Raw genomic sequence first — 66,317 nt, forward strand, 5'->3', positions numbered from 1 at the left:
ATGAGGAGCTGGTGTCTGTGTCAGATTTGTACCTGCGGGTAAGACCTGGCTGGTGTAGTGGCGGGCCGGGGCTTGGGAGCCGACCTAGGGCCTACGTGCAGGGAGCCGGCTCCTCGGGAACCCTGAGAATGGCCGTCCCCCGCAGATCAAGGGACGAGGACGCAGCGACATCCCCACTTATCCCGCTCCACGAATACTCGCTCCGCACCCGCCGGCTACCTGGGGGTAAAACATTTCTTCGTAGCCCCTGAGACTCCCAATCAAGGATGCAAAGTAAAATGCCACCCAGGCCGGGTAAATAATATATGTGAAGCAGCGACGGGATATAATAAGACTGATGAGTAGTGGGATGTGATCCGACTGGGAGAATGCATTTCCACGTCATCCCCCACCACAAAGGTAAGAAAGAACGGTGCTGAAGGCCCTGAGTCTGCAACCCATATCACACTTTCTTTCATCTGCTTTCTGTCCTCCCAGCCAGACCATATTCCCATTCCCGTACAGGCAGCAGTTCCTTGGGATCCGCCTGACTGAAAAGGCAGTACAGTAGTCCCCACCCTGAAACCTAGAATCCAACTGAGTCCTGCCTAACAAACTTCCATCACCTAGAAACAGTCTTCTCCTTCCTCAGCTTCACTGTTGCCCCAGGGATTAGATCATTAGTTGCTAAGTAAATATGAACGTGTCAATCCCTTCCTATTTGGAATCCCCTTCAAAGAAAACACCTGCATGTTGATGGAAAGCAGTTTTTTTGATAGTCTCATAATAAACACAGTTTGTAACTTTGGGTGTATGAATCTGCAGACTGGTGTGCAGGAGAAAATTTTTACTTTTTTCCTAATTTACATTCAATGCAAGTTCCTTTCTCATTCAACTGTTAGGAAATTCAGTCTTCATTATGTTGAGGGCTACCCTTGGAATGGTGTGATTTTACTTTTTCTTTGTTTTTGGTTGTGGTTGTTTTGTTTTTTAAGGGTTTTATTTTTATTTTTTGATAATGCAATAAATACACAAGAGGTGTCATAAAAATCCATAATACTGTAAAATATCTATAATATTATAAAACACCTTCATAATTCTATCTTCCACAGATAACAAATGTTCTTTAAGACTTGTTTTACATGTGCATTGATTTTTTTTTTTTTTTTTTTTGAGACAGAGTCTCACTCTTTCGCCAGGCTGCAGTGCAGTGGCGTAATCTCAGCTCACTGCAATCTCCGCTTCCTGGGTTCAAGCAATTCTTCTGCCTCAGCCTCTTGAGTAGCTGGGATTACAGGCTCATGCCACCACACTCAGTTAATTTTGGTATTTTTAGTAGATCTCCTGACCTCGTGATCCACCTGCCTCGGCCTCCCAAAGTGCTAGGATTACAGGCATGAGCCACTGCGCCTGGCCTGCATCGATTTTATTTTTTTTAAACAAAAAGGAGAATATTCAGAGCATACTATTCTACAATCCAGTTTTTTACTATTTGCAATCTCACCATCTTCCAGTGACCATGCATAAAGGTCACCCTCATTCTCTTAAATAACTGTATACTATTAGCTTATATGATATATTGGTCAAGGTTATTATGGATAACATAACCTCCTTTCGTTAGTTTAGGCAAAAAGGAATTTATTAAGGAGTGTATACATATATATATATATATAGTTCACTTGGAAGAACCTAAGAAATCATTTTAAAAATAAGCTTCCAGGAAAAACTTCCAAAAATTTTACCACAGAACAGGACTGACAAGAGGCCACAGCCTCTGCCATAATCAGAAAATTGCAACAGAGCTGGAGACTCTAGAATCACTCATCTCTTCCATGGTCAAGAAGCTACCAAGTTAGGAAACCAGCTCGTAAATCAAGATGCCACCTAACAACTTCTAACTCCAATTTCTTGTTGCCTCTATTACGTTCATGCAAGCAAAATAAATGTTGTGCCTTGACTCTCCTTATGTAGCTCTGTTCTGAGTCAAAGTATCATGTGAATACATGTAGCAGGTGAAACCTAATTTGTACGTGGAACCTTTCTGCATAGGAAATTTCCTATTAGTTTTTCAGCTTCTATAGTGTAACAAGACACTAAATTGTTATGAGACACTTAATTGCTGTGCTTCCACCATGTAGGGATAGACCATTATTTATAGATTGTTTTTGTAAACACCATTACAGAGGAAACAGTTTTTGGGGTTTTTTTGTTTTTGTTTTTTTTGAGACAGAGTCTTGCTGGGTCGCCCAGGCTGCAGTGCAGTGGCACGATCTTGGCTCACTGCAAGCTCCGCCTCCCAGGTTCACACCATTCCCTTGCCTCAGCCTCCCGAGTAGCTGGGACTAGAGGCACCCGCCACCAAGCCCAGCTAATTTTTTTTTTTGTATTTTTAGTAGAGACGGGCTTTCACCCTGTTAGTCAGAATGATCTCGATCTCGACTTTGTGATCCGCCCACCTCAGCCTCCCAAAGTGCTAGGATTACAGGCATGAGCCACTGCACCCAGCCCAGTTTTTGGTTTTTCAGTAAAGCTCTAGAATTTAGAAACTGTGAGTTTATTGGAGGTCTCTGATTAAAATGCAATTACAACACAAAATGTTTTTTGAGGTTAATCTTTCCATTGATTTTTTGCACAGGCGACATCATTGTCCACATGGAATCACAAGGATTTATGAAAATTCTGGGGTATTGTGCCCCACAACTGAGTATTTGGAAAAATATCCTATGTATGACAATGTTCTTCCAGCTCAGAGTCTTAAACCCAAGCAAGAATTTAAGCATGCCATGGTAAAATGGAAGGAATAACTACAGTTAAGTAAATATTTAGTAACTATTTGCTTTACTTATTTTTCTCCCAACTCTTCTGGTGTCAATAAAGTTTTCTAGCTATTTAAATTACTGTTTAGTTGATGTAAGTTGAACCAATTTAATAGGCAACAGACTAGTTAAGTCACAACTTGAAAAAAAAACAAAAATACGAATTAAGTTAGGTTAACAAAGTGTGAGAAGAAAAAAGGGATATAAAAAGTTCTATTTTTTTTTAACTTCCTAAAATATCTCATATTTATCTACTTTCCACTGTTACCACCATGTAGACCAGGGTGTTTTATCTTTTGGCTTCACTGGGCCACATTGGCAGAAGAATTGTCTTGGGCCACACATAAAATACAATAACACCAACCATAGCTGATGAGCTTAAAAAAAAAAAATAAAAATAAAAAAAAAATCACAAGAAAATCTCATAATGTTTTAAGAAACTTTATGAATTTGTGTTGGACCTCATTCAAAGCCGTCCTGGGCCCATGCAGCCCATAGGCTGCAGGTTGACAAGCTTGACCTAGAGGAATGCAGTCACTTTATAATAATATCTGAATCTACTCTAGTTTTTGCAGTTTGATCTGTTTTCAATACTTCAGCCTGCCCAATGATTTTAAAATGCAGACCAAACCCTATCACTTCTTTGCTTAAAATACTCCTAAACTTTCCCATTGTGTTTAACACAAACCAGACTCCTTATCAAAACCATGTGCGGGCATGGTTTGCTCACTACTTAATGTCTGGACGGAGGAAGAGGGAAACAAAGAACAAAGGTGACTAAGATGCCGTACTTCCGGGTTCTTCATCACCAACTTTCCCGCGCCTGGGGAAGACACAGGTCAACTGTGCAGGCGCAGCATGACCTCCCACAGAGGAAACCAAAGCCTACCTGGCCACGCCCAGGCAGGGCCCTCCACCTGCCCACATCCCGCCTACGGCCCTCCCACTCCCAGGCCCAAGACATAAAAGCCGCTCCCCTTAGGCAGGCAGCGCAAACTTCCTCGGCCCCCTCCTCAGACGCGGACCTGGGAACCTCCCCCGAGAGGGCCAGAGCGACTTCCTCGGGCTCCGCTGCTGGAGACCAGTGAACCTCGCCTCCTCTTTCTATACATTGGCCACCTAATAAAGTTTCCTTTTTTATCCTGCCTACTTGCCTTTTCCTCTGGCACCGGCTCTGGTAGTCACATAAAACAAATCACTTAATTCTCTAATTCATTTTAACTATAGTGCCCTTTTCACTTTTATGCTCCATCCCATGGGCCATTTTTCATTTCCTTGAAAGTGCCAGGTTTCCCTTATCTCAGAGTCTTCCAAGATACTATTTTCCCTACCTGCAATTTTCCTTCCCTCTCTTAGCTCATTCAATCTGTAGATCTCAACTAAATTATCACTTGAATAAGCTTCTCTGACACTTCATCCAGTTTTCAGATTAGGTAAAATTCTTCTATGTAAGCTCCCAAAGTACTGTCCTGTTATTTATCATTAGATTGGTTTCAGTGTTTCATGAAAGCAGGAACTAAGTCTTTTGTTATCTCAGCATTCTATTTTTAGAAAACTAATATCAATGCCTACTAGCACGTAGTAGGTTCCCAGTATTTGTTCAGTGAGTGATGAATACAAATCTTCTTAAGCCTATACTTTTCATTTGGACTGACCTTTTTTGATCTGTATTTTTGTCAGTTAGGTGGATTACGTATTATATTTACTCGTTATTTTATTTAAACTGTTAATGTATATACTATATTCAAGGTACAATCTTGGTGTTAAGTATAAAAATGTCAGTAAGTTTATGAACCCCAAATATCTGAGATAGGTCTCAGTTAATTTAGAAAGTTCATTTAGCCAAGGTTGAGGGTGCGTGCTGGTGACACAGCCTCAGGAGGTCCCAATAATATGTGCCCAAGGTGGTCAGAGCACAGTTTGGTTTTATACGTTTTAGGGAGACACACATCAATCAACATATATGTAAGATGAATATTGGTTCCTTCCGGAAAGGCGGGACAACTCAAAGCTGGGAGTGAGCTTGCAGGTCATAGGTAGATAAGAGACAAATGGTTGCATTCTTTTGAGTTTCTGATGAGCTTCTCCAAAGGAAGCAATCAGATATGCATTTATCTCAGTGAGCAGAGGGATTTGAAGAGAATGGGAGACAGGTTTGCCCTAAGCAGTTCCCAGCTTCACTTTTCCTCTTAGCTTAGTGATTTTGGGGCCCCAAGATTTATTTTCCTTTCACAAGTTGAAGTTCCTGCTTCCTAGTGACTTGTACATCATATTTGTATAATTTAGAGTTTTAAAAATGCTCTGTAACAGCTTTAGATTTTGGTGTTAGCCATTTTCAGGTCATTTCAGATGCAGCTCATTCTTATATAGCAAAGATACAAACTTTCTTTTCTTTATTATTTATTTATTTTTTTATTATTGTACTTTAAACTTTCAAACTTTTAGTCTAATATTTCTATTTTTAACATTTCAGGCATTCCTTGCAGTAATAATACTTTGGTGACTCTAGTTACTTGTGTAGGTGTATGGCTCTTCCACAGATGGAAGATTTTACTTAGTCCTCAGATTTTGGTATGCAGTAGTGTCATCTAGAAGTGTTACAATTGCAGATTCCAGATCTCCCTCTAAAAGAGCCAGTAGATAATAGAGTGGGTCTCAGGAAACTGCGTTTTTAACCAGCATTGCTAGTGATTCTGTTGCCACTGATTCAGTGCAGTAGGTCAGGAACTGGACTGCTCACTGAGGATGACATGGAACATAAAACAGAGACGGTCTTTGCTTTACTGTTATTTATAGTGTTGTGGGAAAGTCCAGATATGAAACTAAGATAATTATGGATTATAATAAGTGAGATGAGGAAATTCAATAACTGGTTGAGACTGATTAAATGGGAATGGTTGCTCTTTTTTCTTCACTTTATTAATATTTCTTTCTTGATGCCTTAATGGTTCATATTAGAGATTTGAAATAAATGTTACAATATTTGTGTTTATTGAACAAAGATTTTGCTTTTAACCAGTTCTAAATGTAGAAATTGAGAAAATTAACCTGCCATATCTTTCTTTTAAAAGGCAATTGCTTTTCAATTCTGAATTTCCCCAGTTGACTTATTCAAATAAGCCTTAATAATTGAAAAAAAAAAGCACGAAATGTCCCAAAGGTCCAAATATACCAATAAAACTAAAATATTCATTTTTTAAATTGTCATCTCTTCACTTAGTATGACATTGAATCTTTTCTTTGTATTTTCACTGGGAAACTAGCAGTATTTCTAAGAGTCATATCTAGGAGCTTGAAACTCTTGCTTGACTCCCTCATGTTGACTGTGTTGACTATGCAGTAGAAAGTGGATTTATCTGTACAAAAAAAGAAGCATTCTGTACCTTTGTATAGTACAGGAAGTGACTGTGTAAAGAGGTGTCTGAACTTTTACAAGATTTTGGATCCTTTATAGCAGTACTGTTATAGCTCACTTAGATGACTGCCAGAGTTGGCAGGAAGCCTGCCCTGAAGGAGTAGGATTCTAGACACATCAAATGTTTCAGGATATATCAGATGAATAAGACTGCATTCACCCTCTACTACTACATAGAAAGCGGCTTTGGGTTTGGAGGTATACTTTCTAACACTTAACTAGTCTAAGCAGAGAAACTGAGAGTTCTAAACTTTTGCTTTGCTTTTCCCTTCCTGATTCTCTCACTTCCTGACTGCATTTTAGCCTATTCCCCTCTAGTTAGTATTTGGGAAGAGCAAAGAACAACTGACATGTCTTGGGAGGCAGAGGTATGTGATTTCTACTACTCTTCATTCATTAAATAAAAAATTATTAAGCATTTATTAAGCATCAAGCACTATACTAGACACCTGGGATATAGTGGTGACCAAAAGCAGTCATGATCTCTGTGCTGACAGATGTTGCAACCTATTAGAGATGGCAATCAAAAACATTACTCAAAATAAGTCTAAAGTTGCAACAGTGATAAGATCTATGAAGGATAGGCACAGGTACCTTGACATCCAGAGCAAGAGTTTGACTTTATCAGGGGAATAAGAAAAATAAGTCAAAACCTGAAGGATGTTAAATTAGCTGGATTAAGAGGGGGAAGGAAATGCATTCCAAGCAGAGAGAGAGAGAGAGTAGCATGTAGCAGGAAGGAGCGTGAAAAGGAGAAAAGTATCAAAGAGGGCCAGCTGGAGCAGAGAAAGCAAGAGGAAGCATGGTGAGAGCTGAGGCTAGTGAAGACCAGGCAGAGCCTTTAAGCCATGTTCAGTGTTGTCTATGTCCTTACGGTAATAATAAGCCACGAAGGTTTTTCTGCTTTGTTTTTTGGTAGAAGGTGAAGTTGGGGAGGAAGGAAGTTAAGGAAGAGGCTAGGGAGATAAGGGCAAGAATGACCTGATCAGATTTACATGGGAAAGAATTACTCAGGTGCCATGTGGAGCAAAGATTGGAGGGAGAACTAGAGTGGATGTGGGTAAATGAGTTTTGAAAGTTATTGAAGTGATTCAAATGAGCTGTTGCAAAAACTTTGCATATTATGGTAGTGGCAGATGTGGAGAAAAGTGGTTAGATTTGAGAGAGATTTATGAGGCAAAATTGACAGTAGTTGATGATGGACTAGATAGGGGAGAGAATTGAGGTATGAAGGGTGAGTCCTAGATTTCTGACTATGCGTCTGAAGCGATGGTGATAGCGTTCACTTAAATAGAGAACAAGCAAAAAGGACCACATTTATTAAGGGGAAATAACGAGTTGATTTGGGACATATTAAGTTTTGAGTTGCCATTGAATATCCAAGAGACCATCATAGATGCTGGTATGGAGCTCAGAGAAGAGGTCTAAGCTGAGATGTAAATTTGAGGGTTATTTCAATCTAGGTAGTAATCGAAGCTGTGGGAGTAGAAGAGTTATCCTCAGGAGTGAACAGTGGATGAAAAGAAGAATGTGTAGGTAGGTCCAAGTCTTGAGGAATGCTAACATGTATTTAATGACTGAGTAAAGGTAGATGAAGTTGCATAGGAGACTGGCAAGAAATAATAAGTCAGGAAGAGAAAGTTTCCTAGAAACAGACAGTGTGGACAATAATGTCAGTTACTGCTGGAGAGGTCAAGTAAGATGAGGATTGAAAATGTTCCATGAATTTAATCACATGGAAGACATGGTGAACCTTAGAGCTGTATTAGGGAAGTGACAGTCCTGGAAACCAGATTGAAATGGATTGGAAGTGGTGAGAAAACAGTTAATTAGTCTAAGAAGTTATGTTGTGAATAGAAGAATTCAGTGAGGGGTTTGGGTTCTTTGGAGAACTTACAGACATACGCAACAAATATTGATTAATACAAGATAGTTTAGTCACAAAATGAGTGATGTGCCAATAGAGTCCAGAAGAAAAAAGCAATCCATGAAGTCTTGGGGTAGTAACAGTAGTGGCTACCATATTGATCTTACTATGTTCCAAGCAGTCTTAAAAGCATGTGTGTATATCCTTAAAAACAACTCTGTGAAATAGAAGATATTATTGTCCCATATAATATATAAACTGGGGCATAAACAGGTTAATGAAGTTATCCAAGGTCTTGCAACTAGTAAATGACAGAGCCAGGATTTGGACGTAGGCGGTCTGATCAGTCTAAGTTTGTGTTCTTCTCCATTCCTCAGTTTTTACCTCAGTGTCTGCAGTACTACCTCTGTCACATAATGTTATATAGCGCCCAGGTTGGCTGCATTACCAGCTGGCATCCATCCATGACAAGGAATTCTGGGGGATCCAAAGATGTGGAACATTCACATCTATAATCTGAATGTGATTTATGTCGAAAGACCAGAGTTACTAATCATTTAACAATAAACGAGAAAACAGCATGAATTCAAAAAGAAGAAAGTGTGCCAAAATAGTTTGCTGGAGACTTTAAGTAGGATGAATAAGGACTTTGACAAAGTGGACTCAGGGGGAATATATTTTTTAAACTTTTCAGGTTTAGTAAATTTTACCTGAAATTTTCTTCCAGGTTAGAAAAAAATCAATTACTTGAGGATATTGTTTACTGAAGATCCAATTAACCGGGATCTATTGTAATGATGTTTTCAAAACTAGGATTTTTGATATATTTACTTTTCTCAAGATGTTTAGTCACTGGATAGGACCTTATGAAAATTCATTTACTTCTTTCAAGTAGTTTATCAACTATTACCATTTTAATATCTTCTCAGACTTTCCAAGTAAAAAAAAAGCCTTGACATTTTCCATACTTCATTGAAATAATTAGAAATAAAAGAAATGAAAGAACTTGTGAGGCTATGTTTCAAATTTATATATTTCAGGTTGGATTATCATCCTTATGAAATAAACAGCCTCACCATGTGCCAGAAGAATATAAACCAAAACAAGGGAAGATTGATCTTGGTACTACCTACAAACGGGATTTTAATTCATACAAAGTGCGGCCTGTGGCAATAGTCTGGCCTTTGGAGAGACAACAAGTTAAAAAAGGGAAGTTGGACACTGTCCCAACTTATAAAGGTAACTTGCCATTCCATAAATGAAGGAGCCAAAAAACTAAAATTCACTTCCAGCTTTAACATCTAAAATCAAATTATAACTTTGGTGCGCTGCCAAACTTAGACTCCATGGCTTAGGAAAGAACATTTCTCTCTTTGGCAGAATAGTATTGTATAGTAACAAAAGAGAATAGACCATTTGTCTGATTGAGAGGTAAAAGACCCACATTCCCATCCAAATTCATCTACTTTATTAGTTTTCGCTGTCTCAAAATGTGAAAAACAAAGGATGCCATTAAACAGGCATTATGTCACATTTGTCACTTCGTGTCACATTTAGTTGGCATTGTTCTTTTCTTCCCATCCTAGAAAAAGTTGAAATGCTTCCGATAATATTGGGATCTTTGAGGTCAAATAAATAGCAATGCTCTTCTCCTTTCAAGTCCTGAACCAACCTATAAAGCAAAAGAGTTATCAGATGGAGAAGCAAAATGTTACTTTTACACTGATAAAGGACAAAATAGAGAATGAAGGTTTCATCTGTAAGCAGGCAATTCCTGATACTGAACCTCAGAATTAGATAGGCTTATCTACCCCGTGATAGACAGTGCCAAATGGGGTCCTGCTCCTCTAAGAATTCTGGCATGGTGGAAGGGTGTGAATACTTTCTCTTTACAGGCAACTGATTTAGAGGAGTACGAGTTGAGCCATGTGTGTTTTTCTTTCCAGAAACCTGTTTTTTTGTTGTGGTGGTTTTTGGGTTTTTTCGAGACAGAGTCTTGTTCTGTCACCCAGGCTAGCGTGCAATGGCACGATCTTGGCCCCCTGCAACCTCCACCTCCTGGGTTAAAGCAATTATCCCACCTTAGCCTACCAAGTCGCTGGGATTACAGGTGCACACCACCACACCCAGCTAATTTTTTGTATTTTTAGTAGAGATGGTGTTTCACCATGTTGGCCAGGCTAGTCACAAACTCCTGACCTCAAGTGATCCACCCACCTCGACCTCCCAAAGCGCTGGGATCAAAGGCGTGAGCCACTGCACCTGGTGCAAAAACCTGATTTTAAAATACTCGAGTACTTTTGAGGAGTGGGGTCTTTGTTTTTTTAAAATAGGCTTTTTTTCCCCCCCAAAATGGAGGCTTACTCTGTTGCCCAGGCTGGAGTACAGTGGTGCAATCTTGGCTCACTGCAACCTCTTTCTGCTGGTTTCAAGCAATTCTCCTGCCTCAGCCTCCTGAGTAGCTGGGATTACAGGCATCTTCCACCACACCTGGCTAATTTTTGTACTTTTAGTAGAGATAGGGTTTCACCATGTTGGCCAGGCTGGTCTCGAACTCCTGACCTGAAGTGATCCACCCACCTCAGCCTCCCAAAGTGCTGGGATTACAGGTGTGACCACTGCACCTGGCCTAAAAATAGGCTATTTTAGGCTTATTTTGATTTTGATTTATGATAGTAGGTATTATTTTTATATCTTTTTATTAATAATGTAATTACATATATAGGATTACATTTTTCCATTGGTTATGTAAAATAGCTGAATGGATATGTCCTAATATAAAACACTTTTGTAAGAGTGATACCATCAATAATCAAAGTAACGATTCATACTTCATTTAGGTAATAGTTAAATGCATACTTTTTCTTTAAATTTCATGCCTACCTGTTCAATGAGTAACTAAAGTGCAGGATATCAATATACTTTCATCTATAAACCTACCCATTAGGGAGGTCAAGAAAATGTTTTTTCTGTTTTCTTAAATCTTTGAGCACATAACATACTACACAAAGAACAAATTGTGAAGACTATATGAATGTTGAAGAAGTATAATTAAATGTAGCATAGAGCAATTGCTGATATAGATTGATATGCACAGGAGAAAATGTACTTGTAAAATTTGACATAAAGAATAATTGCTGAAGATGAATTTGGTCTTTTTGCATTTGTTTGTTTTTTGAGTTGGAGTCTTGCTCTGTCACCCAGGCTAGAGTGTAGTAGCACGGTCTCGGCTCACTACAACGTCTGCCTCCTGGGTTCAAGCAATTCTCCTGAATCAGCCTCCTGAGTAGCTAGGATTACAGGCACGAGCCACCACGCCCGGCTAATTTTTATGTTTTTAGTAGAGACAGAGTTTCACCATGTTGGTCATGCTGGTCTTGAACTCCTTACCTTGCGATTCGCCTGCCTCGGTCTCCCAAAGTGCTGGGATTACAGGCATGAGCCATGATATTTGGTCTCTTATACAATCATATTAAAATTTTCTTTTTTTTCTACAAGATCCATAAGAAATATACCAGTAATACTGTTGTCCCCTGATGCTGGGAACAGGTACACACAACACATGCACACACTTATACCAACACTACTAGCTTTCCATGACCTGAATTTCCTGAAGATTCCGATACTTCCACTCCTATGGTTGTAGTTCAAGGATAAGGAATTTTGAGTTCCTCTGGCATTCTCACTACTGAACTTTCTTAGTCAGCAAAGGTGATGTTTTGTATTTCAGGTTTTCAGGCATGAGACAACAAAAACACTAAGAGCCAAGGTTCTACTTCTATACTCTGTATGATTGCACTGCAGGTTTTGTAGATAACCTGTTTAAGAACAATTATGCAGCTGAAGAGAAGTCACAGTGGGAAGATACTCTCACTGTCTTCCTTTGGGAGACCAAGGTGGGTGAATCACAGGGTCAGCAGTTCGAGACCCGCCTGGCCAACATGGTGAAACCCTATCTCTACTAAAAATACAAAAAATTAGCTAGGCGTGATGGTAGGCGCCTGTAATCCCAGCTACTCAGGAGTCTGAAGCAGGAGAATCTCTTGAACCTGGGAGGTGGAATTGCAGTGCGCCAAGAATGCACCACTGCACTCCAGCCTGGGCAACAGTGCATTACTCTGTCTCAAAAAAAAAAAAAAGTATTTGAAATAAATGAAAATAGAGTCACAACATACCAAAACTTCTGGAATGTGGTAAAAGCAGGGTTAAGAGGAAAGTTTATAGTGCTAACTGCCTATATCAAAAAGATAGAAATAGCTCAAATTAACAACCTAACCTTGCAACTAAAAGTACTAGCAGCATAATAACAAACTAAACCCAAAGCTAACAGAAGAAATAATTACAATCAGAGTAGAACTGAATGAAATGGAGACCCTCAAAACCATTCAAAGGATCTGTGAAGCAAAAAGTTCATTTTTGAAAAGATAACAAGATGGATAAACCACTAGCTAGATTAACAAAAAAAGACATCCAAATAAACACAATCAAAAATTACAAAAGTAACATCACAATTGATCCCACAGAAATACAAAAGATGCTCAGAGAATATTACGAACATCTCTATGTACACAATTTAGAAAGTCTAGAGGAAATGGATAAATTCCTGGAAACAAATTCCCAAGATTGAACCAGGAAGAAACAAATCCTGAGCAGATCAATAATGAGTAAGGAAATTGAATCAGTGAAAAAAAAAAAAAAAAAAAAAGAGCCCTGGACCAAATGCGTTCACAGCTGAATTCTACCAGACATAGAAAGAACAGCTGGTACCAGCCCTACTGAAAGTACTCCAAAAAATTGAGGATGAGGGACTACTTCCTGGCTCAGTCTATGAAACTAGTATGATACTGATACCAAAATTTGACAAAAACACAAAAAAGAAAACTACAGACCATTGTACCTGAACACAGATGCAAAAATCCTCAGAAAATACTAGCACACCAAATCCAGCAGCACATCAAAAAGTTAATTCACCACAGTCAAGTGGGTTTTATTCCTGGGAGGCAAGGATTGTCCCACATATGCAAATCAATAAATGTGATTCACCACATAAACAGAATTAAAAACAAAAATCATATGATCATCTCAGTAGATGCAGAAAAAGCATTTGATAAAATCCAACATCCCTTCATGATAAAAACTCTCAAAAAAACTAGGCATTAAAGGAACATACCTCAAAATAATAAGAGCCATCTATGACAAACCCACAGCCAACATCATACTGAATGGACAAAAAACTGGAAGCATTCCCTTTGAGAACTGGAACAAGAAAAGGATGTCCACTCTTATCACTCATATTTAACGTAGTGTTGGAAATGCTACTGTTGGAAATTATGTCTCTTCACTGACAATGTAATTTATACCTGGGAAACCCTAAAGATTCTACCAAAAGACTCTTAGACCTAATAAATGAATTCAGCAAAGTCTCAGGATAAAAAAATCAATGCACAAAAATCAGTAGCATTTCTATACACCAGTAATCTTCAAGCTGGGAATCAAATCAAGAGCATAATCCCGTTTACAATAGCCACACACACTCACAGTACCTGGGCATACATCTAACGAAGGAGGTGAGTGATCTCTGTAAGGAGAAGGAAATCATAAACTATACAAATGGAAAAACATTCTATGATCATGTATAGGAAGATTCAATATCTTTAAGATGTCATACTACACAAAACAATCTACAAATTACCAATATAATTTTTTTTTTTTTTTTTTTTTTGCAGAATTAGAGAAAGACTATTCTAAAATTTGTATGGAACCCAAAAAGAGCCTGAATAGCCAAGACAATCCTAAACAAAAATAATAAAGCCAGAGGCATTACATCTCCCAACTTCAAACTGTACTATAAAGCTACACTAACCAAAACAGCATGGTACTGGTACAAAAATAGACACATAGCCCAATGAAACAGAATGGAGACCCCTGAAATTAAGCCAGACACCTACAACCACCTGATCATCAACAAAATTGGCAAAAATAAACAGTGGCGAAAGGACTCCCTATTCCATAAATGATGCTGGAAAAACTGGCTAACCATATACAGAAGGATGAAACTGGACTCCTACCTCTCACTGTATACCGAAATTAACTCAAGATGGAGTAAAGGCTTAAATGTAAGACCCCAAACTATAAAAATCCTAAAAGAAAACCCAGGAAATACTCTTCTAGACATTGCCTTAGGCAAAGAATTTATATTTTAAGTGCTCAAAAGCAAATGCAATAAAAATTGACACATGGGTCTTAAACTAGAGAATTTCTGCACAGGAAGAAAAACTATCAACAAAGTTACAAACAAGTTACATAATAGAAAATATTCACAAACTATGCATCCAACAAAGGACTAATATCCAGAATCTATAACTAAGTTAAATAAATCAACAAGAAAAGATAACATTAAAAGATGGGCAAAGGACATGAGAAGAAAGTTCTTGAAAGAAAACATACAAGTAACCAACAAACACATGAAAATATTTTCAACATCACTTATCATCAGAGAGATGTAAATGAAAACCACAATGAGATATCATCTCATACCAGTCAGAATGGCAATTATTTAAAAAGTAAAAAAAAAAAAAAAAAAAATGATGCTGGTGAGGGTCCAAAGAAAACGGAACACTTATGTACTGTTGGTGGGAATACAAATTAGTCCAGCCCCTTTGGAAAGCAGTTTGGAGATTACTCAAAGAACTAAAAGTAGAATTACCATTCAATCAAGCAATCTCATTACTGGGTATATAACCAACGAAAAATAAATCATTCTGTCTACACTTGTATGTTCATTGTAGCACTTTTCACAATAGAAAAGAAATGGAATCAACACAGGTGCCCATCAATGGTGAATCATACAAAGAAAATGCAGTATATATACACAATGGAATACTGTGCAGCCGCAGTAAATAAAACCATGTTATTTCAAGAATAAGGATACAACTGGAGGTCATTATTCTAAGCAATTTAACACAGAAACAGAAAACCAAATACTGAATGTTCACACTTATAAGTGGGAGCTAAACATGAGGTATACATGGATACAAAAATGGAGACAATAAACACTGGAGATTCCAAAAGGAGAGAGGGAGGGGAGCATGCAAAGGTTGAACAACTACCTGTTGGGTACTCTGTTCACTAATCGGATGATGGAATCATTAGAAGCCTAAACCTCAGCATCACATAATATACCCAAGTGGTAAACCTTCACATATAATCCCTGAATCTGAAATTCAAATAAATGAAATAAATGGTATGGGGAAAATTGAGTATCCACATGTGAAGGAATGAAATTGGAGCCTTATTCCATAAACAAAAATCAATTCAAAGTGAAGTCTTAAACACAAGACCTGAAACCATAAAATTCCTAGAAGAAACCATGGGAAATGTCCTTGACTTTGACCTTGCCAGTGGTTTTTTTGGATATGACTCCCAAAACACAGGTAACAAAAGTAAAAATAGACAAATGGGTTCATCCAAACTAAAGAGTGTCTGTACGGCAAGGAAACAATCAACAAAAGAAAATTGGAACCTATGAATTGGCAGAAAATATAAGCAAACCATGTATCATATAAGGGGTTCATATTTTAAAAAATAAGGAACATAGACAATAGCAAAAACAAAAAGGGGGGGATTAAAAATTGACCAAAGTACCTGAATAAACATTTTTCCAAAGAAGACATACAAATGGCCAATAGATATATGAAAAGATACTCAACCAATCACCAGATAAATGCAAATCAAAACCACAATGAGATATCATCTCATACCTGTTAGGATGTCTGTTATAGAGAAGATAAAAGATAGCAAGTGTTGGTGAGGATGTGGAGAAAAAGCAATCCTTGTACTCTGTTGGTTTGAATGCAAATTGGTATAGCTATATGGAAAACAATATGAAGTTTTCTCAAAAAATTAAACATGGAATTTTCATGTGATCCAGCAACTTCTCTGGTGTATACCCAAAGGAAATGAAATCAGTATCTTAAAGAAATATCTTCACTTTTATTTACTGCAGCATTATTCACAATAATCTGGATAAGAAACAACCTAAATGTGCATCAATCAATGAATGAATAAATGTGATGTATAAATATTTGTATGAACATATAGATAGTACACATATATTCTATTATATATTATGTAATAATATGCATAATAATGTATAAATCTAAGAGTTGAATACATAGAAGCAGAAGATAGAATGATGGTTACCAGGGACAGGGAAGTGGGGGAAATGGGGATATATTGGGCAAGAGGTATAAAGTTGAAGTTGTATAGGATGAGTAAATCTAGAGATCTAATGTACAGCATCATGACTATAATTAATAATACTGTACTGTATACTGGAAATTTGCTGAGAATAGATTTCAGGTGCTCACACCACACACACACACACACGCACAGACGCACACATATGCACACACACACAGGTTACTGTGAGGAGATGAATGTGTTTCTCACTTTAGTAATCATTTCACTGTGTGTGTATACACATTAAAAACCAAGTACATTTTAAATATATACAGTGTTTATTTAAAAATAAAATTGACTATATAAAAAGAAACTTTATAACTGAGAATTTAAAAAGCAATAGCATGAAAAGTAAAATTGCCATACTAGACACCAAAATGAGATATCCTCAGGGGAAGACATTATTTACTACAAAAATAGTGGAGCAAACAGTGCTTCAAGAGTTTATACTTGGTAAGTTATCACTTCAGGCCAGCCTGGGAATGCATCAGACACTAGTCGGTATTGATATGTAGAAAGAGGAGGGATATTCTGAAAACTGGTATGAAATGAGTAAAAAGGTGTAGAATCAGAAAAATAAAACAATTATTCAGTAGACATAGTGAGGACCAGAAATTTTCAGGGATGAGAGATTGGGGTGTAATTCTATGAAGGTAGATTGAGATCAGTTTGGGAAGAACCTTGAGTGCCAGGCTGAGGGGATTTGACATAAGTATAGATTTTTAAAAATCTTCTTGGAAGGACATCAGACAGCTGTAGAAGCAAAATACAAAAATTTCAGAGAGCTAGGAACCCTTCCTCAGTGAGTTGATATGGCCAGCCATTTACTTCTCTGGGAACACTTGTCAAGTCCTAGGCCTGTGCTGAAGATTGAGCTTGGCATAAGCCGATAAACTCTAGTAGAGGAAAAGGAAAGCAGTGGAACACTCGAATTTGGGCTGATAGGACTAATTGAAATCTAGAAGAGCCTCAGATACATGGCTGGTTTTCAATGTGAGACATTCACTGAGTGTTTGTAGGGGAGGGGGCATGGTGTGCTGGGAGACTGGGCCAGAAAAATTCCAGAGGAATATCCCACAGTCTTATTTGGGAGTAAATGCTTAGGAGACAAAGCTCCACTAGAATGAGGGCCTTACTACAAACACACCTTGAGTCTTGTTCTTGAGACATTTGAAACTAGAGTAAGACTATGTCTAACTAAAGGTGCCATTGAGCACTGATCTAGCTCTGATTCTGGTAAGAATGAGGTGATCTCCCCCATATTTTAACATAGGAAAGAGTAAACTGTCTCCTGTTGAAAATAACATTGATTTTAGTTTTTATGATTCTCTTATACACAACATCCAGCACATAGTAAAATATTATGAGGCCTATGAAGAATCAGGAGATATTTGAAGAGATAATGGTCAAGACTTTTCCAAAATTGAAAGAATCAGCCCACAGATTCAAGAAGCTCAGCAAACTCCAAAATAAACACATAGGAAACCATCCTAGACAACTATTGTCAAACTTCTGAAAACCAAGTAAAGATAAATTCTTAAAAGTAGCAAGTGAAAAACTATTCATTATCTACAAAAAGAAAAAGTTATATCTGACTTTTAAACAGAATGATACGTGACTTTTCAACACAAACTATGGAAGTTAAATGGCAATGATATGACACTTTAAAAGTGCTAAAGGTGTGAGAAGGATCTAGAATTTTAAAGCCAGCAAACCTGAGAATTGTATATCTAGTAAAAATAGCCTTGAAAAGTTAAAGCCAAGTAAAAATATTTTCAGACAAAAAAAGAAAAAGCTGCGATACCTACTACAGAAAGTATTAAAGGACATTTTTCAGTTAAAAGGAAACTTATTCCAGATAGAAGCATGAAATGCAGGAAGGGATGAAGCACACAGAAAGAGTAAATATGTGGGTAAATATAAAATAATGTTGACAACTTAAAATTACTATATTATATTTTTACACAAATATAAAAGTAAAGTATGTTAGAACAGTAGTACAAAAGAGAGAGGATTTAGAGAGAATTAAATTGCTTATGGGTTCTTCCATGCTAGAAGTGGCAAAAATATCCATTTACGTTTGAGCCAGAAAAATCTCATAATAAGTCATTCATTTTTTATTTTTAAAATATAGAAAAAATTCTAATAGTAAAGTAGAATAATATAAATGCCATTTATTAATACAAAAGAAGGCAGGAAATAAGGGTTATGGAAACAAAGGAGGGAAAAATCAAAAGCAAATAGCAATACAGTCAACTTAAGCCAAGCTAGATCATTACATTAAGTGTAAATGAACAAAATATTGTGATTAAAACTCAAAGATTGATTTTTCACACATTAAAAGATATTATTTTTAAAAAATGCCAATAATTTACAACTTACATAAAATGGATAAATTTTTTCAAAAATACAATTTACCAAAAGTAACTCAAGAAGAAATAAAAAGTCAAAATAGCCCTATATCTGTAAAGGAAATTGAATTTGTAGAATTCAAGGTGTAATTTTAAACCTCGCCTTAAAGAAATCCAGAATTTTCAGATTCTGTGTAGGATGCAGAAGGCCAGAAAGATTATATTCCCAACATATGAATAAGAAAAAGCCAGCTAATCTACAAAATCATAACTGTGTATGAAAATCCTTTAGAAAGCTGAGATCACAGGTTAACCAATTAGCCTGACATTTAACGAAAAACAACTTCCACCCAGTTGAGACAGGAGGCAAGCACTGTTTCACCCAAAGCTGGGCGTGGGATGAAGACTAGCTGTTACACAAGTGTATAAAATAATTAATTTACATATTTAATTACTAAAGACTTGAGTGTGAGCTACTGTGAGAGCATAGAAGCTCTGAGAACTTCAGACACTAAAGGGGCAGTTCAAAACGACTCATAGACTGTTCCCTATGGATGTTCACTGTGTGATCATCAGAAAGATTGGGAGAAAGGCTGGAGACCACAGAAAGTTTCCTTCATAGTGCAGGCATGGAGAGAAGAATGGTTGTTGTTGCAAAGAAGGAAAAAAAAAAAAAAGCAGACAGCTCCATTTGGATGCCTCTAACCTACAGAACAAAAATGGATTAATATCCACTGCAGGAGAGGCATCACTGTGACAGCCCCAATGAATAGGTGAAGATGTATTGCCACTTGATGAAAGATAAAGAAAAACAACAACAAGGAGCAAAACAAAACTGAACCTTGAAAATGAAGAAAGAACAGGAAACTGTCTTGGGACCAACAATTAGAGACCTACTACATCAAGTGAAGGGGCAGGTGCACTGAGAGAGCCCTGCTTTTGAGACCCAGGGGCACAGGGCCTGCCTAAGACTGAAGCTGGACTGGGACAACAGAGAAACCACCACACACCCACCTTCCACTTCCCAAACACAAGATTCTAAGCTTCAAATATACAACGCAGCAAAAAATTAAAATACTAACAGAAGAAATGTAAAAATATGCATTTGTAGTTGGAGACTTCAACACTCTCTTTAAGTAATCTGTAGAACATAAACAGGTAATAAGTAAGAATATAAAGACCTGAACAACACTATCAACAATTTGTCCAAATTGACATTTGTAAAGCACTTCTGCCAACAATAACAGAATACACATTCTTTTCAAGTGCACATGAAAGCTTCATCCAGATAAACTATATTTGGAGTCATAAAACAAACTTAACAAATATAAAAGAATTGAAATCATGCAATGTGTGTTTTTGATCATAACAGAATTAAATTAGACATCAATAATAGAAAAAAATATAGAAAAATCCCCAAATATTTGGAAATTAAACAGCAAATTACTAAATGTTTGTTTTTTCCTTAAGTATCATGAAACACTAAAAACACATGATAAAGATTATGGTGTTTTAAAGGTATTGCTAGAATGTTATCAATAAATATTCCAGAACAGATAATAAGTATTCCAGGTATATGAACTTAGGCATATTTATAGGGAGAAAATCAATTTTCTGCAATTAGCTAGAACTGACATTCATACTATTGTACACTATTACATCCATCTCTCAGTGCCCAAATTCTTGCTTCCATTTTGAAAACCAAAGCTGGTTTGGTGAGGGAAAATATTGTCTTCTGTTTACTCTCTTATAATGAAAATCTTTTTTCTCTTGTGTGGTAGCAAGAATTCTCCCTATATGATTGTGTGGAACTGTAGATCTTTAATAACATCTGTGATTTCTTTTAGCTAGTGAAACATGGTGTTATACTTTTATACTTTAGTTTGCAAAAAAGAGAGATTCCCTCATGGTACCTCAAGAAAAAAAAGACTCTGGTAAAGCTTCAGGTGAACTGAAAATGGAAAACTATCAGGTGCCAGGGAGCTTCAAGGAAGAGCTTTTCCCTTCATCTCCGCAATGAGCTACATGATTTCCCTCACAGCACCTTCACTTCCCTTCACTTATCTGCTCTGATTGCCACTTTACTAACTGGCCACCTCTGCCTAGTTATCATTTCTGTTTCTTTACAGGTCTGTTTTGAATATAACTTCAGCTTTCCATGGCTCTTTCAGCACTACCTCCTGGTGTCCTTTTCAATTCTTCCATTTCTATCTTACTCATTATTTTCAATTTTAGGTTTACAAGAATAAGAATGATTGATCTAGCTCATCTTTTCTGTCAGTTTGTCTTCAAGGTCTCTGCTGGCCTAAAGGTCGCCTATTCTTGAGTCAGGTGCCCTCTCTCATCCAAACATCAGTAACTGGATCATTTAGTCCAAAAGTTGGCCATTTTGGCAGAAATGGATAAACATTTTATCTCTTTGAAGAAGATATCCACATAATAAGTTTTCAAGGTTTGATCTTTCCTGTAAATACTGCATAGACTTTAGTTCTTGCAGGGGCCATTGAAAATAATATGCTAAGAATAGATAAGGCTCAAGGACAGTATCTCTAGCTAGTTGCACTTTCAATGAACTCCAGTAGTCAAGGACAGTATCTCTACTTGAACTTTTAATGAACTCTAGTAGGCGCCAAGAAGGCAGACAAAATAAGAAAGAACTTAGAAACAAGGAAATAAGCAGAAGGTTATATCTGGGTGCAGAAAGTTTGTTTTGCATTGTGTTATTTTTGCTGATGTGGGATTTATGGAGTATAAATAAAGTGAGGTGGAGGCTCTAGGCATGGCCGCCATGTTCTCTGTTTGTCTTTGTCTCTTGTGTCTGTTCATTCTCCACCACCCCCGGCACAGTCCCCAATAAGTGGCGCAGCGAGCAGGGTGCACAGGGTGAGTAGTGGGGAACAAGAAGGGGAACCCCCAGGAGCAGGTAAAACCCGGGAATTGTTAAGGGGAACCTTCTTAAGCTTTCATTATGGGGAATTCCAGTTCCTTGGCCTCAGAATGTTTAAGATTATTACAAGGGCTTTTACTTTCGATTGGGGTTGATACAAAAGAGAGAACTTTGCGGAAATTGTTTGCTCATGTGGAACAACATTGCTCTTGGTTTCAATATCAAACTGAAGTACAATTAAATAAGCGAGAGTGGCAACAGGTTGTTAAGACCCTTCGTCAAGCTCATCAGCGCGGCGATGTAATGTCAGCACCTTTGTGGGCCCTTTGTGCCTCTATTACTCAGGCTTTGGAGCTCTTAGAGACAGACTCTGAAAAGGGGGAAGGCGGGGATGAGGAGTCTTTGAAGTCTCTGATAGCCATTTCCCCTCCTTTAGATAATTCTGTAACTGAAGGAGAAGGTCCTTTGTGTGATAATGTGTCTCATGAAAAGGAATCAGAAATTCAAAAGGAGCTTCAGCCGATTGTTCAATTGTTACAACAAATTTTACAATTGCAGTTATCTCCCCCTCAACCTTCTCCTCCACCCACTCCTGTTTTTACTTTTCCCGTGGTTCATCCACCCCCATCAGTACCTAAGGCGGAGGAGGTGGATAGTTTTCCACCACCACCGCCGCCGGTGGAAGTGCTGCCTCATTCAGGCACGGTTTTTGCTGTTCCCACTTCTACTGCTAAAGCTGTAATTAAGGTATTGGATTCTCAAGAGGATGAGGATCCTCTACAATTGTTCCCCATTATTAGGCAACCTTTTGGTCCTAATGACCAATTTCCTCAAGGGGGTATAAATGTGTAGTATAATGTTCTTCCATTTAAATTTCTTAAAGAAATGAAGGCAGCTGTTGCTAATTATGGCCCTCAATCTCCTTTTGTCATGGGGCTTCTAGATTCTTTCTCCTCTGAGAATTTGTTTTTGCCTCTTGATTGGGAGACTTTGGGGAAGGCTGTTTTGGACCGCTCTCAATGGCTTCAGCTACGCAGTTGGTGGCTGGAAGATGCCAAAGAGCAGGCCCGCCACAATGCCGCTAGAAATCCTCCAGGACCTACAGAGGAGCAATTAACAGGCACTGGTCAGTTTGCTACCATAGCGGCTCAATCTGGACTTGAGGACGTGGCATTATCACAAGTTAAAGCACTTTTTTTTAAAGGCTTGGTGTAAAGTAGAACCATCAGGAAAAACTGCCGTGTCTTTTGTTAAGATTTTGCAGGGTGCAAATGAACCTTATCCTGACTTTGTGGCTCGGCTCCAAGATGCTGTAATAAAGACTGTGGGTAGTGGGGCTGCAAGCCAAATACTGGTAACCACACTAGCTTTTGAGAATGCTAATCAGGAATGTCAGAGGTTGTTGCATCCTCTAAAGGCTGCTGGAAACTTACAAATAGAAGATTTTATTAGAGCCTGTGCAGGAGTGGGAGGGGCTGCCTACAACACTCAGTTGTTTGCTGGAGCTTTATCTAAGGCATTCATGGGAAAAAAGGGAGTTTGCTTCCAATGTGGAAAGACCAGTCATTTTAAAAAGGAGTGCCATAAGTTATCTAATAGGAGTGACTCCTCCAAAGTAGAATTTAAAAAGCTTCCTACTGAGCCCTGTTGTCGTTGCGGCAAAGGGCGACACCGGACTAATGAATGTCACTCTAAAGTGGACAAAAACGGTAGTTCTCTCACCTCCAGATTGGGAAACTTGTAGAGGGACCATTCAGCTTGGGGCCCCAACAACAATACAAGCCCTCTTCATTTGCAATTTCCAGTCAGCTCAGGGGTCCAGCATCAGCAGGCCAGTCAGCCAATGTTAACCCCCAATTTTCATTAGCTCAACTTTTCTCTGCTACTTCCTGTAGCGCCACTGCTGATGTGGCGATTTTACCGGCTGTTGAACTCACCCCAGAAATGGGAGTTGTTAAATTGGCTACAGGTGTTTTTGGGCCATTACCTCCACATACTGTTGGATTGCTTATAGGACGCAGTAGTAGCATTTTACAGGGTTTACAAGTTCATTTGGGTGTTATAGATTCTGATTATAAAGGGGAAATTCAAATTATGGCTCAGGCTCATAAACCTATATCCCTGAAAGAGGGGCACCGAATTGCACAACTCCTTGTACTACCCTATTTTCAGTTTCCTTCACGGAGTCAAGAAAGAACCGGAGGTTTTGGAAGCACGGGTAAACATATTTTTTGGGAAACTTTAGTAACTCAACAAAAACCCTTGTTTCCCCTCAAAGTAGAGGGACAAATTTTTCAGGGCTTGGTCGACACTGGAGCTGACGTTTCCATTATTGCCTCTGATCAATGACCTTTGCAGTGGCCTAAACAGCCTGTTGCTGTTTCTCTTACAGGATTAGGTTCCGCCTCTGAGGTGTATCAAAGTTCTCAATCCTTAAATTGCCGAGGGCTGGATGGCCAAGTGGTCCAAGTTCAGTTTTATATTGTTCCTATTGCCCTAAATTTATGGGGGCGAGATTTATTGCAACAATTTGGAGCTTTTGTTTCTAATCCTCATGTCTCTAATTCTGCCAAGAATATGATGTTCCGCATGGGCTACAATCCCCTTGAAAAATCTTTAAACATGTAGCCACTGTTCAGCAGCCTCAAGCCCTTCCCTTGACATGGAAAACTAATATTCCTGTATGGGTTGAACAGTGTGGCCTTTAACACGTGAGAAGCTTGAGGCTTTGGAAAACTTAGTTCAGGAACAATTATCCCTAGGTCATATAGAACCTAGTACTTCTCCATGGAATTCCCCTGTCTTTGTGATTAAGAAAAAAAATGGTAAATGGAGACTATTGACAGATCTTCGTGCCATTAATGCATGTATTCAACCCATGGGATCCTTACAACCTGGCCTTTCTAACCCTTCTATGATTCCTCAAGATTGGTTACTTATGGTTATTGATTTAAAAGATTGTTTTTTTTCTATTCCTTTGCATCAAAAGGATTGTGAGCGTTTTGCCTTCTCTGTCCCTATTTTTAAAATTCTCAGCCACTTTCTCGATATCAGTGGAAGGTTTTACCTCAAGGTATGTTAAACAGCCCTACCTTGTGTCAAGAATTTGTCCATCGGGCTCTGAATCCTGTTCGAAAATGTCATCCTTCTGTTCTTTTATATCATTATATGGATGACATTCTTCTTGCTGCACCCACCAAAAAAGAGCAGCAAGATGCTTTTACATCCTTACGAACGCAGCTCTCTTTATACTCACTTAATATTGCCCCAGAAAAAATTCAAATAGATTTTCCTATTCAATATTTAGGTTATACCTTGGGAGTGCGAAATATTCGACCCCAAAAGATTCAAATTCGACGCAATCATTTAAAAACATTAAATGACTTTCAAAAGCTTTTAGGAGATATTAATTGGATGCGTCCTGTTTTAGGAATACCAACGTATCAGTTACAACATCTTTTTTCTATTCTAGAAGGAGACAGTCACTTGGACAGCTCACGTCATTTAACTCCTTTGGCTTTACAGGAACTCCAGCTTGTAGAAGAACAACTTCAAAAGGCCCATCTACATTATATTCTTCCTGACGTTCCCCTTTCCTTTTGTTTATTTCATACTTTACATTCTCCTACAGGTATGATTCATCAAACAAATCGGCCGTTAGAATGGATTTTTTTATCCAACAAAACATCTAAACGCTTGACTACTTATATCGATCGTTTGGCTGAATTGATCATCAAAGGACGGCATCGCTGTCGACAACTCTGGGGAGGAGATCCTTCCTTCATTATCTCTCAATTCACTCATAGTCAGATTACTTATCTTCTTGCCACTTCTGATTCTTGGCAAGTTGCTTGTGCCTCATTTGTCGGACAATTTTCTACCCAATATCCTAAGTCTCCGATCTTTTCATTTTTTAGACAGCATTCTGTGTTGCCTTTCTCACCAATATCTTTATTTCCTGTTCAAGGCCCTACCTTTTTTACTGATGCTAGTAGCAATGGTAAAGCTGGATATTGGAGTGTTCATCAATCTCGAGTTACAGTTTATCCTTATCCCTCGGTGCAACAGGGAGAACTGTTTGCTATTCTCATGGTCTTACTTGATTTCCCTTCCACCAGTTGTACCATTGTTAGTGATTCTCAATACACCGTGTATGTTACTGCTTATATTTCTCAAGCCACTCTACCTCTTTGTGCTACTTATTCTCTTCAAAAACTCTTTTCTTTGTTGTCTTCTACTTTGAGCCAACGTCAAGCTCCTTTATTCATCACTCATCTTCGTTCTCATTCTCAACTTCCTGGACCGTTAGTTCATGGTAATGCTCAGATTGATTCGCTTTTAATCGGCCACCTACAGGCTGCAGAACAAGAACATGCTCTACATCACACTAATAGTTCTGGCCTTCAACGACGATTTCATTTAACTCGTAAACAAGCTCGTTCTCTTATTCGAGCTTGTCCTTCTTGTGCTCCTTTGAGCATTCCATCTTTCCATCCTGGGGTTAATCCGCGAGGTACTCAAGTTAATCAGATTTGGCAAATGGATGTCACACACATCCCTTCTTTTGGACGATTAAAGTATGTTCATCATACCATTGATACTTTCTCTCATTTTCAATCAGCCTTTGCCATCTGAAAAAGCTGATTCTGTTATTACTCATCTCTTAGCTTGTTTCACCATCATGGGCATTCCTCTAATACTTAAAACTGATAATGCCCCTGCCTATGTTTCTTGTAAGTTACAAGTTTTCTTACAGCAATACAATATTCAACATCTCACCAGTATCCCGGGCAACAGTCAAGGTCAAGCCATCATTGAGCACGCAAATTTAACCTTAAAAACTCAACTGCTAAAATAAAAAGGGGGAAATGAGTCCCCCAGAAATCAGATTTTAAAGGTTTTGTTTACCTTAAATTTTTTGAATCAATGGAGACAATTGCAGGACTCCGCTGCCGTAACTCATCTTTCCTCACCTCCCTCGGCGATAGTCCCCGCCGACAATTTAAAGGTTTAGTATCCTAATGAAGAAGGTAAGTATGCTCAGGGGCAAGTTCTAAAACAGGGACGGGGCTATGCTCTTGTCCTTACAGGGAGCAGACCTGAGTGGTTTCCTACAAGGCGATTGAAACCCTGTTGAAAAGAAAACTGGACTCAGCATGCATGTCTTCCTTTGTTGGATGTGCCTCAGCGGGGGACTTATTTCCCTTAGTGAGGCTTTGTATGAATATTGGACTTATATTCCCTTTCCACCCTTGTATCAGGGAGTCGCCTGGGGGGAGGCAGAAGTTAAGGTTTTCACCAATGACACTACTTGGATGCCGTCCCCCTATATGGACAAGGACAACATAGAATAGGAAACGGGAATAATAAACAGCACATACCAATTTGGAGTGGAAGGACTTCTGATTTGCATGGGAAATAGTCCTCATTGTCTCCAGAAATCGCATGAAGCTTGGGCTGTTCGCTATAATCAGCCATGTGGCTGCCAATACTGTTATTATTATAACTAAAAGTTTTCATTATAATCATACTGTATATATTAATGAGACTATTCCTAGTTCCTTACCTTTTTGTCCTATTCCAGAGGTTTCCCCTAATATTGAGGTATTGGAGTGGCAACATTGTCGGGGAACTAAGCCCCGGATTTTATTAGAATATAATGGGCTGCAAGTAATTGATTGGAATGTGCACGGTGATTTTCAAACAAAATTTAGTCACATACCTTTGAAATGGCACCGGGTAAATAAAAGTATTGCTGCTGACGGTAATGAAACTTTGGTATGGCGTGAAGGAGGCTTGTCACCACCTATGCCTCATCTTAGATACTCTTTACAGGTACAAAGTCATCTTTGGAAGTTATTAGCTGCAGGTGATGCCATTAGTACTTTTGTGGGGAATATGTCCCTTAATCTTTCTAACCCGAATAACCCCTTTCATATTCAATTACATCGGAATATCTCCCGATATATTATTGGTTGTGTCCGAAAGCCTTACCTATTGTTAGTGGGGAATTTAACATGGGATAATGATATGGGAATTGTTAATTGTACAGATACGTGTACATTTCTGTCTTGCCTCAATCATTCCTGGTGGCACAACTTTACTGGGGATATTTATATCCTCAGGGCTCGTAAGGAAATTTGGCTACCTGTCAACCTTACGCGACCGTGGGGGGCATCACCTCTTGAAACTTATATTTGGACTTCCCTCCAGCGGACCCGTCGTGCCCTTGGACTTATAGTCGCCTCAGTAATGGGCCTTGTCACCATCGCCTCCACTGCAGCCGTGGCAGGACTCGCTCTACATCAAAGCATACAAAATGCTGAATTTGTGCAGCAATGGCATGAGCAATCTCATCGGTTGTGGCTTCAATAACGGAACATTGACTCTCAACTCGCTGAAAGATTGGACAACGTGGAGCAAGCCTTAACGTGGCTTGGAGGTCAGCTCACTGTCCTCAGTACTCGAATAACATTGCAATGTGATTGGAACTCCACTCAATTTTGCATAACACCTGTGCCTTTTAATGTTTCTCAGAATTGGACCAAAATCCGAAGATTATTAATAGGCCATAAAAATATTAGTTTGGACATCCAAGAACTCACTCAAAACATTTCTGAAGCATTTCGACAACAATTCCATGTATTGTCCGGGGCCTCTACCTTGCAGGAGCTGGGTCAAAGTTTTGCTGCCCTTAACCCATGGACCCAGACGAAAACATGGATTTCTACCATCTCTGGAAGTATCTTGCTTTGGGCGCTCAGATTGGGTTTACTTTTCATGGTGATCCGATGCTCTGTCTGTCGCATCCAAAAACAAAGGAAAACAGGAACAAGTATGGGCTACCTTTCTAGGATTGAGGCAAAACAAAAAGGGGGAAATGCAGGGGCCATTGAAAATAATATGCTAAGAATAGATAAGGCTCAAGGGCAGTATCTCTAGCTAGTTGCACTTTCAATGAACTCTAGTAGTCAAGGACAGTCTCTAGTTGAACTTTTAATGAACTCTAGTAGGCGCCAAGAAGGCAGACAAAATAAGAAAGAACTTAGAAACAAGGAACTAAGCAGAAGGTTATATCTGGGTGCAGAAAGTTTGTTTTGCATTGTGTTATTTTTGCTGACGTGGGATTTATGGAGTATAAATAAAGTGAGGCGGAGGCTCTAGGCATGGCCGCCATGTTCTCTGTTTGTCTTTGTCTCTTGTGTCTGTTCATTCTCCACCACCCCCGGCATGGTCCCCAATAGTTCTGATTTTAGTATGTTATCTTATAAATAAATTTCTGTCTTTTATAAATTAATTTTTGGTATTTAGAAATACATATTTTGAACTGAAGTCAATTTTATGGTATTTCCTAGCTTATTATCTTCCTCATCTAGAAATAGAAAACACAAATAATCTTTAGTTGAAATATAAACATTTCAGTTTTAGTGAAGTGTACCATTACCAACTTGTAATGGTATTACAAGTCATCACTCTGTAGACACGAGAGTGAACTAAAATGCTCCACAGTCTAGGTAAACTGCAGGAAGTAGGCTTAAGGTTATTTAACTTCCAAATCCCAGATCTTTGCTCTGATGGTCACTTCAAATTCTACAATTTCAAACACCTTTGAAGGCATTCAGTTAAGGCCTCTGGCCTCTTGATGGCCCTCTATCTTTTGGGAATGCTTTAAAGTCCATTTCATGAGGGAAAGTTGAAGCCAGAGAGCTTTCTGGGATAGCGCAGGTTACCCTGTATCTTTGCTCAAGGAGTTCTTTCTGTAGCTTCCTAGAGTATACCAGAATTAAAACTTTCTCTCCTTTGATGAATCTCCCCAAAGCAAGGAGTAATATCTGTATTACTTTTGTCCACACGTGAGGGCACTTGATTTTATTTCAAGCCCTGGATTTTAGACATACCTTAGCATTCTGTGAGTTGTACTTAAAATCCCAAACACTTCCTAGGAATACAACCATTATCTCCTAAATTCTGTCCTCACCTACAACACAGTCCTTTTGACTTTCAAGAACTATCCACAATCAGGCTCAGATATGCTTTTCCTTTGTTATGTAATCAGATGAATCTGAAAGTGGAAAGTTATATCTATTAAAGTGAGGAGATGGGTAGAGGAAGGTGGAAATGAAGAAAAAGAACAAATCTGAAAGGAATCAGAGAAACTATTCTGATACTATTGTTTAGATTTCTAAAGGAAATGGAAAGATGTTTGGCAATGAGAGAAATCAGTTATGATTTTTAGAAGATGGTTGTTTTCTTCAGCATTTAAAAATGTTTTTACTTTGTTTTAATTTTCAAGATGATTATAGAGCTTATGACCTTCATAAAAGTGAACTTTATAAGCCAGAACAAACTTTCCACCCCCCTACTGTGAAATTTGGAAATTCAACTACATTTCAGGATGACTTTGTTCCTCAGGAGACAAAACCTAGGCAAATCTTTAAACCCTCCTCTGTGGTCAAACGTTCTACAGCCCCTTTTAATGGCATTACAAGTCATCGCCTTGATTATATACCTTATCAGCTTGAACTCAAGTTTGAAAGGCCAAAAGAAGTTTGCAAACCAACTGACCAACGCTTTAAGGATCTCACAACTCACCGGTATGACTTTCAGGGTCTTATTGGTGAAACTGCAAAAATCTGCAGACCTGTACACACCAGAGTGACCCAGAGTGCTCGGTTTGAAGGAAGTACTGAATTCTGTGAATGTTTTCAACCATGGGAAATCCCACCACCTGAGATCAAGAAAGTACCAGAGTATGTGCCTCCTACAGGTAGCATGCTATTAAACAGAACAAGCCATCTTGACTACGTTCCATATCAGGCCAACCGTGTAGTTTCCATCAGGCCAGATTCTCATAGAAGAAGTAACAATTTTCCTTTCCAAGGAAAAAGCACTATGAAGGAAGATTTTCCAGCATGGGAAAATTGTCGTCAAGGACTTATTAAGAAGCAGGAGCAGATTCCCAACCCATATGGAAAATTTGATGGTTTGAGCACTTTCAGCTCTCACTTTCAGCCCACACAAATTGATTCCAACAGAGAGTTGCAAACCTTTAAATATTGCTTTTAAGAGTTCTGTTCCATTTGATGATGTGACCATGTACTCTGTAGAGTACACACCAAAAAAACAGGAAATTTGCCCAGCAAGTTACTCATCTCCTCCAGGTTATATTTTTGGAAATGCCAATACCCAAGGTCATAAATTCTTTCACAAGATTTCTCCCACAGTGAAGGCCTTCTAATAACCAAAATATGCTTAAAAGGAAGCTACTAGCAAGTAATTGTTTTTCCAAGAGAAAACTCCGTTTTTGGAGTGAAAAAAAAATTATGATATAATAAATCATTTTTTATATTTTTAAACAAGAAAATTGGAAAATGTATTATAAAAACTCAGAATCTTGAAACCATTTTGTATTGATATTTTAATCAAGATCGTTCTTTAATATGCATTTCAGAAGGTTCAATAATATACATTCCCATGTGAACTCTTTTAATATTCAACATATTGCTTAGTAACTTGTCCCCAGTCTATTATCATTTGTAATTCTGTTTATAATTATGGCAATTTTATGGTTATTCACATACCAGTTGTCATTTATCAAGCACATCAGGATTATCTAGAACATTGAAAATGATACATGGATTCCTTTTCCAAGATAATAGGATTCATTTTACTCAGACTTCCGTGCATCTACATAGCATCTATTGAGTCAAGTTTTGGTTGGTGGTATACAGACTGCTGCACTGCTCCTCACCATGTTCAGGTTAGCAAGAGGCACTGTGGTGTGGCAAGGAAAGGCTCTGTGTGCTGGGAATCAAAGGACTTGAGTTCAAGTTCTAACTAATTATCATTATTTATAGAGACAGGGTCTCACTGTCACCCATGCTGGAGTCCAGTGACGTGATGCTTACTGCAGCCTCAGCCTCCTGAGCTCAAGTGATCCTCCTACCTCAGCCTCCCAAGTAGCTGGGACTACAAGGGTGTGTCACCACATCTGGCTATTTTTTTAAAAATATACTTTGTAGAGACAGGTTCTTGCTATATTGGCCAGGCTGTTCAATATATTGGCCAGGCTGCTCTTGAGTCCCGCCTTGGCTTCCCAAAGCACTGGGATTACAGGCATGAGCTGCTATACCCAGCCTGAGTTCAAGTTCTAATAATATAGATTTCTATTTGTATTACCTTAGACAGTGACTCATATCTCTGAGCCTCAGTGTCTTTATTTGTAAAATGATGTCTGTTCTCAAAAAGAGTTTGTTTTGAGCATCAGACTATATGGTACATTTTAGTCCTTAAAGTACAAGTATAAATGTAGAGGATTGTTAAAAAAAATCACTCAATCTCTTTTTGTACTTTTTTTCTCCTTTTCAAATGAGGAAAATTACTTACTCAATCCTCATTTTCTGGCATGTAGCAAGGATTGTAAAATAACCTAATTTGCTTTGAGCTTCTGAGTAGTATGTGCTTCTGAGAGGAGTCTTGTCCTTTAAAACTTCATGAGCACCTGAGAAATTGTTAACAGAGAATGGAAAGCTCAGAATGGGTTAAATACAGTGGTTTGAGTAACAGTATTGCAGAAAGGAAAAAGTATTTGCTAGGGTAGTTTTAGGAAGTTTTAGGAAGACTGACAGCTCTGAAGAAATCTTTAGGGTAAACATAGGTAATTTTGAACCTAATTGCCATGCCAAGTCACTGTTGAGAGGCAGAACCAGCCCCCGCAGGGGGCATAATCACCTGGTTCACCTCTTCCAGTGTGAAGATAAGTGCTAAGGAAAGGAATGATGCCAGGAAATATAGTAGAAACACTCTATTGCATTTAGAAATGCTGAAAATTTCCTAATGAATTAAACTCTTATTGGGTGGTTTCTTTTTTAAGAAAAATAAATGATTACATTATGAGAGAATATGATTTATTTTATCATAAAGTGAATTTTAGTCTTTCATGGCTTCAAAATTATTTCAAAATATACTTTATTGAAAATTATCAATATTTGGTTATTTTAATTGTTCAAAAGTAATTTGTTCTCATTTACATTTGTTAGTAAAAGTATGGTGTGTGAAACTTTATATTTCTATACAACATTAATAAAATCAATAAAAGGAATGGATTTTCAAGAAATCATTTCTGTTCCTAATTTTTTTTAAAGAGAGCATTTTAATAAAGTCCTGTCTAGGTTAACATAAGTAGATGTTCTCACTTTTTACATATGAAACAATAATGTATAATCAGAATTAAAAATAAGGGAGCACTACAGCACTCTGTCATCCCGTCCCATATTCCAATGCTGGATATTCAAATCCCTCTGTAATTAATGGGGGTGGTCTTCTCCCAGGACAAAGGTCACCCTTAATAAGACATCTACTAGAGTTTCCAGACGCAATTTGCCATGGGATAAGGATTGAAGATGAATAATGGTGTTTCCCCATAATCTAGGACTCAGTAAACAGGTGTGAAAATAGAGATTGAAACAGAACAATGTAAGACATTCAGCCTAGGAGTTCAGGAAAGTCTTCGTATGGAGAGGATAGACAGGTGAGCTGAGTCTTGGAAGATAAGCAGGAAATTGCCAAGAAAAACGAGAAGGTGGGAACAGCATAAAAATAGGTACAGAGGGACTCTCTATCTCTGTGAAAGAGTTAAAGGAACTTCCAAGCTTTGTTGGTGGACAGCTAGCAATCCCTGATTCATTCTCCTCTTAGGCCTTCTTGAAATGCTATGCGAGAACTCACACAAAAAAACATTTTAGCAGGGCTGGAAACTACTAATATTACTTAGCAAACGGCCAGATTCTAGAAGGAATTTCCACTATGCCAAACTTGGATAAATCTAATGAAGGAAGGAGGAAAATACAGAGAGAAAAGTTGGTAGATTTCTACCCCAGTCCCATCCCATTTCCACCCTATCTCTCTGGAAAAACTTGTTGTGTAAAATAGGACCAGAGACGTATTAGAAATAAAGGCTGTACAGAAATAAAAACTGTACAGACAATAGAAGGAGTGAACCCTAATGTAAACTATGGACTTTGAGTGATAATGTGTCCATGTAAGTTCCTCAACTATAACAAACATACCACTCTAGCTGGGGGTGTTGATAGTGGGGGAGGCTGTGCATATGTGGGGGGAGGGGCATACGGGAACTCTGTATTTTCCACTGTGTTTTGCTGTGAATCTAAAACTGCTCTAAAAATATAAAGTCTAGGCCAGGCGCAGTGGTTCACGCCTGTAATACCAGCACTTTGGGAGGCTGAGGCGGGTGGATCACAAGGTCAGCAGATCGAGACCATCCTGGCCAACATAGTGAAATCCCGTGTCTACTAAAAACACAAAAACATTAGCCAGGCGTGGTGGCAGGTGCCTGTAGTCCCAGCTACTCAGGAGGCTGAGGAAGAATGGTGTGATCCCGGGAGGCTGAGCTTGCAGTGAGCCAAGATCGCGCCACTGCACTCCAGCCTGGGCAACACAGCGAGACTCCGTCTCAAAATAAATAAATAAATAAAATAAAATAAAGTCTATTTTGAAAGTTTTCTTAAAAGCCCTTCAAGACAGGAGGGAGGTGTTCACTCAGAGGCTGGGAAACCCACATCCCAGCTTCTGAATATCTCACATTTGCAGGCTTGATTTTATACAAAACTATAAGGCCTTTTCTGAGAATCGCTGTGTGAGAGGATCCTCATGATACTCAGGAAGCGGAGGGGAGACCTCTGGAAGCTCAGGAGTCGAGGAAAGTGAACCTTGTAATCATGAGTTAGTAACTTCAAAAAGGCTGTTTAAAAACATGCTCATAACATGCTTTTGAAAGGGTTGCGGTGTGCAGTAAAACATCAGGACTCCTTCATTTTGTTAAGGCTTTTGCTTTCTTTCCTTTGTTATTCAATGCTCTTTTGCATGCAACTGCAGATTTTCATCCTGTATCACAGACACAGGGCTTTTATCCATACTATCCCTCCCCAGCCTTCTCATAAACACAGCACACAGCTTGATAGATGCTCTCTAGGGTGACCAAGGGTACTTTCCCATCCCATCAATATCTGTGTTAAGACTTCTTTTTCTTTTCTTTCTTTCTTTTTTTTTTTTTGGTTTGTTTGTGATGGAGTCTTGCTGTGTCGCCCAGGCTGGAGTGCAGTGCTGTGATCTCAGTTCACTGCAACCTCTGCCTCTTGGGTTCAAGCGATTCTTCTGCCTCAGCCCCCCAAGTAGCTGGGACTACAGGTGCATGCCACCACGGTCCGCTAATTTTTGTACTGTTAGTAGAGATGGAGTTCTGCCATGTTGGCCAGGCTGGTCTAGAGCCCCTGGCCTCAAGCAATCCACCTGCCTCGGCCTCCAAACATGCTGGGATTACAGGCATGAGCTACCACACCTGGCCAAGACTTCTTTTATTGTAGTCATCATGGAACTGTAATGACTAAGAAGGAAATGTGGCTGGGAGTTGCTTACAGAGAGTAAGCAAGCAATAGGAAAACCAAACCAAACCACAAAAACATAGGTAAAAGTTCTAAACAGATACTTCACCAAAAAAGATATATAGATAATGTATTAATTTGCTAAGACTACTATGAAAAGTACACAAACAGAATGGCTTAAACAATAGAAATGTATTATCTCTCAGTTCCAGAGGCCACAGGTCCCAAGATCAAGGTGGTGGCAGGGGTGGTTGTGGGGCTCTGCCTTTATCTTCACACAGCATCCTCCCTGTGTGCATGCATCTGTTTTCAAATTTCCCCTTTTTATAACAACATCAGTCACATTGTATTAAGGACCATCCAGATGACCTCAACTTAACTTGATCTTTTGCAACGACTCCATTTTCCAATAAGATTCTATTCATAGACACAATTCAACCCAGAAAAGACGGCAAAGAAGCACATGAAAAGATGCTTAACGTCAATAGTTATTATGGAAGTTCAAATTAAAAGCTGAACTAAGATACCACTTCATACCTACTAAAAAGGCTTTAAAAAAATCACCACCACACACACAAACCTGATAATACCACCTACTAGCAAGGGTCTGGGACAACTGGACCACTCACACATTGTTCATTAGAATGCAAAATGGTACGGCTACTTTGGAAATCAGTTTGAAAGTTTCTTATAAACACGTATGTATCATACGACCCAGCAAACTCACCTCTAGGTGTTCATCAAAGAGAAGCGAAAATGTAGGTTTATGCAAAAATGTGTATATGAAAGTTTATAGAACTTTATCTATAATCACCCCAAACTGGAAACAACCCAGATGTCTTTCAACTGGTAAATGAGTGACCATCTACCCATATATAAAGCCAGTTCAAGGAACAAACATTTTGTTGTTTCAACATTTGTTGATTCACCCAACAACATGCATAAAACTTAAATGTATTTTGGTAAGTGAAAAAAGCCAGACCAAAAGATTACATGTTATATGATTCCATTTATATAAATTTCTGGAAAAGGCACAACTATAAGGACAGAAAATAGTAAATGACTGCTGGGGGTGGGGGTGGGAGCAACTGACTACAAAGAAGCAGGACAAAAGAATTCGGGGTGGAGAGGAACTAAGAAATTGGTGGTTGATACACAACTCTGCATTTGTCAAAACCATTAGAATCCACCGAGTTAATTTCACAGTATGTAAATTATAAAAACTGTCACCCAGGATGTGGGATTATGAAGAAAGGAGATTACCTAAGTAACTTTGGACAACCGTTCAGATTGGCTACTATAAAGCTAAAGACAAAAATGATTGTATGTAAACACTGTACTCTAGTTTTGTAAATTTTTCTCTGACAGAGTTATGTGTTACCAACTCTAAACTATGGGTATAATAAGGTTGAACTGTGAAAATATGGTGTAAATAATGAGAGCCAGGCTTCTATCAGAGAAATAAGTTACAAATAAGAAAAAGATGCAGATAGCACTATTCACAATAGCAAAGATATGGAATCAACCCAAATACCCATCAATGATAGACTGGATAAAGAAAATGTCATACACATACACCATGGAATGCTACACAGCCATAAAAAGGAATGAGATCATGTTCTTTGCAGTCACATGGATGGAGCTGGGAGCCATTATCCTCACAAACTAATGCAGGAACATAAAACCAAATACTACATGTTCTCATTCATAAGTGGGAGCTGAAAGATGAAAACACATGGACACAGGGAGGGGAACAACACTTACTGGGGCTTGTCAGGGGAGGGTGGTGGGGGAGAGCATCAGGGAAAACAGCTAATGCATGCTGGGCTTAATAATTAGGTGATGAGTCGATAGGTGCAGCAAACCACCATGGCACACGTTTACCTATGTAACAAACCTGCACATTCTGCACATGTATGCCAGAACTTAAAATAATAAAAATATAAAAAATAAAATTAAAATAATTTTTAAAAAGATGTGGATTATAATGAATCCTATGGTGCTGAAATAGTGTCCAGGGTTTCAGTATGAATTCATAGATACACAAAAAAATAGTTGTGTGTGTCAGCATTCACAGGTTAGTATATATGCTGTCTATATATGGGCAGTTTAATCAGAGATAGAAATGGTAAGAAAGAACCAAAAAAAATGCTATAGATTAAAAACACTGTAACAAAAATGAAGAATGCCTTTGACAGGCTTATTAGTAAACTGCATTTTGCTGAGGAAAGAAATCTCTGAGCCTGAGAATATCTCATGGAAATCACCAAAACTGAAAAGGGGAAAAAGACTGAAAAAAAAATACAGAATATGCAAGAACTGTGAGACAACTGCAAATGATGTAACATGTATGTGATGGGAATTCCAGAAGCAGAAGAGAAAGAAACAGGAGAAATATTTAAAACGATAATGGCTGAGAATTTCTCTCAATGTGAGACACCAAATCACAGATCCACGAAGCTCAGAAAACATCAAGCAGGATAAATACCCACAGAAAAACTGCATCTAGCCACCTAAGTGACAAACTATAGAAAAAAAAATCAAAAGATGAAGAGAAAATTCTGAAGGAACACAGAGGGGAAAAAAACCACCTTACATATGGAGAAGTCAAGATAATAATTATATCCAACTTCTCCTCAGAAATCGTGTAAGCAAGAGGAGAATGGAGTGAAATATTTAAAGTGTTGAGAGAGGGGAAGAAAAAACACCACCAACCTAGAATTCCATATTCTGTGAAATTACTCTTCATAAGTGAAGGAGAAATAAAAACTTTCTCAAGCAAAAATTGAGGGAATTAGTTGCCAGTAAACTTGCCTTGAAAGAAATGTTAAAGAAAAGTTCCTTGGGAAGAAGGAAAATGATACAGGTCAGTAACTTGGATGTATATCAAGAAAGGAAGAGCACTGGAATAAGAATAAGTTAAGATAAAATGAAAACTTTTATTTTCTTATTCTTAATTTATCTAATAGATCAATTCAGATCAAACTGATCAATAGATCAAACAGATCATTTGTTTAATATAACAATTTGTAATAATATATTTGATTATGTATATATCTTTTGTATATAAATGATTGTATATGTTTGTATGCAAGTGAAATGAATGATAATAATGGTACAAGGGACAGGAGGGAGGAATTAGGACAATTTTGTTATTATAAGGTACTCACTCTACCTGTGAAGCAGTAGAGTGTTATTTAAAAGTGAACTTAAACTAGTTGTAAATGTATATTGCAAATCCTAGGGAAAACAATACAAAAAGAAATATAACTGACGGATATGCTAAGAAGGGAAAGAAAATGGAATCATGAAATGCTCAATTAAAACCACAAAATATGGAAACAGAGTGGAAGTCAAAAATGGAAACAAAAGCAAGAACAACAAATAGAACACAATAACAAATATGGTAGATATTAATCTTACTATGATGATATAATAATCATTTTGAATGTCAATGGTCAATCACCAGTTAAAAGACAGAAATTGTCAGAGTCGATCAAAAACAATACCTAACTGTGCACTATATGATGCCTGCAAGAAACTCACTTTAAAGAAACATATAGATTAAACGTAAATAAATAGAAGAAAAATATACCATGCTAACACTAATCAAAAGAAAGCAGGAATAGCTATATGAATTTCAGACAGAGCAACTTCAAAGCAAGGAAATTTAGCAAGGATAAAGATTCTGTCAAAGCATTACAGAATGACAAGGGGGATCCAATCTCAAAGAAGACAAAACAATCATTAACGTGTATGTGCTAACAACAGAGAATCAAACACCCTGAGGTAAAAACTGATAGAAGTGTAGGAAACATAGATGAATCCACTGTCATAGCAGGAAACTTCAACACGTCTCTATCAGACATGGACAGATTCAGCAGGTGGAACATCAGCCAAGGACTTAACAACTCAACAACGCCATTAATAAACTGGATATAACTGACATCTATAAACAACTTCATCCCACCGTAGTGAAATCCTGTGTCCACTAAAAATACAAAAATTAGTTGGGTGTGGCTGAGGCAGAAGAATCGCTCGAACCAGGAGGTGGAGGTTGCAGTGAGCCGAGATCATGCCACGCACTCTAGCCTGGGCGACAGAGCGAGACTGTCTCAAAACAAGCAAACAAAAATCCCAAAACACAAACAACAACAAAAGAAGTTACTGCAATGATCCAGATGGAGAAACTGAGGCACGGAAAGATGAAAAGCAGAGTTAGTAGACAGCACAGCGAGGATTTGAATCCAGATACTCTGACTCCAGCAGCCCCCTCTTGGCCACTCCACTCTGGTGTCCGGCCACCAGCAAGGACCTGGGTCTGCCCTGGGCCGAGGCGTTTGTGGTTCTCTCCCTGCAGGACGTGCAACCAAGGCCAGGGCGGCACTGGACATCGTGCACCAGGTTCGCGTGGACCCTGGGGGGTCCTTCCTGTCCTGCGAGCTGTGGCCCCGTGCGCTGCGCAAGCGGGATGTGTCTGTGTGCCCAGACGCACCCTCCTTCTACCAGCTGCAATACTGTAGGTGCAAGCTGCGCTTCAACCTGACCTCCAGTCAACACCTGCTGGTGCCCGTCTTTGTGAGTAAGACACTGAGGCTTGGCGGCCTGGGTTGCAGGCACATCTGGGCCCACACCCCCGCCTGCCATCTGCTTGGGGAGGCACAGGACCCGGAGCTCGAGGGTGGCCTAGCGGCCACCAGCGCCTGTGAGGGCCTATTGAGTGCACTGTGACATGTATACTTGGGGCAGTCTCGGGTGGTGGATGTGGAGATTTGCTCCAGCCTGGGCACGCACTTGTCTGGTGGCTTTGCCCAGTGCACTTTTCCTCTGCCAGCCTCGGTATTCACGCCTGTAAAATGGGAGCGACAATGCAGGCCTCGTTGATCTCTAGGACAGCAGTTCTCAAAGTTTAATGTGAAAGCCGGGTAGTGGTGCACCTGTAGTCCCAGTTATTTGGAAGGCTGAGGCGAAAAGGATCACTTGAGCCCAGGAGTTCAAGGAAGAACGAAAGAGAAAAGAAAAGAAAAGATAAGTTTACTATGAGCTCAAATCACCTGCAGGCCCTGTTTAAACAGAATGTTTGCAGGGTAGGTCTGGGGTGGCGCCCAAACACTTGGATTTCTGAAACCATCTCAGGTGATATTGAAGATGCAGGTCCAGAGATCCCACTTTGAAAACCTCTGTTTGACTGGACTAAGTAACTGAAAAAGCAGTTGGCTTCTCTTCCCTGCGGCATCAGTTATGACTGTCCTTCACAGGTCCCTTTAGGCTGCTCTTCTCCAGGAAAGCCACCCCTCACCCTGTAGCCATTCTGCAGGGTGTGGTGAGGAATCCCTTTGAGCCCCTCTGACGGGATCAGCGTTCCGGGAAAAGCAGGCCTCAGCTTCCTGGCTTGGTCTGGCTGAAGGGTGGTGCTGGCTACTGCCTGCAGCCCTAATGGCTCCCTGACTGGGGCTGATTAGAGCAGCTTCCACTCCAGGCAGAGCAGGGCCCCTTTCTGTTGGTGTTCAGGTGACCAGCCGCACCCTCACAGCTCTGGAGGTTGGGGGTTTGGGAGGAGTAGGGGATATGTGCACACTCTCAGCGTCCACTGTTCCCAGGAGGCCCTCAGCTTAGATTGCTCAGGCAAAAACCATGGGCTGTGGCTGCACAGGGCCTAATGACAGGGAGCCCACAACACAAGCTGCACAACATCTGGACCTTTGAAGGCTCATCTGCCCTGCACAGTATTCTCATTTATGGAGCCTGTGCTTGTCCCTTAATGTACAGTTGATGTTGTTAAGCCTGAGCAGCAGCTGTACACACAGGGCGTCATTCCCATTTCACAGATGAGGAAACAGGCTCAGAGGGGAACTTGCCCAGGGTCACCTAGTCATTCAGTGAGTGGTGGGTGGGAGGGGGGGACTCCGCATTCATACCCTGGTCTCCAGACCCAAGAGCTGATGCACTCTCCAGCCCTCCCTCCAGGCTCCCTGGTCCTGTGTGACCCAAGGGGCAGAACTGGTGTCTACAAGGGGAAGTCCGAGGCACGTAAGACCTTCTTCCCTGTTGAGCCCTGAGCTTCCTCAGGAGGTAGTGGGCATCAAAGATGCTTCCTAGGGCCCCTCCCCTCCTTGGATTCTGAATGCTGGCAGACATGTCCAAGACACTCCTGCCAGCTTCCCTTCTCTGGGCGGCCCTGGGCCCAGAGAACAGGGTGTCCTAGTGACCATAGGCATCTCCTCTGCTCGGGTGTGGGTGTAGATGCTTTGGAGTGATTCTTTCCCTTAGGGAGATAGAGGGAAGGTCAGAAGCCCTGGCCAGTTGGGAGGGAGCACAGTGCTGGAAATGGCTGGCGTGCAGAGGAGATGGAGAATAGCCTGGAGGCCTGGGCACAAGCCTCCCCACTCAGGATGGCTGTCTAGGACTCTGGAAGACAGCATTTTGTCAGATTTGGAGCCTTCTGAGCTCTGCTTTGAAGGTTTGGCTGTGTGTGAAATGGCAGAGAAGGGCTTTCCAGGTGGAGGTTACAGAGTGCGCAAAGGCCCAGCGGGAGGAAAGTGCAGAGTGTCCGTGGGCAGTCACAGGTAGTGTGGGCAGTGGGGGCTCAGCTGGGCAGGATGGGCCTCTGGGACGTGCAGGAAGAGCAACTGAGGGCCAGTCCTCCCTGTGTGACCCTGGTGCTTCTTCCCCAGGAAGGTGTGTTCCGGCTGTCCAACGAGGACTACTTCATTGAGCCCCTGGACACTGCCCCAGCCCGGCCCGGCCCAGCCACGCCCAGCCCATGTGGTGTACAAGCATCAGGCCCCAGAGAGGCTGGCACAGTGGGGTGATTCCAGTGCTCCAAGCACCTGTGGGATGCAAGGTATGCTCTTCTGCTCCCAGTTCTCGGGTGGGTGCTGGGCCTGGAGACATGACGGGGCCTTTCTAGAAGCCCCTCTTAACATCCCCATGCCCACTGCCCCTTAGACCACAGGACACAGATAGACAGACGGATACATCACCATAGCCTGTGCCCTTAATTGTGCCACAAGACTGTGTCCTCTGCTTTTCAGGCCTGCCCCAGTCAATCACCTAGACGGACCTCCCTTGCTCCATCTCACCTACCTCTCCCACCTTGGGGCTCAACCTGCCTCTGCTCCCTCCCCCCCACAGCCTATGGCACCTGACTCTGCCAGCCATTCTCCCCCCAGTGCCCAGGCCAGGTGAGCCATGCCCAGCTCCAACAGGGCCACTATCCAGGAACCTCCCTCCCCCGCGCCACCCTGTTCCCACCCTAGAATAACTAACCTCTATTACTGGGACCTGGAGTGTGGTACCCAGTGCCTCCTCTGCAGAGCAGCAGTAGTGCTGGCCAGTCCAGGTGAGGAGCTGCCTGCTAAGGGTTGCTAGGGTTTGGAGAATGCTTGGCTGGCATGCTAATCTCAACCTGCCCACAGCTCTGGTACTGCATTTGCTGGAGCACATATCCACAGAGGTATGCTTCTTGGCCTCAGTTTCCCCAGCTTCTTAGATATGCTTCCTCTTCTGATCTGGCGCAGCCTGGGTCAGGGAAGCAGGCCCAGTAGGGCCAGCTGGGCTGGGTCTTGGCCAACCTCCCCCGGCTGGGGTTTAGAGGGTGGGGTCAGCCTGTGTTGGGATTTACTAACCCCCCAGGGTGGGAAGAAGTGACACGGGGAGATAGGGGCCCAGTAGCCAGTTTTGTCAGGCCCAGGAGTTCCCCTCCCATGGACACAGTACTTTACTGTGTTTATATCCACCCTTTCATTTGCCCTTTGAGGTCCCCCTGTGAGGCAGATCAACATTCCTATTTTTAGTCAGGGAATCTCAAGATCAGAGAAGGGAAGTGACCAGGAAGAGCCACACAGCACAGGTCTGGGGCAGAGCCAGGAGGGGAATTCAGGCCCCTGGCCTCTGATCCCTGTGTGGTTCCTAGTGCCCCAGAGAACTTGCTGAGGAGAGACCCTGGAGACATGTGCCCTGGGTCAGGGTGGGCCAGAAGGATGGGGAACAGATGTTCCCTCGGGATCAGATGTTTATTTAAGACTGACTTGTTGAGAGCCATCGCTCTACCTGGGATAAAGTGATGGATGTGGAAGAGCATGATCCTGCACTTGGGGACTCTGTCTCATCGTAGCACTTCCCAAGGAATATTTCAGGGAATGTATTCCAAAGAATGCCAGTAGCGTACTATGAAAAAAGATGCTGCTGTTGAATAAGTTTGGCCACACAGGATTAAAAAAAGTAAAACAGGCCAGGCATGGTGGTGCACACCTGTTGTCCCAGCTACTTGAGGGACTAAGGTGGGAGGATTGCTTGAGCCCAGGAGGTCAAGGCTGCAGTGAGCCGGGATCATGCAACTGCACTCCGTATGGGTGACAAAGTGAGACCCTGTCTCATTAAAAAAAAAAAAAAAAGGTAAAACAGACTTCTTTACTACAGGACTTCTCAGAGCCTTCAAAATAAATAGGCGTTGAGAATCCCCAACAGAATAGGCAGGCAGCGTTCCCCAAATTTAGGAAATAAGCAGGGGCTTTGAAATAGCAAAACCTGAATTCCGAGCCCAGCTTCACCCTCTCTTTAAGCTTCAGTTACTTCATTTGTAAAATGAGGATAATTGTGCCTGCCTTAGAAGTAACAAGATTAAATGATATAATGCATGCTAAGCTCCAAGCACAGGGACTGTACATGTTAGGCTCAATCAAGGCTGGCTGCAGCTATTTTTTTGGCTGTTGCAGTGTCTGACCCACAGCCATCTTCAGGACAGCCACACCTTTCTTTACCAACGCCACCTACAGACTCCAATTATCATCATTCTCCCCATGCTAGATTCAGACCTGAGTCCTAGAACTTGAGTGGGTTTGTCCCAAAGATAGCAAGACAGGTCCCTTTTCACCCCGTTTTCTTTCTTTCTCTTTCTTTCTTTCTTTCTTTCAGATGGAGTCTCTCTCTGTTACCTGGGTCGGAGTTCAGTGGCGCGATCTTGGCTCACTGCAACCTCTGCCTCCTGGTTCAACTGATTTTCCTGCCGCAGCCTCCTGAGTAGCTGGGACTATAGGCGCATGCCACCACACTTGGCTAATTTTTTTGTATTTTTAGTAGAGATGGGGTTTCTGCATGTTGGCCAGGCTGGTTTTGAACTCCTGACCTTGTGATCTGCCCACCTTGGCCTCCCAAAGTGCCAGGATTACAGGTGTGAGCCACCGTGCCCAGCCAGTTTCACCCCATTTTCACCCCCAATTCTGTTCTTGCTCTCTGAGGTCACAAGCCCTTTTGAGGGGCTCTTGTTACACTTTCAGCTCACCGGGAGCCTGTGGTTACCTGTAACCTCCAGATCTTACCTTCACAAACACTGCACACCTTGGTGTGCTCTCCAGGCCTGCAGCAGAACAGGGCTGGGCTTCCCTGGGTGTCATTTATCCAGTTGAAACACCCTGCCCTGACCTTGGGCCATTAACCGATGCTGCTTGGTTGAGTTGATCAGCCAATTAAGACCCTGCCTCCCTCCAACATCTCCCAATGCCTGTATTGCCCCATAGCTCCTGGGAGACAGTGAGGTTATACATGCTGAGGGAAGGCCTTTGTGGTGGTACTAAGCTGTCCCTAGCCCTGACTCAGAATACAGTGTGGGTCAGTCCTCAGGCAGGCCGAGCAGACCCTCAGCGCTTCTGGTCCTCTGGAGTCACTTTGCTGGGGATGATACCGAGCTTACCTATCTGTGGTCTAGGAAAGATTTGTGGTCTGGGAAGGGGCTTTGGAGGTCTCTTGTCCTCTTCAGGTTCTGGGGCTGCTGGGTTGGGGTAGTGTGTGTGAGGTGTGGGGACACTCATGCATTGGTGTACGTGCATCACCTGTCCACTGTGCAGCCTGTGTGCACCCGTGTGAGCGTCCCTGTGTGTGAGCATGGGTATGCGTTGCCCTGGGTGGGAGGGTGGGTTGGGTGAGCATTGGCTCCTTGTATCCTTCATCCTGGTGACAGCCTGACCCCCCCGTCTCTTGAGCAGGTGGCTGGCCTGTTTTATGACCCCAGCATTGGGAACCGCATCCACATCACTACTGTGCGCCTGGTCCTTCTGGAAGATGAAGAGGTGAGCAGTCATGTAGTCCCATGATGCCCAGCAATGGCTTTGGCTGCCAGAGCCCTCCTGCACCATGACCTGTGTAGCTCTGTATAGAAGGGCACAGTGAAGGCCTCCTTGGCCTGGACCATGTCCCCTGCCAACCCCTGGTTCCTGAAGGACCCTCTCTCAGGTCCCAGGTCCCCTGCAGGAGGTTCCTACAGGAGGGGTGGTCAGGCCAGAAGCTGGACTGGTGCCTGTGGGCCTCCCACTGCCCTGCTGGGCCTCTGTCTCCTGCCTTTGTATGGAGGACAATTGGGCCTGACCTTCTTGGAACTCAGGGGAGGCATGAGCAGTCATTCTCTCTGCTCCCAGGAGGATCTAAAGACCACACACCATGCAGACAACACTCTGAAGAGCTTCTGCAAGTGGCAGAAAAGCATCAACATGAAGAGGGATGCTCACCCCCTGTACCATGACACCGCCATCCTGCTCACCAGGTACTGCCAGCTGCAGGAGGGTGGGAGCCTGCATCTCAGGGAGGTGCTTCACGGCCCTACGGGAGAAGCCCTGGTGGAGGAGGGGGCCGTGCTCTCAGGGAGCCCCAATTTTAGGAGAGTTTCCGCACCTTTGGCCCAAGGCTGGATTCTGTCTGCACTCGGGGAGGTCTTTTTATTTTGAAATAATTGTGGATTTTCATGCTGTTGTCAAAAATAATAGAGAGAGGGCCTCTATAGCCTTCGTCCATTTCCCCCAGTGGTAACGTCTTGCATGACTAGAGCACCGTATCCCAACCAGGAAACTGACACTGATACCATCCGCAGACTTCCTCAGATATCATTAGTTCCACACATACTGCCCTCTGTGTGAATGTGTGTGTATTCAGTTCTGTGCAGTTTCATCACTGTGGGTTCACCTACCCACCCCCACAGTCTAGATACAGATCTGTCTCATCAGAAGGATGTCTCGTACTACCAGTTTATAGTCACAGCCACCTTCCTCCCTCCTCCCCTAACCTCTGGCAACTGCTGATCTGTCCAGAGGCAGTTATCTTCCCTCTGCTGAACTCTAGCAGCTTCTGTCAGCACCCCTGCTGGATAGTAACCAAAATTGTTCTGTGCGGGTCTGTGCTCCCAAGGGCCAAAGAGATGCCCAGCGGATTGTGTGTGAATGAGAGCACCTGCTTCCCACGTGGCCACTGTGCTGGCCTCATGCCACAGAACGGTGGGAGGGACATCCTTTTCGTTTGGAATCAGTTCGGGGGGACCCTTCCCTGGCCTTCGCTCAGGTGGGCCTGGCACTGGGCCAGGTTAGCCTGAAGGCCGCTTCTCTGCCTGTGCAGGAAGGACCTGTGTGCAGCCATGAACCGGCCCTGTGAGACCCTGGGCCTGTCCCACGTGGCGGGCATGTGCCTGCCGCACCGCAGCTGCAGCATCAACGAGGACACAGGCCTGCCGCTGGCCTTCACTGTAGCCCACGAGCTCGGGCACAGGTACTGTGCCTGCCCCCATTGCTACACTGAGAGCTGAGCTTCACCCTCCCAGCCTGGGGGCACTGGGTATCCAGCCTGTGGGTCACAAAGTCCAGGGGAAAGGAAGCTCTCTCGAGAAGGAGCCCCAACTGTGGCCATGTGCTGTCCCTGCACTGTCCCCTCCCCACAACCAGGCTGCTTCCCTGTAAAGCAGGAGAGAGGCCTGCCTGGGCATCTCTGGGACTGGCCTGGGGGGAGTCTTATTTAAAGGGGAGTTGTGATGGGCCAGAAAGTCATCGTAGGTCTTTGGCTGTGCCTCCCCATTGCCCTTAGTACTGTATTTTTTACTCTCGATCCCTGTCCCTGTTCCTGTTGGCTCTGTGGCCTGGGCCAGTGCCTGCCCTCTCTAGGCCTCTGTGTGCTTCCCATAGATTGAGGGGTTTGGATTCAGTGACGTCCAAGGCTCCCTGCATCTGACACCGCTGCCTGAGGCTCCTGCCTTCACAGGCCTCCAGCCACCTGTGCTCGGGCTGTTGAGCTGGCGAATATGGCAGCATCTTAGATTGTCCAGCAAGCTTTCAAAGGCAGGCTCCCAGGGGGTTATGTGGTCAAAGCTGTTGGGGTCATCCATTCAGACGTCCGGGTTTCATGGGTGATGGCTGTGCCTGCAGGACCTTAAAGCTGCCTATGGCTGCAGAAAGAACAGCCTGCCGCAGTACTGCAATTTTCTGGTTGTGTTACCCTGGCTAGTTCCTTAGACTCTCTGAGCCTCCCTGGGGGTAATAATGAGAACTGAGTGAGACTGTGTTTCTGAAAGTGCTTAGCATGGCCCCTGGCACACAGCAGATGCTCAGGAAATAATTTTTCTCGTGTCCTTCCCAAGGATGGTCTCTGGAGACCTTTCTGTGACACAGCAGCTCAGATCCCCTAACTCAAGTGCACAGCCTTGGGACAAGGACCTGTGAGTGGGAACCTCTGTCAGAGTGTTCTTGAGGCCAGTGAGCTTGCAGCGGCCATCACGGGCCCCCATCTGTGCCACCTGGTTTGCCATTGCTGGCCAGCCCCCAGGCAGGGGCAGGTCTGCTCTGGGTCCCTGGCCCTCATTTCAGGCCAGAGCTGGAGCCCTTGGGGTCCTAGCTGTCATACCCTCATTTTACATTAAGGAAACTGAGGCTCAGAGAGGGGAATGTGACTTTCTGCAGCCACTGGGTGTGGCCATTGGGTGGCAGAACCAGCCCTAGAACTAGGACTGTGCACCTTGTGGGTCTCCAGGGGAGGGCAGGCTGGCAGCCTCCCGCCAGCTCACCCGCCCCTGGGGCCTGTGCTCTCACACAGTTTTGGCATTCAGCATGACGGAAGCGGCAATGACTGTGAACCCGTTGGGAAACGGCCTTTCATCATGTCTCCACAGCTCCTGTACGACGCTGCTCCCCTCACCTGGTCCCGCTGCAGCCGCCAGTACATCACCAGGTTCCTTGAGTAAGTCCTCCAGCACCGGGCCCCTACGCCTTGATCCATGAGGTCAGGGTCTACTGGGAGAGCTGCAGACAGTCACATTGGAGGGGTAGAGGGAAGCAGAGGGACAAGGTCTTGATCTGTGAGGTCAAGGTCTAATGGGGGAGATGCAGACAGTCATACTGCAGAGCCGGGGTAGAGGGAAACAGAGGGGCACCTGGCAAAGATGTGGTGCTGGCATCCCAAATGTCCTCTTCGAAGGGACACTTGAGCTTGAACTTGGAGGAGGAGCGAGAATTCACACATGTGCAGAAGGGAGAAGAATGGCGCTCCTGGTAGAGGAAGCCTGAGAAAGGCCTGCAGCCGTGAAGGAGCGGGAAAGATTTCAGGAAACGGCAGAACCCTGAGCGAGGCTATGGGAGCCAAGGCTGCATAGGAAATGAGGCTGGAGGAGGCGAGGGCCGGACACAAGGTCCAGTGAGAGACAGGAAGAAGGGGCCACTAAGGGAACTGAAATACAAAGCTTTCTCCATTTTTTCATGTTCTCTTCATTTGTTCTGGTGTTCTTGTTGTTGTTGTTTGTTTTTTGAGACAGAATCTCACTCTGTCTCCCAGGCTGAAGTGCAATGGCACAATCTGGGCTTACTGCAACCTCTGCCTCCCGGATTCAAGCGATTCTCCTGCCTCAGCCTCCTGAGTAGGTGGAACTACAGGTGTGTGCCACATTGCCTGGCTAATTTTTATATTTTTAGTAGAGACAGGTTTTTGCCATGTTGGCCAGACTGGTCTTGAACTCCTGACCTCAAGTGATCCACCCACCTCGACCTCCCAGAGTGCTGGAATTACAGGCACGAGTCACCATGCCCAGACTGTTCTGGTGGGTTTTGTTGTTTTGTTTTGTTTTTTAATTTGCTATTTAATGTTGTTCTAAGTATGAAAAAGTTTTTAATTTAAATTATTGGCATAAACTGTATCATTCATCTTTATTTTGTGCAGTGCCAGTTTTAAATGCAAATATAAGAGTATAGCTGACCCTTGAACAACTCCGGGGACAGGCACGGCTGCCCTGGGCTCTCTCCCAGGGAAAGGGCTGCTTTCCAGACCTCACCCTTCCACAGACGACCCAAGGTCTCTGCCTGGGTGGGGTCATCGGAGGCTCTGTTGTGTCAACTGTGATGTGATGCTCTCCAGCTCCTTGTCGGGCCTGGCTCCAGGGTCTGGGCTCAGGGACGGAGGCTGTGGGGTCAGAGAGCAGGGCCACATGAGGGCTTGGCAGTCCAGGAGGCCTTCTGAGGGAAGGGCCCTGGCAGCGTGTGCAGAGGGCTGGGATTTGGGGTTGGGGTTGTTTAGCCAGCTGGAGTGCCCAGGAGGTGAGATGAGAGAGGCCGGGAGGGCCTGTGCTGCTGGCTGCAGGTGGAGGATCAGCTGAACCGAGCAGGGAGGCTGGAGTTTCCTACAGTTGTAGGGCTCTGTGCCCCCTCCCACCTCTCCTCCTCTCCTGGCCCCACTGAGGCTTCTCCAACGGGTCTCACAGGCTACACCCCCTCCATCCTCCCGTCCCATCTCTAGCCGTGGGTGGGGCCTGTGCCTGGATGACCCTCCTGCCAAGGACATCATTGACTTCCCCTCGGTGCCGCCTGGCATCCTCTATGATGTGAGCCACCAGTGCCGCCTCCAGTACGGGGCCTACTCTGCCTTCTGTGAGGACATGGATGTGAGTGGGGCTGGTGTGGGTGTGGGGGTGTGGGGACCTGGCAGGAGGGCTCAGGGGACAGCTCTCACCAGCCCGTGGATGCCAGCCTGGGAGTAACGTCGCCTGGCCTGGGCTGCACCCCCGAGTGATACTGTGAGACGTCAAGTGGCCTGTGGGAGAGGCCAGGGATGGGCAGCCACAGACCCAGCTCTGAATTCTGGGTCAACCATGGACCAACTGTGACACTTCCGGCAAGTCCCTTAGCCTCTCTGGAGCTGGCTTATAAGAGGGAAAAGGGACCCCAGTGGGGAGGGTCTATTTATCCTGGAGAAGATTGCCTGAAGTGATCTTCTAACGGGAGTGTTTCCAGAGGAGGGGCTGGGCCAGGAGAGGTGGGGACAGCTGGGGACCGCTCTGAGGAGCACAGCCCTGGGCGCCCCACACCACCACATGGTCCGGGGAGGAAGGTGGGAGCAGGCACACAAGAAGGGACCTCTGGGGGTCAGTGGGCCCCTGCCATGTGGAGGGGTGCCTAGGGGACCCTTGGGGACAGGGAGGGGGCAGGGTGGGTAGTGGCGCTGGGAGGGAGTGAGGGTATGGCCCATGCCCTCCTCCTCGCAGAGTGTCTGCCACACACTCTGGTGCTCTGTGGAGACCACCTGTCACGCCAAGCTGGATGCAGCCGTGGACGGCACCTGGTGTAGGGAGAATAAGGTAGGGGATGTCCCCAGTCCCGGCGGTGGGTGTGTGAGACGCCAGACCTGCTGTAACCAGGCCCTGGGGTCAGCCCCGGCTCACAGTCTTGCTTGTGCTCCTAGCAGAGCCCCGCACTCACTGCAGCCCAAGGCCCCATCTGCAAAGTGGAGGCATTGGGGCCAGGGCTTGATTCCATGATTCCCCAGAGTGTCTTCAGCTGAGTCAGCATGCGGGCTGTTTTACTCCCTGCTCAGCTCCTCCCTGTGGCCTGGGTCACAGATGATTGTGATTATTGTGAAGGGGCCTCTCTCACCTTCCATCCTTCCCCTCTGTGCCTGTCTCAGCCTCCCCACCCACCTTGTTCTCACTAGGGTGAGGATGACTGATAAGCTGGGGGGTGGGGTGGCTCTACCTCCATCTGTCTCAGTAGTGGTATCTCAATGGGGAGTGTGTACCCGTGGGCTTCCGGCCTGAGGCGGTGGATGGTGGCTGGTCCAGCTGGAGCGCCTGGTCCATCTGCTCCCGGAGCTGTGGCGTGGGCGTACAGAGCCCCGAGCGGCAGTGCATGCAGCCTACGTGAGTGTGGGGCCCAGGGTGCCCTGGGCAATGGGACAGAGGGACCCAAGCAGTCAGCCAATTGCAGGAGCTTGGCTCTGTCCCAGCCTCTGGCTCTTAGAAGTATCCTCATAATGGTCAGTCTGAGTGTCCAGGCCACCTTGAGTCACTTTCAAGCAGTGTTCTGGGGGCTGACAGGGTCCCCACTGCTGACCCCTTTGCAGAGAGGGGGACACTGAGGTCCAGAGACTGGAGAGACTCATCAGATGCCACATGACAAAGCAGCTGCTGCCTGGAAGGAGGCAGGAGAGGGCAGTGGGGAAGAGCATGGGTTCCAGACCTTAGATGGCTCCAGGTTCAAATCCCATCTTCATCCTTTCTCTGGGCCTCATTTTCCCCACCTATATAACAGCAGTGCCCATCCAGTAAAGTTGTAGTCAAGGGCAAATGCAGTTTTTGCAGGCCAAGCCCTCAGTCTTGCAGCTTGTCTGTAGGGGGCACTCAGCAGGAGGGGCTTGGTGGCCTCAGAGACACAACAAGAGTCTGAGATGAGACTGGGGGCAGCTGGGAGGATGGGCCAGCACTGAAGGGATGGCCTGAGGTGTGTGACTTCACCTCTCTGGGCCTCTGTTTCCCCATCTAAACGGGGTGGTGTGAAGATCTGCTGAGACATAGAGGCCAGTGGTACCATAGACCTGAGGTACTACCCGGCTAATCTTCACCTCAGGAGGCCACCCGGGGCAGGCATGGGGTTCACAGCCAGCCCCACCCAGGGCCCTGTGCTTATCTAATACTGGCCTGTGGCCCTCCCTGCCTCTTGACCTCCAGGTCTGAGCTGGGTGGGGGCCAGCAACCCTGGCCTAGATGCGGAGGGTTTCAGGAGCTGTGCTTGGTCAGACCTCTCAGCTGGCTGAGGCCCTGGGCGCTTTCTTTAGACCCGGGCTGGGGTACTGCCACCAGGAGGGAGGCTGAGGATTCAAGGGCTTGTTAGGATGCTGGTATCATGGGCTGGAGACTCGGAGCAGTCCCTCCAGTCAGTGCCAGTCATGCCTGCAGCTTGTCCCAGCTTCTCAACAGCCCTCTGCAGAGGCAGCCCCAACCTCACTTTATACTGGAGGAAACTGAGGCCCACAGGGTGGCTGAAGACTTGCCCCCGATCACACAACAGGTTGGGGGCAGAGTTCAGGCTTCCTGCTGCCACCTCCCCGCAGGTCCTTACAAACAGGGAGGGTGTGTCTGGGCCAGAGGGTGGGCAGCCCAAGGGAGGAGAGCAGCGTGCACAAAGCTGGGCGGCAGGGATCTCGGGGTGTGGGTGCAGGAGGAAGCCGCTTGCTCTGGGCTGTGGCCAGGCAGTAGTATTCACCAGGCCCTGGGGCCCACCCCGCTCATCCCCACAGACCCAAATACAAAGGCAGATACTGTGTGGGTGAGCGGAAGCACTTCCGCCTCTGCAAGCTGCAGGCCTGCCCCGCTGGCCGCCCCTCCTTCCCCCACGTCCAGTGCAGCCACTTTGACGCTACGCTCTACGAGGGCCAGCTGCACACATGGGTGCCCGTGGTCAATGACGGTGAGTGCTGCCTCCCATGGAGACACTGAAGCTCAGAGGGCTGGAGGTGTGTGGGTCCAAGGTTACCCTATGATGCAAGCAGGAGGCCCAGTCTCCACCCCAAGCCTGGGCCACTCCCACTGTCCCCTGGGGCTGCTGCTCACCCCTAGCTCCCCAGTCTACAACCTTGCAGATAGCTACCAGCCCAGCCGGAGCCTCCAGCATGTTGTAGCTGCTTGGGAGCCTCTAGCCTGCTATGGATGTGTGTCACAGAGGGGTCTTCCTCTTCCTGGTGGCCTCCACACTCCTGCCCCAGCTGTTGCTGATGGCTCTTCTACTTGGGCCTCCAGTGAACCCCTGCGAGCTGCACTGCTGGCCCTCAAATAAGTACTTTGCCAAGAAGTTGTGGGACGCCGTGGTCGATGGCACCCCCTGCTACCAGGTCCAGGCCAGGTGGTACCTCTGCATCAATGGCATCTGCAAGGTGTGCCTGGTTAGGAAGAGGCTCTCCCAGCACTGGCTGCCCTCAGCCCCACTGGCGGGCCCCAGGTTCTCTCCTGGGTCCCTCCTGGTCCTCCTCAGGCCACCCTCCCCATGCTCTACCTTTGGACTTCCCAGCCCCTACCCTCTATGACCTCTAAGGCAAAGCCCCTGCTATGCCTCCTGGCACTGGGGACCCCTCCCAGTCAGGCCTCACTTCCCTGCATCTCCTTGGATGCCTGCACCAGCACCACCCCAAACAGGAAGCTGGAGCCCAGGCAGTGACTTGACCTCTTGCTGGCTGGCTGACCCCAGGCAGTGGTTTGCTCCCTGATAGAAGGGGTTAAATGAGGTGGCACAGGTGACATGAAGGGCTCTGAGCCCCGAAGAGTAGTACTCAGTATTTGGTAACAATTTCTATTCTTATTTTTAATAACAATGATGGCCTCTCCTCTTTGCCCATGTCCCTAGCCACCTACTTGTCCCTGCTTCTTGCCCTCTAAGCCACTGGTGTATCAAGGCCTGGGCTCCGAGGAGGACCAGCAGGGAGGTGCCAACCCCCAATGCCTTCCCTGCATGTGCTGGTCAGGAGTGCATCAGATCCCCTGCTTGCCCGCAGCCTTTGCAGAACTCTTCCCTTCTCTTGTCTCGTGATGCTCACGACATGCCTTTAAGGGAGGGGTGGATCTCCCCATCTCACATCTGAGGAAACTGAGGCTCAGGGAGGTAGAGAAGTTCACCTGAGTCAGAGGCACAGCTGGGGTGGGGCAGGGCCAGAGAGAGGCCTCCCGACCCCCACTCCCAGCTTTCTCCTCCTGACCCTGGCTGGCCCCCAGGACTGGGACCACAGAGGGCTGACCACCAGCACCAGGGGCCTCCCCTCCTTGTGTGTTGCAGAACGTGGGCTGTGACTTCAAGATTGACTCCGGTGCTATGGAGGATCTCTGTGGCATGTGTCACGGCAATGACTCCACCTGCCACACTGTGAGTGGGACCTTTGAGGAGGCCGAGCGCCTGGGTATGGGGTGGGACCGCTATTGGGGAGGGGTGTGCTCTTCACCTGGTGGCCCCTTCCCCATCTCCCCTGGGCCCCTGTCCTTCGTCTTGTGGTCCCCACCCAGCCTAGAGATGGCTAAGCAGGGAAGCCTTGCTGGGGTGGAATTCTTGCAGGAGTCAGGGGACCCCTGGCCCACATGCAGAGACCTGTCCCCACGGGGAGTCCTCCGGTCCCAGAGACCCCAGGCAGGGCCAGCTCGGCTTGCGTGTGGCCCCTGGGCCTTTCAAAGAATGGTAGTCTCCTCCTGAAGCTTCTGAGATGCCCAACTCCGTGCCCTCACCTCTGGTCTGTTTTGCACACGTTGCTCAAGTACTGACTGTGTGCTAGGTGATGGGAACATGCAGGTGAAGTGCTCAGTCCTGCAAGGGGACAGAACCTTCTGGTGTGACCAGTGCAGTAGACGTAGGCCCAGAGGGCTGTGGGAGCACCAAGGAAGAAGGTCCTGGCCTGGGGAAGTCAGGGAAGGTTTCCCGTAGGAGGTGGAAGTTGAGCTGAATCATAAAACTCAGAAGAGATGGAAGGGGCCTTCCAAATGGAGGAAAGAGCTTGTACCAGACCCTGGAGGCAAGAAGAGAAGGCAGGACCAGCTATGGGGCCTTGAATGTCAGGCTGAGAAGCTTAGACTTCATCCCGGAGAGCAGTGCACTGTGTTGGATAAAGCACTGGCCCTGGAGGCTGCTCATATCCCAGCAGGACGCTCATGCACGTTACTATCCCTGTCTGCCTCACTCTGCTCATCTGTAAAATGGGGATAACAATAGTACCTAGGCTATAGGGCCATTACCCATGAGCTTACACATGTGAAGTGCTGAGAGTAGTGCCTGGCATGTGACGGAAGGGAATGAATAAAAGCAGGCCGCATGGGGATGAGGAGGGTGTCCCAGGAGAAAGGCCTCAACACTTTGGTTTTTTTAGAAAGAGAATTAGTGTAAGGGATGGATCCAGCCTTGTGATGAGACCAGCTTAGGTCCCCAAGTGAGGGGTGATGGGGCATGGCCACGGGGTCAGGATTTGTGGCACCTCTGTGAGGTTTTGGTGGTCTATGACAGATCTGAGCAATTTGGGGAGCTCAGACTTTAAAGCTAATGGTGAAATCTTTGGCATCAGCAGGTGGAGGCAAGTGGGGAGAGACGTGAGGGAAGTGGGTGGGGATAAGCAACCTTTTCACCCTGGGCACAACCTACCCACAACCCTTGGCTGACAGAGTATGTGGACGTGGGGCTGATCCCAGCCGGCGCATGCGAGATCTACATCCAGGAGGTGGCCGAGGCTGCCAGCTTCCTGGCACTGCAGAGCGAGGACCCAGAGAAGTACTTCTTCAGTGATGGCTGGTCTATCCAGTGGAACGGGGACTACGAGGTGGCAGGGATCACCTTCACATATGCACGCAGGGGCAACTGGGAGAACCTCACATCCCCGGATCCCACCAACGAGCCTGTCTGGATCCAGGTGTCTGCCTCCCAAGGCTCAGGTGGGGGGAGCAGAGGCGGAGTCCTCAGGCCCAACACCCCTCATGGCAGGTCTCATCCTGGAGGCGTGAGCCCTGGGTCAGTCACACAGCTTGGCTCTGAGCGAGGCCCTCCTGCTGTGGCCTCTACCTCGATTTTCTCATCTTTAAAATGGCCCAATCATGTAGCTGCAGTTCACAGAGGTGGCTGGGGTCGGCTCCTTTAGGACTGGGTGGATGGAGAAGACACCTCGTGCTCACAGGCTCCTGCCTGCCCACCCAGCTGCTGTTCCAGGAGAGCAACCCCAGGGTGCGCTACGAGTACACCATCCACAGGGAGGCAGGTGGCCATGGTGAGGTCCTGCCACCCGAGTTCTCCTGGCACTATGGGCCCTGGACCAAGTGCACAGTCACCTGCGGCAGAGGTGAGAAGTGGGGCAGGCACAGCCCCGCCAGCAGGGTCTTCATCTCTGGACAGGGATGCTGGCTTCAGCTTCTAGCTCACTAATGGGCCACCACGGGTTTGGAAGTTGGCTTCTCTGAGCCTCAGTTCCCCATCTGTGAGATGAGGCTGGCAACTGCCCCATGTCACAGGCCCACTGGGAGGGTAAATGGATGAGGCAGGTGGGTGCTGGCTCGCGGCGCGTGCTCAGTGTGATGACAAAACGTGCTCATTATGATGACAAAACGAAAATGGAGAACTGGACAGATACCTTCCAAAGCTAGGAAACCCATGTTATCTAATACAGCTGTATTTTATTTTATTTTATTATTTATTTCACTTGAGATGGAGTCTCACTCTGCCGCCCAGACTGGAGTGCAATGGTGCGATCTTGGCTCCACCTCCCAGGTTCCAGTGATTCTCCTGCCTCAACCTCCTGAGTAGCTGGGATTTACAGGCACGTGCAACCATGCCCGGCTAATTTTTCATTATTAGTAGAGATGGGGTTTCACCATGTTGACTAGGGTGGTCTCGAACTCCTGACCTCAGGTGATTCGTCCACCTCGGCTGCCCATAGTGCTGGGATTACAGGCGTGAACCACTGCGCCTGGCCTAACACAGGTGTCTTTAATTGGATAAACGTGAAAACCAACACATATATTTGCAGCACTAGACATTCGGGGAATTGTCTTTCAGCAAATTGGCTGCTTCGCAGGTGGACTACTTGGGAGTGTCTGCAGAGGCAAGTGCCCCATGGTGCCTGGAACAGACAAGGATTCTTTGTCTCAGGCAGGAAGTCCCAGGTGCACAGTCCAAGCTGGTGGGATCTGGAGCTGATTGGCCCTCAGCCACACCATCCTTGCTACAGCAGCCTCCCCTCACTCCTCTTGTCACAGATGATGTCCTCCCTTCCAGGGCTCTTATCCTGTACTGGGCAGGAAGAAGGAGAGGGGAAAGGGCTGACTCCCAGCGAGGGACTTGTGCCTTTTTCTGCCCAGCCAGGACTGTGTCCCAAACCCCGCTAGTTGCAAGGGAGCGGCAGTGGGTTCTGTTTTCAGCAGGTCTCATTGCTCCTTGAACTAAATCAGAATCTGTTGGTGAGGAAAGAGGGGGATGGGTGTGGAACTGGCAGCTCAGGGGAGGGATAACTTACACTCTGGACCACAGGGTGGGGGTGGAGCCGAGAAGGCAGAGCCACCTGCAGAGGGGGTTCTGTGGCTGGGCCTCAACAGGCAGTATGGGAGTAAGTGTCTGAGGTGAGGAGCATGGCCATGCAAAGGCCCCAGGATGGGCAGTGGCGGCGAGTGTGAAGGACAGGAGCAGTGCCAAGGTTGGTGCAGGGGTGGAGAACAGGGGCTGCCCCTTATTGCCCAGTTTCTTTTCCAGATATTCTCTGAGCCATTGGGAAGGGTATGGACAGTGGGACGGCCTTGACGCCATAACTGGGTTTGCATGCTAGCAGCAGATGGCATGGATCGAGCTATTAGGATGTGCAGGGCACAGGCCGAGCCTGCACATGCAAGAACACACGCAGTCCTCTCTCCAGGGCTTGGAGGAGGCAGGATTGTTGCTCCCATTTCCCAGAGGAGGATGCTGAGGTTCAGAGAGGCCAAATGAGCTGCCCAGGCATCTCAGCTAGGAAGCAGAGGGTCTGGGCACCCAACCCACTAAACCTCCACACTCTGCCACCCCTCCAGGGACAGTCAGAGGGGAGGCTACATAGGAGAGGGTGAGTGAGGACAGCAAGGAGGCGATGGTGGAGGTCTGCCTTCATCCTGACATGGGGAGTAAGGCGCTGGGAGAATCTAGCAGAAAGGGTGTCTTTGGGTCTTGGGCAGTGGGCACCTGGGTGCCAGTCCCAGGCTGAGCCCCATGGCCCCTAGGTGTGCAGAGGCAGAATGGATACTGCTCGGAACAGCAAGCAGGGCCCGTGGACGAGGAGAACTGTGCTCCCCTGGGCCAACCCGATGACTGCCAGAGGAAGTGCAGTAGCAGCCCTGCCTTGCCAGGTGAGCCCGCCTCCACTCCGCCACGAACTCCCCACCCCTGCCACAGGCCCCTACATCTGGGTCCCCAGGGGCCCTGGGGAGGAGCAGAGGGAGCCAGGCTTTCATTCTTTTCCCAAGGCTGAAGCACCAGCCCCCAGTCCCCGTCACCCCAGCCTGGGCCAGCCTGGACACCTGTGGTCCTCCTCTTTGGGCCCCTGGATGTGGAAATAGGCCTCAGGTCACACTAAGTTTCCCTGAGGGGAGGGTGGCAGGAGCAGAGGGGCTGTGCCATGTTACCAGGCTTTGAGGGCAGGACACTTACCTGGGCTTGGAGCTCTGAAGAATCATCCACTGGCCTCAGCCCCAGCTCTGCCCAAACCCTGAGGGCCTGGAAGCCCAGCCTGGCCCTCCCTGCTGGTGAGCCTGCTGATGCCACGGTGATGCCACCCATGTGCCCTCACCAGGTGATGGGCAGGTGAGTGGCAGCTGTGCTCCAGCTCCTGTGGGCCTAGGGGCCTCTCCTGCCGGCCATGCTCTGCATCCCAGCATGGGGCTGGATGAGCAGAGCGCCCTGGAGCCACCCGCCTGTGAACACCTTCCCTGGACCCCTACTGAAACCCATTGAAACTGCCATGTGCCCTGTCCAGCCACCTGGGCTGTGGGGAACTGGTCTTAGGTGAGTGTGGGATGGGAGGGGGCCCGCCTCCAGCTCCACCCTTGGTCTTTGGCTACAGGTAGGCAGACAGCCTTCCTGGAGCCCTCGTGGGTAGGAGGGAGCCTGGGCATTCCAGAGTCCAGCCCCTGACTCTAAAGCCTCAGGGATCAGGAAGCCCCTAGCAACCATGTCCACAGCCATAGCCTTGAGCTGGGCAGGACCAGAGAGGGCTGTCTGGGGTCTCTGCCACTCTGACATAGGGCAGTGGACAGGTTACCCAGCCATGCCCCAGCGTCCCCTGGCAGCCTGCCTCCCAGCCTAAGCCCCTCACCCTGGCTTCCCTTACAGTGCTCAGTGACATGTGGGGAGGGCACTCAGCACTGAAATGTCCTCTGCACCAGTGATACTGGTGTCCCCTATAACGAGGCCCAGCAGCCAGCCAGCGAAGTCACCTGCTCTCTGCCACACTGTCGGTGGCCCCTGGACACACTGTGCCCTGAAGTCTCAAGACAGCTGCTCCTCCAGCCATGAGCTCTTCAATGAGGCTGACTTCATCCTGCGCCACCTGGCCCCAGGCCATTCACCTGCCTCATGACTCAAGCCAGCCACCATGGGCAACGGCATTGAGGAGGAGGCCCTAGAGCTGGACATGCAGGGGCCCGTGTTTGTGGATAACTTCTACTATGACTACAATTTCATCAACTTCCACAAGGATCTGTCCTATGGGCCCTTTGAGGAGCCCGATCTAGACCTGGAGGGGACAGATGATCAGACTTCCTGACCAGACAGCCGTCCTGCTGTGCCTTCCATGCGTAGCCCTGTGCCTGCCACAGAGCCTCCTGCAGCCAAGCAGGAGGGGCACCGGGATCTTGGTCCCCTAGGCCTTGACTCAGCCACACTGGCTGCTCCCTACCCCCACCCTCAGAGCAGACCCCTGGGAACCCTTTGATCAATTTCCTGCCTGAGGAAGATGCCCCCAGGGGTGCCCCAGATCTTGAGTTCCTCAGCCTGCCCTGCAGGTGTGAAGTTTGAGGCAGGAATGATGAGCTTGGGGGGATAAGGGAGCCCAGCAAAGGCCAGCGGCAGAAGCGGGTGGAGGAAGGGCCTCAGATGGGCAGGACAGCTTCTGCTGGGCCTGTTTGGAACTCAGGGGTTCAGAAATCTCAGATTTGGGCCCTGAGCTGGGTCCTGGAGTCAGCTGGGCCAGCATTTGAGTCTTTGTCCCACTGGCTGCTGAGTGACTCTGGGCAGTTTCTTTGCTTTGCTGGGACACTGTTTTCTCATCTGCAAAACTGGGACAGCTTGGGAGAGGAGGGTTGGGAGGATTAAATGAAGGAACTCAATGAAGCACAGGGCCAGGCACAGCATGACACTGGCACAGACTCAGTTTAGGGTTTTCAGACGCGCACCTAATAACAACAAAGCCTGATGGGCTGGGCCCCGGCTGTGAAACCTTTCTCCTCCTCTCCTGCCCATGGGCTGCTGCAGGTCCTCTGCCCTGTCTCTCAGGCAGAGTGTTGTCTTGCCCATATCTCTGCCCACTGCTGCGTCAGGGCTCCATCCCGGGGCCCCTGCCCAGGCCTCTCAGGTGTGTCCCGTGTGAGGGGCTCACTGCCCTGCAGCCCCGAGGGCTGTCCCACTGTTCTCATGCCCCTCCCCTCTGCAGGAGCCGATTCCACAAGTGAGAGTGGGGTTCCAGCACCAAGTGGGCTCTAGGAGTGGGACCAGGTCCTCCAGGAGGCACTGAGGGGGTGGCTGGGAGCAAGGGCAGGCCTGTCAGGCACAGGGCGCAGGGATGGTTTCTCAGAGGCCCCCACTGCTAGGGCTGGCCCAGGAGACACACATTCCTTCCCTGTGTTCCACAGTGTTGTGTGACTGACTCCCTGTGGCGGTGGTGTCCAGTGGCACCTGGTCAAGTGTGTCAACACCCAGATGGGGCTGCCCGAGAAAGACAGCGACCAGCGTGGCTACGAGGCCTGGCCTGAGAGCTCCCAGACGTGTGGCACCGAGGATTGTGAGCCTGTCGAGCATCACCGTGAGTCCCCTGACTCCAGGCTCTCTGCTGAAGTGAGGTGGGGTGGGGAGGGTGATGGGGATATGGGGTCGTCAAACCATTGCATCCACGGCACCGGCTGGCTCCATCTGTAGTCTGGGCTCAGGAGCCATGTGGCCACTGAAAATCCTGATGCCACAGGATGCCATGCTGGAGGCTGGGCTGTGCTGGGAGTCAGTCAAGGGGAGTCCCAGTCACACAACATCCCGCAGGCAGCTGTCTGACCTCGGGGGAGTAGAGGGAGCAGCCCTGGCCCCTGATTTGCTGTGTGAACCTGGGTAAGCTCTTTCCCCTCTGGGTCTCAGTCTTCCCATAGTGAGACCAGGGATGTCCCTGAGGCTGTGTGAAAACTGGGCCTGGGTGAGTCCCTGTCCCCAGCCCTGGCCTGTCCATTCCCCAGCCAGAGGACTGCCTAGAGTGAGCAATGGAGCCACAGGAAGGGCCTCCCTTCCAGGGTCCTGATAATCCAAGTGGTGGGGGGTTTACTGGCCAGCTGGGTCCTGGTGGAAGGGCCTGAGCTAGAGGTGGTTCTGGATACCCCACCACTCCCCCCACCTCCAGCACACACACACACACACACACACGCACGCACCCACCCACCCACACACACACACTCACACACTTCCTTCCTGAGTCCCAGCCGCTCTCAGCAGTGCTGATGGCAGGAAACAGGGTGGCCCTGGAGTCTCACCTAGGCTCCCCTCACCAGCTGAGTGGCTTTGGGCTCCATTTCCCTCTCAGGGCCTTCATGTGCTGAATAAAGGGGCCACAAAGCCCCATCCTTCCATAAATGAGGTCTGGGCATGCAGGGCCCAGCACTGTGTAGGCTCAGGAAAGGCGACTTTTTCCTCTTCCCGAAAGCCACTGTCATCCCTAATTACAAGGTCAGGGAGAGGGCCTGGGACCCCCTGCCAATCTAAGGAATCCAGAAGCTGTGGCGTGAGGAGCTGCGGCCCCTGTGCTGTTGGCTTTCTGCTCTCTGCCCCTAGGGCAGAGGCCTCAGTCAGGGCACTCAAGCTGGCATTCGGGGCCCCCTGCAATCTCCCCAGTCTGCCTTCTCCCCTTGTCCAATGCAGACTTCTCTACCTGTGCTGGCTCCTGGGCAGTCCTTATGCGGGCTCAGAGTGGCCCCTGCCATGCCTCATTACCCTGCCTCTGGCAAGGGTGGCCTTCCTGCCTCAAACTCCATTACCTCAAGGGCCAATGGCAGTGCCCCCACCCTGTCCCGCCTGCCTTCAGCATGCACCCAGCCAGCATCTCAGAGCACTCCTGTGTGTCGCCTAAGCTGGGTGCTGGCACCATGTCTCTTACCTTCAGGGCTAGGGTGGTGGGGTGGTTATGATCCCAGGGGATGAAGATCAGATGGGGCAGAGAACAGGAACTGAGGCACCTGGGGGCCTAGAACCAAGGACGGATGGCCCAGGAGGCTCTGGGCTTGCAAGGTCTCCCAGGGGTGGGTGTGAGTGGGCTACAGGGAGTGGGCTATGGGTGCTGGTTAGGTGGCTGAACTAGAAGCTGTCCTAAGTGAGGAGTTTTCTGCCACCAGTGAACAGTGGAGGGGCGGCTGGGAACGTGTCTTGGACTTTGAGACCCGGAATTCCCAGGATGTCCTGCTGGTCTGTGGGACAGTTGGCAGGACATGTGGAAAGCCGGGAAACTCCAGAGTGTGTGGTCGCTGCAGTGACACAGTGTGGCCACATCCATTTGCTGTGGAGGTAGGGTTGACAGAGGAGGGAGCCAAGCCCAATAGGTGAAGCAGCTTGTCTGAAGTCACCCTGGGCGACCAAGATGCAAGCCTGCAAATGTGCGCTTTGGAGCTCTGCCTGGAGCTTTGGTGGAGGAGCCTGCCTGCTGCCTCGTGCCCTCTGCTGGGCCTGGGGGATGTCTGCTGCCCTCCTGCTCCTCCTCCCCAGGGAGGTCTGCTGGAGTAAGCAGGGCCCGGGCAGCAGTTGGGGGCTGTCAGCAGTGGCAGTGGCATCAGGAGCAAGGCCAGGAGGCTGGAAACAAGCCACTTCCCAGAATAGCTCTGATAACCTGGGGCAGGAGGGCCCAGCCAAGCCTCAGCCCTGACGAGCACAGCCTGCAGCCGGCCTCCCTCCCCAGTGGGCCTGGGCTCAGTCCCTGGTTTCCGCTGACAGCCTGTAAGGCCCACTCTCTCTAGGCTTCATGGCCCACCTGAGAAGTGGGAGGCTGGTCTGGGAGATGGGACCCTGTGACCCAGAACCAGAGGCTGAGTACAGCCCCTGTGGCTGGAAGTGGTCACGGAGGCCTGGCAGAACAGATGCACTGGGGCAGGGGGCAGTGGGGGGAGTTGGGGGCAGAGGCCGCTGCAGGCGGCGTGGCTTTTCACCTGCTCCTCTGGGGCAGATCTGCAGGGGGCAGAGCAGCAATCGGGTACGTGAGAGCATGGCATCTGGTGAGGCACAGAATGCCTTGGAAGCTGGGGGGCTGCTGCCCAGGGAGGCCTGTCTGCAGAGGGTGGGGTGCTGGGGGCAGGAAGGTCTTCTGGGCAGGGGCACAGCTTGGCCCTTACTTGCTGCCTGCCTCCAGCTCAGGCTCCCAGCCTACCCTGAGGCCCTACTCTGTGGTCCTCCGAGACCTGTTCCACAGGGATTGAGCCCACCTTGTCACTTGCAGGGACTGCCCCTTGGAGTGGTGGGGACTGGGGCCCCCGGGGGCACCTCCCTGGCCCTGTCTGTTCTATCTGTTGACTCTTCTGGAAAAAGCGGGCAGAGAGGGGAAGAGCAGGGTGGCCAGCTGTGCCCTACTTGTCCCCACGTGTCCCTTCATCTCTGTGCCCAGAGATAGAGCTGGGCTAATTGCCACTGCCTCGGGGTGGCCCCTTTCCCACCACCAGCCCCAGCAACAGGTTCCTACCATGCTGATCGATGGTCCAGCACCTGGCACCTGCCTACCCACAGCCCCTTCCCCTCCCATAAAATCTAGTCCCATGGAGCCAGACAGTGGTGCCCACAGCAGGGAAGAGAGGGGCGTGAAGGTGCTTTGAAAAGGGTCCTGTCCTGGCCAGGGGCGGGAGGCTGGGGAAGGGGCAGACACTGTCCTCCCAGGCCCAGGCCCAGCCCTGGATCCAACCCTGCCCTCTGTCTGTGAGCCTTGGACTCAGCCGTTGACAATTTCCTCCTCAGCCCTCCCCTTGGAAGGTGTTACACCCCTTCTCCAGGTAGGGACACTAAGGTTCAGAGAGGTTGCCCTGCAGCCTACAGTGGTCACCTCCCACATTCTGTTCTCCAGCATATGACATCCCTAGACAAAAGGGGAGTGTGGCCCTGGAGCCTGCAAGTGGCAGCCACGCACACTCAGGGCTGGGTGTATGCTGAGGATGGAGTGGACACCACTGAAAATCACTCCTGACTGGGCACAGCGGCTCCCAGCACTTTGGGAGCCTGAGGCAGGCAGATCACCTGAGATCAGGAGTTTTAAACCAGCCTGGCCAATGTGGTGAAACCCCGTCTCTACTAAAAATACAAAAATTAGCCAGTTGCGGTGGTGGGCGCCTATAATCCCAGCTACTTGGGAGGCTGAGGAAGGAGATTCACTTGAACCTGAGAGGCAGAGGTTGCAGTGAGTTGAGATTGGACCTTTGCACTCCAGCCTGGGCAATAGAGCAAGACTGCATCTCAAAAAAAAAAAAAAAAAATTACTCCTTAAGGACTGAGACCAAGAAACAGTATCAGAGGCTGAACACTTTTGTGATGAATGTCTGTCCCAGGACTTGGAAGGGAGGGAGGGAGCGCAGCCAGGGCGGCTGCCTGAAGATGCCTGTCCTGCTGCTCCCCAACTCAACATGCTCAACTCATTTCACACCAACACGCCCCATCCTCAGAGGAGGAGCCCAAGGCTCTGAGAAGAAGTAACTGGCCCAAGGGCACATGTCCTGTTGACCCAGGCCCATCCTAAGCTCTGACTGCCCACCTCCAAGTTCCAGGACACCTTGAGCAGGTGGAAGAGGGAGAGGACCCCAAGCAGGCCGCAGCTGTGGCTTTGCACAGAGAGGGCAGCCTGCCAGAGATCATGCAGGAAAGCAAGTTGCTGGGCAAGCTAGCATGAGTCCCAGCCCTGCTGTGCTGCCCGAGGGTGGAGGAGTGTCAGGCGTGCTTCCTGTCTGTCTACAGCAGCCCGGCTGGCCCAAAGAGACCCTGGGGACCCACTCTCTAAGTCATGGCTTCCCAGGCCTTAGTCAAAACTGCCCGTGGTGGCAGCCCCTTCCAAGGGGTGGGGAGCAGGGCCTGCTGACTTGCTCCTGACCCACACACTGAGCCAGTCCCTGTCGCAACTCTGCCGCCACTGCTGTGCTGTGTGACTTCAGGAACCCCCAGCCTTGCTGAATCCATGTCCCCAGAAGAGAAAAGCCTGCCAGGCCTTGGCCTGCCCTGTCTGGGAATCCGTGCTGGAGCCACCCAAAACATCCTTATGGGAAGACATTTGATCTTCATCATTCTTGGGTGTTTTCCACTGGGCTTGTCCCCAGTGGCAGCTGGGCCTGAGCTGTCAGCCCAGGCAGGAGACAAACAAGCCTGTGACTCAGGAAGGGCATGGCACAGCTGGTGGAAGGAGATGTGCCTGTTCTTTGTGGCTGGGTGGCGGTTTATCGGGACATAGGGAGTCTCCAGCTCCTGGCTTTCCCATCTCAGTGCCCCCAGCCCACACCTGCAGCTTGGCCATGGTTCTTGGGGCCTCCCAAGGCTGCCCCTGCTGGCAAAGGCATCCTGACGCACCCACCCCAGGGCAAACCAAGGGCAGGGACACCCAGAAATGCCATGCTGGAAGGTCAGAGAGCCCCTCCTCGCCCCCCAACACCAATAAGTCCTTGCCCACCCTCCAAGACCTTGGGGTGAGCCTCATCACTAGTGACTATAACGGAATTTCAGTGCAGAATATCATACAAATTAGTTTATTTCTTCCTTAGTATTACAGTTCCACAATGTAACTGGAAGTTCAGCACAGGAGCTGCTGTGACATAAAAAGAGAGAGTCACCTGGTGCCTCCTGCAGTCCTCCAGTCGCCCAGCAGCAGTGGGATGCTTAGTGGCACACACTAGGTCTCTGTATGGCCTCCCACCTGCAAGGACTTCCCCGGGCAGGCCCAGCTGCCCAGAAGCCCCGGAACACACAGGAAGACAACACTATAGAATGGCGGGTGGGAATCTGTGCAATACCAACATGTAGTTAGAAAACCCAACCGAGGATCTGTCTAGAATACTTCCTATATCAATATACCGTAGTTGGAACCAGAACCGTCTCCAGCCATCAGCAGTCTTGGTGGCTACTGTACAGCTGTCAGCATGACTACAGGCAGCGCCTGGAGCTACCTGGGGTAAGAAGTGGGCCCGGACATCACATCAGCGAGTCAGTGAGAGTCAGGGCCTGAGGGAAGAGCAACTCAGAGGCTCAGGCTGGCACAGATACAAGGGAGTCACACACATAACATAAGAACTTGTTATATAAAATAGATATGTGGAATCTAGAAACACCTTGAGAAAATAGCCTATAAAAATATAAACTGTAGTGAAAGCACACAAAAGTATTAACAGAGGTTCAACCCATAAAAATACCCATCCATATAAAAGTTGGCAATTCCCAGCAGGTGTGGGGAGGGAGCTCCCCTCGGTCCTGGTGCGTGTATTTGGACAGGCCTTTGGGTTTCCCAGCTGGCAAAGTCCCCCTTGCAGTGGCCATGGGCTGGGTGTTGGGGTGAAGGTTCTGAGGAGGAACAGCAGTGTGGGGCAGCCCCTGCCAGAAGGGCCCCCTGCCATGGCAGCCAGTGGA

At 46.1% G+C, this 66,317-nt stretch overlaps 1 long non-coding RNA gene and 2 pseudogenes across 1 annotated transcript; all 3 read left to right on the plus strand.

Moving 5' to 3' along the window:
• Positions 1-32,424, plus strand: LOC117088017 (annotated as a pseudogene).
• LOC117088024 lies at positions 14,852-18,901 on the plus strand. The gene is made up of 3 exons (XR_004438978.1): positions 14,852-16,517; positions 17,990-17,997; positions 18,556-18,901. It is a non-coding gene; the product is annotated as an uncharacterized LOC117088024 (long non-coding RNA).
• Positions 32,425-34,536: 2,112 nt separating the features above from the next.
• On the plus strand, positions 34,537-59,825 carry LOC117088027 (annotated as a pseudogene).
• The last annotated feature ends 6,492 nt before the right edge of the window (positions 59,826-66,317 follow it).

This window comes from Trachypithecus francoisi, unplaced genomic scaffold (genome assembly GCF_009764315.1).
Source record: "Trachypithecus francoisi isolate TF-2019V2 unplaced genomic scaffold, Tfra_2.0 Contig00712, whole genome shotgun sequence".
Lineage (NCBI taxonomy): Eukaryota > Metazoa > Chordata > Mammalia > Primates > Cercopithecidae > Trachypithecus > Trachypithecus francoisi.